The 72089-nt window shown below is 41.2% G+C and overlaps 1 protein-coding gene across 1 annotated transcript; it reads left to right on the top strand.

Annotated features, from left to right (window-relative positions):
- The first annotated feature begins 26237 nt into the window (after window positions 1-26237).
- Window positions 26238-70058, top strand: LOC129500085 (zinc finger protein 160-like). Its single transcript, XM_055310215.1, is given in 9 exon segments — window positions 26238-26484; window positions 31749-31839; window positions 33192-33318; window positions 36774-38286; window positions 38288-38693; window positions 44411-44641; window positions 44707-44796; window positions 51510-51636; window positions 61922-70058. Coding segments are annotated over 8 exon segments (3792 nt in total). The 5' UTR covers window positions 26238-26484; window positions 31749-31824; the 3' UTR covers window positions 63205-70058.
- Window positions 70059-72089: the final 2031 nt, after the last annotated feature.

Raw genomic sequence — 72089 nt, 5'->3', positions numbered from 1 at the left:
TACCCCTGGCTATTCAGTTCTTTTCTTAAGAAAGACAAAACTTAAGATTATTTGTTCCAACTCTGAAGAAAGTCCATGGTATTTTGATAGGGATTGGATTGAACGTGTAAATTGCCCTGGGTAGCATTAACATTTTCACAATATTAATTGTTCCAATCCATGAACATGGAATATTTTTCCATCTCTTTGTGTCTTCCTGAATTTCTTTCAGAAGCATTCTATAATTTGTAGGGTATAGATCCTTTACCCTTTTGGTTAGGTTTATTCCTAGGTATTTTATGCTTTTGGGTGCAATTGTAAGTGGCACTAACTCCTTAATTTCTCTTTCTTCAGTCTCATTGTTAGTGTATAGAAATGCCACTGATATCTGGGCATTGATTTTGTATCCTGCCACACTGCCAATTGCTGTATGAGTTCTAGCAATCTTGGGGTGGAGTCTTTTGGGTTTTCTCTGTATCATGTCAGCTGCAAAGAGGGAGAGTTTGACTTCTTCTTTGCCATTTGAATGCCTTTTGTTTCTTTTTGTTGCCTGATTGCTGAGGCGAGCACTTCTAGTACTATGTTGAATAGCAGTGGTGAGAGTGGACATCCCTGTCGTGTTCCTGATCTTAGGGGAAAGGCTTTCAGTGTTTCCCCATTGAGAATGATATTTGCTGTGGGCTTTTCATGGATGGCTTTTAAGATGCTGAGGAATGTTCCCTCTATCCCTACACTCTGAAGAGTTTTAATCAGGAATGGATGCTGTATTTTGTCAAATGCTTTCTCTGCACCTATTGAGAGGATCATATGGTTCTTGTTTTTTTCTCTTGTTGATGTGCTATCATGTTGATTGTTTTAGGAGTGTTGAACCAGCCTTGCATCCTGGGGATAAATCCCACTTGGTAATGGTGAATAATCTTCTTAATGTATTGTTGGACCCTATTGGCTAGTATCTTGTTAAGAATTTTTGCATCTGTGTTCATCAGGGATATTGGTCTATAATTCTCCTTTCTGGTGTGGTTTTTGTCTGGTTTTGTAATTAAGGTGATGCTGGCCTCATAAAACGAGTTTGGAAATATTCCATCCCTTTCTATGCTTTGGAACAGCTTTAGTAGAATAGGTATTATTTCTTCTTTAAATGTTTGATAGGATTCCCCTGAGAAGCCATCTGGCCCTGGACTTATGTGTCTTGGGGGGTTTCTGATGACTCGCTGGTTATTGGCCTGTTCAGGTTATCTATTTCTTCCAGTTCCAGTTTTGGTAATTTGTGGCTTTCCAGAAATGCATTCATTTCTTCTAGACTGCCTAATTTGTTGATGTATAGCTGCTCATAATATGTTTTTAAAATCATTTGTATTTCTTTGGTATTGGTTGTGATCTCTCCTTTCTCATTCATGATTTTATTAATTTGAGTCCTTTCTCCTTTGTTTTTAATAAAGCTGGCTAATGGTTTGTCTATCTTATTAATTTTTTCAAAGAACTGACTCCTGGTTTTGTTGATCTGTTCTAAAGTCCTTCTGGTCTCTATTTCATTGAGTTCTGCTCGAATCTTTATTATCTCTCTCCTGCTCGGTGTAGGTTTTATTTGCTGTTCTTTCTCCAGTTCCTTTAGGTGTGAGCTTAGCTTATGTATTTGAGTTTTTTCCAATTTTTAGAAGGAGGTATTGTGAAGTGGTCCCTCTTAGGACCACTTTTTCTGTATCCCAAAGATTTTGAATGGTTGTATCTTCATTTTCATTAGTTTCCACGAATCTTTTTTTTTTCACGAATCTTTTTTAATTCTATAATTTCATGGTTGAACCATTCACCTGTTAGTAGGATGCTCTTTAACCTCCACGTGTTTGAATTTCTTCCAAATTTCTTCTTGTGACTGAGTTCTAGTTTCAAAAATTTGTGGTCTGAAATATGCAGGGGACAATTCCAATCTTTTGTTCTCAGTTGAGACCTGATTTGTGAACCAGTATGTGGTGTCTTCTGGAGAAAGTTCCCTGTGCACTTGAGAAGAATGTATATTCAGTTGTGTTCCGATGGAAAGTTCTGTATATATCTCTGAAATCCATCTAGTCCAGTGTATCATTTAAGGCCCTTGTTTCTTTGGTAATGTTGTGCTTAGAAGGTCCTGTGCTGTCATTTGCTGAGAGTGCCATGTTGAAGTCTCCTACTATTAGTGTATCTAAGTATGTCTTAACTTTGGTTATTAATTGATATACTTGGCAGCTCCCACATTAGGGTATAAATATTCATGATTGTTAGGTCTTCTTGTTGGATAGACCCTTTAAATATGATATAGTGTCCCTCTTCCTCTCTTACTACAGTCTTTGGGATAAACTTTATCTGATATGAGGATTGTTATCCCAGCTTTCTTTTGAGGACCATTTGAATGGTAAGTGGTTCTTCAATCTTTCATTTTCAGGCTAGAGGTGTCCTTAGGTCTAAAATGAGTCTCTTGTAGACAGCACATAGATGGGTCTTGCTTTTTTTCCAGTCTGAAACCCTGTGTCTTTTGATGGGATCATTTAGCCCATTCACGTTCAGAGTTACTATTGAAAGATATGAATTTATACTGTCATTGTAATACCTATTCAGTCCCCATTTTTGTGGATTATTTCTTTGGGCTTCCTCTTTCTTTTACAGAGTCCCCCTTAATATTCCTTGCAGAGCCAGTTTGGTGGTCACATATTCTTTCAGTTTCTGCCTAGCTTGGAAGCTCTTTATCTCTCCTTCTATTCTGAATGAGAGCCTTGCTGAATAAAGTATTCTTGGCCGCAGGTTCTTCTCATTTAGGACCCTGAGACTATCCTGCCAGCCCTCCCAGGGACAGTCTTAATCAACACTCAGTAGCAAGCTAAACTGTATCTCAGTAGGTATATATCACCCAGACATCCAAACATTTTCTGGTCCCAAATCTTAGTGGTTGTCACTAGGTGGCACTCAATGGCTTTTGCCATTAATTCCAAGCTGCATTACTAAGCATTAGAGCCACTTCCAAAATCATTTCTGAATCCATCACAGTGGGCCAAGGATACACAAGAGCTTATGAGACAGTACTTTTTGCAAACCAGAAATGTTCTTTCTTAGGTCCTCATTCAAATATGGTTTCCTTTGGCATAGTTTCATGGATATGAGTTAGCAATATCCCTGGATGTAGAACATGCATCTCCCCAATCCAGTCGAACACTGGGCTTCTTGTTTAGTTCTAAGGGTAGGTAAGGTAAGAATGCCAGTTTCTTTTTAGTCTCATGTGGAACATCATGGGTAGCTTCTGCCCAGAATATTCCTAACAATTTCACCATTTGTGCAAGCCCCTAGATCTTTGCTGCATTTAACAACCAGTCTCTTTTGGTGCCACTAAAGCATTTAGAATAGTTCTATGTAGCTTATTCTTCAGTTTCTGCTATTCTTATGATGTCATCAATATAGCGTATTATTACACTTGGTACCTATATCAAAGTAAAATCCCTCCTAATCAAATTGAGACAGCACACTGGTGAATTCAGGCAACTGGCAATAGAGTAAATGTAAACTAAGGTCCTTCTTACTCAAAGCTCAACTGCAGTTAGCCCATTTCTTAGATAATGCTGAGAGAAGAAGCATTTGCACAGTCAATGAGAACCAGACTCCCTAGGCATGCTGAAATTCTTGCGCTGTTGGGATAATGTGAAGGACTGCTAATGCCATGGGTGACATAGCTTTATTTTAAACTTCAATAGCCTGTTAGTCTCCATGAGCCATCTACTCTTTTCAAGGGTCATAGGGGCTATTGTACAGAGAATTTGTTGGAATCAGTACACCAGTTTCTCACACATCACCAATATAGTCTATATTGCTTCAATCTTCACCGTAATTAATTTGAAATGGTCCCCAGTGATTCAAGGTCAGGTTTCTCATTGTTCTGTTTTCTAGCTGGTAGGTTGAGTTTACATGAAGATAAAGTCCACAATAGTCCCAGGGTGGCTCGTGGCCATTTAGCCTCATCATCTTTCCACATTTCTCCACCATGTTCACATTAGAAACAGACTAGTAGACTGGATTTTACCAGTCTGTTTGTCTGGGACAAACAAATTGCCACAAAACTCTAACAAGAATGGGGAACAAAGCAGAGGAACACTTTTTAAAAAAGATTTTATTTATTCATTCATGAGAGACACACACAGAGAGAGGCAGAGACATAGGCAGAGGGAGAAGCAGGCTCTCTGCACGGAGCCGAATGTGGGACAGGATCCCGGATCCCAGGATCACACCCTGAGCTGAAGGCAGATGCTTAACTGCTACACCACCCAGGCATCCCAGGAGAGGGACACTTTTTAAGGAGAAAAGAGTTATTTTAGGAAGGCCATGACAAACTCAGTCCACTGATGTAAACTGGGAGTTCAAAGTATAGCAGCTTTTCATTGATTGAGCTGTTGCCCAGACTGAGGGATTAGGAAAGCAACTCTTCCTCTGGCTGGAGTAGTAGAGTAGAATCCAAGTGCAAGGGCAAGTCCATGTTTTCCTATTGGGTCTGCAATTGATTAGGAAGGGTAGGACTCCATTAGGGCTCCCCCTGCCAAAAGTTCCTAACTCCATTTTAGTAAGGTTTCTCATTATTTTCACAGCATCTAAACAAGCACAGCTTTGGCTGTTGTCTAATGGATGAGATTTCTGCTAGCCAAATAGGTATAACCTTGTCTTAAAGCCCATAGTATATTCCTTTTCAAATCTGTCAGTTTGCTACAGTGGACAGACCCTTTATCACCTCACTCTGTTTGGGGACTTCCAGGAAACACCTTACATTATTTCGCTAATTCCATCAGTTGAAGAGTTAGTTGGTAATTGACCACCCACCCCATCCCAGGTAGTAAATATCTTTGAGCAGTCCTGGGGGGGGGGCGGTAACAACTGCAGGTATTGGGGGCACAAAGATGACCCAAAGTGAGAGAAGCCTGTCTATATTCACCTGGTTTGTGTTTGTTTTCACTGTTGGAAGAACTCCTGAGGACTTTCTCATATTCAGCTTCATCTCCTGTCATGTCACCTAACAAGGTCCACACACTTGTGACAACCATCTCCATTTCTTGTGGGCCAAAATTGTCACTAGGACCCATGGCAGGAATGTGTTTTCCAAACTCTCTTCACACCTGGAAGTGATGAAAAAGGAAGAGGAGAGGAACATAGGAGGAGAAAGAACACAAAAGGGGTAGAGGTGGGGAAAAGAGGAGGAGGAGGGAAGAAGAGCAGACCTGGTGGAGAGTGGCTGGGAAGGCACAGCTGCTAGTGTGTTCGACTGCCAGGACTTTCCCAGTTTTAGCAGGTAATCCCGCTTCTCAGGAACCTGGCCAGGCCAGGGAAAAGCAGGACGGCTGGTTGCCGGAGGGCAGCAATCAGAGGAAAATCTGTGCCACCAACAGAAACTGGCAGAAGTAACAGCCTGTCATTTCTGAGGCTAGGTTATAAGACTCCGGATTCCCCCTGAGTCTCGTTCTTTCTTTCCTGAACCACTGTTGTAAGCAGGTCCACGGAGAGGCTTCCCCCCCCTCCCCCCGACAGATCACTGGAGTCATCATCACATTCCACATTCCATCACTTACAAGACTCTGATCTCCAACTGCTCGCACCAAGAGCTTTTCAATTTAGCCATCCTCAGCTTGTTGAGATCTCTCAGCTTCTAATATAACTGCCCCTCATAACTCTACTCTTTCACCTTAAGTTTAGAAACATTAACTTCTAACAGGCAGGAAGCAGCTCTGCTCCACGGCAATCAAAAAGCCGAGAAACAGAGAGGGATGAAGAAAAAAAAAAAAAAAGCCGAGAAACAGGCACAGTTGGAGAGGTCCAACGGACCCACAAACTGCCAGGGGCAGGGCGGGGCGACTCGACTCGAGGCTCCGCCCCCACACTGGCTCCGCCCCTATGCGTACTTCCTGCCCAGTCCCAACTGCTCTCCACATCCCGCCTCTTGCCGGACGCAGCCCCGCCCAAGCCCCGCCCCTATAACCGCCTCTTCCCCCTGCGCGTGCGCAGTTGCATGCAGACCCGGAAGTGAATTGAGCTGAGTGAGAAACGCTCGAGTGAGTGAATTTCGGATATTCTCTTTCAGACCAGTGCTTCGCGGCCCCACAGCCTCCAGTCTTCCACACCGGGGTTCTGTGGAGGTTACTACTGCAGTCCTCACCTTCCCGCCCACCGTGAGTCCCGGCAGCCCCGTGTCGCGGCGTCCGCGTCCGCTTACAGCCCCTCGATTGGTGGAGACCGCCGCTTCGGATGCTTCCCTGTGCTCCCATTGCTCGGTCCAAGATCCAGGAAGGTGGGGGGCCTCTGTTCTGTGCGGCGTTGGGTCAGGGCCACTGCAGCTACAGAACGCATGGCCTTCCCAGCAGGGCAGTAAGCCGTGAAGAAAAGCGGGAGACCGACTCATGGCTCGTCACTGTGTCCATGAGTCTATTAATATTAATTGTTCCAATCCATGAGCATGGAATATTTTTCCGTCTCTTTGTGTCTTCCTCCATTTCTTTCAGAAGCGTTCTGTAGTTTGTAAGGTATAGATCCTTTACCTCTTTGGTTAGGTTTATTCCTAGGTATCTTATGCTTTCTGATGCAATTGTAAGTGGCACTGACTCCTTAATTTCTCTTTCTTCAGTCTCATGGTTGGTGTATAGAAATGCCACTGATTTCTGAGCATTGATTTTGTATCCTGCCACATTGCCGAATTTCTGTATGACTTCTAGCAATTTTGGGGTGGAGTCTTTGGGTTTTCTCTGTACAGTATCATGTCATCTGTGAAGAGGGAGAGTTTGGCTTCTTCTTTGCCAATTTGAATGCCTTTTATTTCTTTTTGTTGCCTGATTGCTGAGGCTAGGACTTCTAGTACTATGTTGAATAGCAGTGGTGAGAGTGGACATCCCTGTCTTGTTCCTGATCTTAGGGGAAAGGCTCCCGGTGTTTCCCCATTGAGAATGATATTTGCTGTGGGCTTTTCGTAGATGGCTTTTAAGATGTTCCCTCTAAAAAGAAAAAAAAAAAAGATGTTCCCTCTATCCCTACACTCTGAAGAGTTTTGATCAGGAATGGATGCTGTATTTTGTCAAATGCTTTCTCTGCATCTACTGAAAGGATCATATGGTTCTTGTTTTTTTCTCTTGTTGATGTGATCTATCACGTTGATTGTTTTACGGTGTTGAACCAGCCTTGTATCCCGGGGATAAATTGCACTTGGTCATGGTGAATAATCTTCTTAATGTAATAATGGGCCCTATGGGCTAGTATCTTGTTGAGAATTTTTGTATCTGTGTTCATCAGGGATATTGATCTATAATTCTCCTTTTTGGTGGGGTCTTTTTTTTTTTTTTTTTTTGGTGGGGTCTTTGTCTGGTTTTGAAATCAAGGTAATCCTGGCCTCATAAAACAAGTTTGGAAGTATTCTGTCCCTTTGTATCCTTCGAACTGCTTTAGTAGAATAGGTATTATTTCTTCTCTAAATGTTTGATAGAATTTCCATAAGAAACCATCTGGCCCTGGACTTTTGTGTCTTGGGAGGTTTTTGATGACTCTCTGGTTATTGGCCTGTTCAGGTTTTCTATTTCTTCCTGTTACAGGTTTGGTAATTTGTGGTTTTCCAGAAATGCATCCATTTCTTCTAGATTGCCTAATTGGTTATATATAGCTGCTCATAATACGTTTTCAAAATTGTTTGTATTTGCTTGGTATTAGTTGTGGTCTCTCCTCTTTAATTCATGATTTTATTAATTTGAGTCTTTTTTCTTTTTAATAAGGCTGGCTAATGGTTTATCTGTCTTATTAATTCTTTCAAAGAACCAACTCCTGGTTTTGTTGATCTGTTCTAAAGTTCTTCTGGTCTCTATTTCATTGAGTTCTGCTCGAATCTTTATTATTTCTCTTCTTCTGCTGGGTGTAGATTTTATTTGCTGTTCTTTCTCCAGTTTTTTTTAGGTGTGAGCTTAGCTTATGTATTTGAGTTTTTTCCAATTTTTTGAGGAAAGTTTGTATTGCGATGTATTTCCCTCCTAGGACTGCTTTTTCTGTATCCCAAAGATTTTTGAACAGTTGTATCTTCATTTTCATTAGTTTCCATGAATCTTTTTAACTCTTCTTTAATTTCCTGGTTGACCCATTCATCTTTCAGTAGGATGCTCTTTAACCTCCATGTGTTTGAGTTTCTTCCAAATTTCTTCTTGTGACTGAGTTCAAGTTTCAAAGCTTTGTGGTCTGAAAATATGCAGGGGAGAATCCCAATCTTTTGGTATCAGTTGAGACCTGATTTGTGACCTAGTATGTGGTGTCTTCTGGAGAAAGTTTCAGGTGCCCTTGAGAAGAATGTGTATTCAGTTGTGTTCAGATATATATAATCTGTGAAATCCATCTGGTCCAGTGTATCATTTAAGGTCCTTGTTTCTTTGGTGATGTTGTGCTTAGAATATCTGTCATCTGCTGAGACTGCCATGTTGAAATCTCCTACTCACAGTGTATTATTTAAGTATGTCTTTACTTTGCTTATTAATTGATTGATATACTTGGCAGCTACCACATTAGGGCATAAATATTCATGATTGTTAGGTCTTCTTGTTGGATAGACCCTTTGAGTATGATATAGTGTCCCTCTTCATCTCTTACTACAGTCTTTGGGATAAAGTTTAATTTTTCTGATATGAGGATTGTTACCCCAGGTTTCTTTTGAGGACCATTTGAATGGTAAATGGTTCTCTAACCTTTCATTTCAGGCTAGAGGTGTCCTTAGGTCTAAAATGAGCCTCTTGCAGACAGCAGATAGATGGGTCTTGCTTTTTAATCTAGTCTGAAACCCTGAGTCTTTTGATAGGATCATTTAGCCCATTCATGTTCAGAGTAGCTGTTGAAAGATATGAATTTAGTGTCATCGTAATACCTATTTAGTCCCTCTTTTTTGTGGATTATTTCTTTGGACTTCCTCTCTCCTTTAGAGGGTCCCCCTTAATATTTCTTGCAGAGCCAGTTTGGTGGTGACATATTCTTTCAGTTTCTGCCTATCTTGGAAGCTCTTTATCTCTCCTCTTCTGAATGAGAGCCTTGCTGGATAAAGTATTCTTGGCTGCATGTTCTTCTCATTTAGGACCCTGAATATATCCTGCCAGCCCTTCTGGCCTGCCATGTCTCTGTGGAGAGGTCTGCTGTTAATCTGATATTTATTCCTATATATATATAAGCTAAGAATCTCTTGTCTCTTCTTGCTTTAAGAATTTTCTCTTTATCTCTGGAATTTGCACGTTTCACTATTAAATGTTGATGTATTGAAAGGTTTTGATTTTGGTGGGGGAAACTCTCTATCTCCTGGATCTGAATGTCTATTTCCTTCCCCCAAATTAGGGTAGTTCTCAGCTATGATTTGTTCGAATACTCTTTCTGGCCATCTGCCCCTCTCGGCATTTCCTGGAACCCCAATTATATGTAGATTCTTCCTTCTCAGGCTATCATTTATTTCTCTTAGCCTTTCCTCGCGGTCTCTTAATTCTTTTTCTCTTCTTTTCCTCAGCTTCCTTCCTTACCATCAACGTGTCTTCTATGTTGCTCACTCTTTTTTCTGCCTCATTAATCCAAGCTGTTAGGACATGCATTTGGGATTGCATCTCATTTAACTGATTTTTTTTAAAGATTTTATTTATTTATTCATGATAGACACAGAGAGAGAGAGAGGGAGAGAGAGACACAGACACAGACACAGGCAGAAAGAGAAGCAGGCTCCATGCAGGGAGCCTGATGTGGGACTCGATCCTGGGACTCCAGCATCACGCTCTGGGCCAAAGGCAGGTGCTAAACCCCAGGGATCCCCATTTAACTGATTTTTAATTTCGGGATCCCCATTTAACTGATTTTTAATTTTGGCCTAATTAGATCTAAATTCTGCAGTAACAAAGTCTTAGAGTCCTTTATGCTTTTTTTCCAGGGCCACCAGTAGCTTTATAATTGTGTTTCTGAATTGGCTTTCTGACACTGAATTGTAATCCATATTCTGTAACTCTGTGGCAGAGGGTACTGTTTTCACTTCTTTCTTTTGTGGTGAATTCTTCCTTCTAGTCATTTTGCTCAGTGTAGTGTGGTAGTATGAACAGGCTGACTCAAGAATATCAACCAGGGCCTAAGTAAGTTTCACCCTAGATGATTCTGATGAGGTCAGAGACCAGAACATGAACACAAAGATCAGAACAAAATAAAAGGACCACAAAAGTGAAAAACAAATTGTAAAACAAAGTAGTAAAAAAATAAAAGGCAAAAATCCCAAAGAAGAAAAAAAGAAAAAGAAAAAGAAAAAAAGAGGAAAGAGAAAAAAGGAAAAAAAAGAAAAAGGGAGGGGTGGACTCAGAGATAGTGGTGGTGAAGAAGTGTAGTGGAGGAGAATGTAGTCTACCTGAGGGGCCCTAGAGGGTGATCCTCTTGGTTCTGAGTGTTTTACTTTCTGTTGTTAGAATATTCTTAATCCTGGGTTTATATAAACCAGCAATACTTGCAGAAAGCCCCAACATTGACCACCAAAACATAAATGAGATAAAAGACAGGGGCAGAATGGAAATGAAGAGAGAATATAATCTCACAGAATGAACCAGCACTGTATACCACTTGGTTCTGGGTGCATACTGGTCATGTTTTAGAAGGTATTAACTTCTGCCATTGTAGAACAAAACGAGGCAGAGAAAACAAAAAACACCAAACAAAAACCCATATTTTGTATATCTCCAAAAATTAAATTACGTTGAAGGGAATCCAGAAGTGAAAAATATATCTAAGACATGTAATGAAGAAATATGAAAGTCAAAAAGGAAGAAAGTTAAAAATGAAGATCTAATAAAATATTATAGTTACGGTGGGAAAAGAGAAAAAATATTGGAAATTTTTAGGCTGATATAAAAATGAGTTGTAATGGAAAAAAGGGGAAAAAATTTTTTTAAAAAAAGAGGGGGTGGGGATCCCTGGGTGGCGCAGCGGTTTGGAGCCTGCCTTTGGCCCAGGGCGCGATCCTGGAGACCCGGGATCGAATCCCACATCGGGCTCCCGGTGCATGGAGCCTGCTTCTCCCTCTGCCTATGTCTCTGCCTCTCTCTCTCTCTCTCTCTCTCTCTCTCTCAGTGACTATCATAAAATAAAAAAAAAAAAATTAAAAAAAAATTAAAAAAAAAAAAGAGGGGGTGGGACCCTCTCTAGTTCTATATACTATTTCCCTCAGTCCTGGAGCTTTCCAGCGCTGCTTGGTCAAGAACTTGTTCTTCCCCTGTTCTTCCAGCTGGTCTTCCTGCGGTGCTGATTCTCAAGTGTGTGTGCCTGGTCAGAGATGCCCCGCTCCATGCTGGGTGCTAGCCTGTGTGAGCTGTTTATCCTGTGAGGCCTTTGTTCCCTGGTGGCCCCACCTCTCCCAAGCACTCGGTGAAACAAGGAGGAAAAAACAATGGCAGTGGCCAGATTTCCAGCTCTGGAGTCAGCTCCCCACTAGAAACTAATACAGTCTCCCAGTCTGCACTGGCCTAGATTCTCCCGGGGCTGGCACAGGTGCACTGATCTGCAGTTTGCAGGGCACCCAGCAGCAGGAGAGTTCTCACTGTCCTGTGCCCTCCCCGCTTCCGCCTGTCTCAGGGGGAATGCAGGATTGCCAACTTTGCTTGGCTGCCATGGGATCCGGGGACCTGTGCTGCTAGAACTGTGCTCCCTGGGCCATGGCTCTGGAAGGCAACAGGGCACAGCCAACTCTGTCTGGAGCCAGCCTGCCTAAACCCCTGGCTTCTCCCAAGTGCCCTGAGGGCTGCAGTACTCCAGCCCTTTACCGAGATTGGTCCATAGTTTGCAGTGCAATTTCCCCCGTGCGCACTTCCTCTATTAGTAACTCGGAGAATCTGGAGGCTTCGCTGCTCCCCTGTGATTCGGTCCTATTTCCCTGCTAAACGCCTTTTCATCCTGAAAAAATCTGGCTCGGATTTTTTTTTTTAAATATTCATTCATTCATTCATTCATTCATTCATTCATTCATTCATGATAGACAGAGAAAGAGAGGCAGAGACACAGGCAGAGGGAGAGGCAGGCTCCATGCCGGGAGCCCGACGCGGGACTCGATCCCGGGACCCCAGGATCGTGCCCTGGGCCAAAGGCAGGCGCTAAACCGCTGAGCCGCCCAGGGACCCCCTGGCTCGGATTTTTAAAGTTCCCGCTTTTCCAGGGCTGGGCTATCCTGTCTCGGAGGCTTTCGCCTCTCCTCTTTAGCCCGGCTCCTTGCGGGGCTCCTCCCCCACTTTATTCTTCTTTATTTTTTCTGCCTTCCTACCTTGCTAGAAGTGAAAACTGCTTTCTGTTCGGGCTCTTCTCTCTTCAAATCTCAGGTCGAATTCGTAGGTGTTCAGGGTGTTTTGGAAGTTATGTAGGTAAGTGGTGGGACCAGGTGAGTTGAGGACTCCTACTCTTCTGCCATCTTGCCCCACCCCCCCTGACTTTTGTATACAGTGTTAGCCAGGGGTCCAACTTCATTCTTTTCCATGTAAATATCCAGTTGTCCCATCTATTCAATATTTAATCATCAGAGTTCCTTTACTAGACTTTAAAATATCAAAATTGCTCTTTCATTGAGAAGAAATTATAGGATCAGTGGGCCATGGAACCAATGTAGTCTTCTTGGTTCAGATGTTTAGACTTTAAATCTGTAGAAATAATAATATTCTGAGGGATTGTAACATTTGTGTTTGGTCAGGAAAACATATACATACAATTATTTGAGAATAAGAATTACCATATAAATTAAGTCAACAGTTTAGAAGGAATTTGAGCAGTGAAATGTTTGAAAGACTGATGGGTCATGGAGTTAGTCACAACTACATCCTAAAGCCCATAGTGGGTGGAGTAGCCAAAGATCATACATATGTCTGAGAAGTTACTGTGTCTGGTTGCCTTAAATATGTAATTTTAGAGCTTGTGGGGAAGTCTGCAAAGTCTTTATCTGGTCACTTATTTCTCCTGATATTAACAATTTCTTTCTTTTTTTTATTGGAGTTCAGTTTGCCAACATATAACACCCAGTGCTCATCCCACAAAGTGCCCCCCTCATTGCCCATCACCTAGTCACCCCAACCCCCGACCCACTTCCCCTTCCACTACCGGAGTTAGGTGTCTCATATATTAACAGTTTCTACTTACTTTGCCTTCCACATTCCATATAGGTTTTTCTCATTGGCATACTTCAGTAAAAATCATACAGCATTTAAAAGCAAAAGTATGGACTACAGCAGACTAGGACAGGGCCCAATGGGATAAGCAATAAAAAACCAAAAGTATGGGGAAAGGCTGAAAAAAAAATTTGTGTAGGATAAAACCCACATACACTGGACAATAAAGTACCTGAGAAAACCATAAGCTATTTCCTCTGGTGCTGCACAAATAGAAAGTGAAGACAAAGGCAGAGTGCTAATGGCCTGGCTAAGAGTTGGAGTGTCACAACTAAGAGCAAACCTACCAACAATGGGAGAATAATCTATTTTCTTTTCCTCTTCCTTTTCCTTTCCTCTTTTTCTTTTAGCTCTAGACATTTAGTGAAATCTTTGTCAAATCACAATATGATAACTAAGCTAATGGAAGAGACTACGTTTATCACACGGATAATGAATACAACCTTTACAAAATTAGTTTGGAAAGGTCACTAAACAAATTAGAACTCACAACAAGCAGCAAAAACAAACCCTCAAGAAGGAGAATCTGATTTCCAGAGTTCCACATTATAATACTTTAAATGCAAGTTTTCAACAAGATTATGAGGAATGAAAGAAGCAAAAGTATGGCTGAATCACAAAAAAAAAAAAAAGAAGAAGAAGAAGAAATTAAGAGAAACTGTTTTGAGGATGCTCAGACATTGTACTTTAAGCTGAAATGAAAGAATGCTAATTAGTTAGAAAACACACTGGTAAAGTATATAGTTAAATTCAGAATACTGTAATATAGTGGTGTGTTAACCACTGAGATCAAATGTAAAAGTAAAAGGTCAGGGTAATAAAAATAAATATACAATATTTGCTAAAGCACATACAATGTAAAAAGAGCTAATGATATCAAAAACAAAATGTGAGAGGAATAAAGAATAAAGTTCTATTTTTTAAAAATATTTCAAGTAATATCTACACCCATTGTGGGCCTTGAACTCAGAACCAAGATTAAGAGTTGCACAGTTTATTGACTGAAACAGCCAGGTGCCCCAAAGAGTAAAGGTTTTATATGCAATCAAATTTAAATTGTTGTCAGCATAAAATAGACCTTAATCTATGAGATGGCTTATGTAAGCCTTGTGATAGCAACAATGCAAAAACTTACAATGCACAAAAAAAGAAGGGAATTAAGGCATACCACTATAGGATATTATCAATTCCAAATGGAAGTCAGAGGGAAGAAGAAACGAATAAGGGAACTACAAAACAGCCAGAAAAGCAATTGATAAAATGGCATTAGTAAGTCTACCTATCAATAATATTAGTCTGAATGTAAGTGAATGAATTATTCAATCAAAGAAAGAGTGGACAGCTTAAAAAGAAAGACTCTAGTAAATATTGCTTACAAAAGAGTTAAGATTTAAGAATACACATAGTCTCAAAGTTAAGGGTTGGAAAAAGATATTCCATGAAAATGGAAACCAAAAGAGAGCAGGAGTCCCTATAATTATATCAGACACAATAAACTTCAATTCCAAAGATATAACAAGACAAGGTCATTATATAATAACAAAGGGATTCATTAATCATGAGGATATAACAATTGTAAGTAAACATATATATACACCCAACATTGGAGCACCTAAATATATCAAGCAGATACAGATCTAAAGGCAATAATAAATAGCAATAAATGTAGGGAACCTCAATATCCTATTTGCAACAATGGATAGGATATCCAGACAGAAAATCAACACAAAATCATTAGACTTGAGCTATTCTTCAGATCAAAAAGATCTAAGACATATACAGATTATTCCATCCAACAGAACCAGAATATGCATTCTTCTCAAGTGCACACAAAACATTACCCAGGATAGTTCCTATGTTAGGTCTAAAAAAGGCATCGTAGTAAATATAAGAATGAAATCATACCAGTTCTATTTTCTGAACACAATGGTATAAAAAGATAACAGGATTTAAAAAGGGAAAGTTCACAAATATGTGGAAATTAACACACTACTCAACTGATAAGTCAAAGAATAAATAAAAAGAGAAACAATATTCTGAAACAAATGAAAATAGAAAACATGCCATGCCTAAACTTATGGGATGGATCAGGAGAAATTCTAAGAGGAATGTTGATAATACCTACATTAAGGGAAAAGAATTCAATCTAGCTTTAGGCACAAGAAAAAGAAGAAAAAATTAACCCAAGTTAGCAAAAGGAAAGAACTAACAAAGATCAGACAGAAATAGAGACAAGAAAAAAAATAATAGATCCAGTAAACTAAAGACTAATATTTTAGCTTTACATTCCAGTTAACATACAGTGCTATATTTGTTTCAGATGTACAATATAGTATTTCAACACTTTTGTACATCATGCTGTGCTCACCATAGGGCACTCTATTTTTAACTTTTTGAGGAACCTCCATATTGTTTTCCACAGTGGCTGTACCAGTTTGCATTCCCACCAACAGTAGTGCACTAGGGTCCCTTTTTCTCTGACTCCTTGCCAACACCTGTTGTTTTTTGTGTTGTTGATTTTAGCCATTCTCACAGGTGTGAGGTGACACCTCATGGTTGTTTTGAGGTGATGATGAGCATCTTTTCATGAGTTTTGGGCATCTGGATATCTTTAAAGAAATGTGTATTCATGTCTTCTGCTCATTTTTAAATGGGATTAGTTGCTTTTTGGGTGTTGAGTTTTATAACTTTGTTATATATATTTTGGATACTAGCCCTTTACCAGGTATGTCACTTGCAAATATCTTCTCCCATTCTGTAGGGTGCCTTTTAGTTTTGTTAACTGTTTTGTTTTCTGTGCAGAAGCTTTTTATTTCGATGAAGTCCCACTTGTTTTTTTACCTTTTGTTTCCCTTGCCTCAGCAGACACATCTAGGAAAAAGTTGCTATGGCCAATGTGAAAGACGTTACTGCCTGTGTTCTATTTGAGGATTTTTATAGTTTCAGGTCTCATATTTAGTGGCCACATAGTTGTGGGTTTATTTCTGGGCTTTCTATTCTCTTGCCTTGGTCTATGTGAATATTTTTGTGCCAATACCATATTGTTTTGATTACTACAGCTTGGTAATATAACTTGAAGTCCAGAATTGTGATGACTTCAGCTCTGCTTTTCTTTTTCAAGGTTGTTTTGGCAGGACACCAGGCTGGCTCAGTCAGTTAAGTGTCTACCTTCAGCTCAGGTATTGATCCTAGGATGAAGCCCTGCATTGGGCTCTTTGCTCAGCAGGGAGCCTGGATCTCCCTCTCCTTCTGTCTGCTGTTCCACCTGCTTGTGCGCTCTCTCTCTGTGTCAAATAAATAAATAAAATCTTTTAAAAAAAGATTACTTTGACTATTCAGGGTCTTTTGCAGTTCCATGCAAATTTTAGAACTGTTTGCTCTAGTTATGTGAAAAACACTACAGGTATTTTGATAAGGATTGCATTAAATGTGTAGATTGCTTTGGGTAGTATATACATTTTAACAATATTTGTTCTTCCAATCCATGAGCATGGAATGTCTTTTTTGTTGTTGTTGTCTTTCCATTTGTGTCATCTTCAATTTCTTTCATAGTGTTTTATAGTTTTCAGAGTACAAATCTTGTAGGTTTTCTCCAACATGAAATCTTTGGTGAATATTGAGGCTAGGCCATGGCATGAAAGCTGTGCTACATTCTTTGGTTGGTTTTTGTATCCTGCAACCTTACTGAATGCTTTTATCAATTCTACTGGGTTTTTAGTAGAGTTTCTGCATTTTCTTTATATTGTATGTCATCTGCAAATAGTGGAAGTTTTACTTCTTCCTTACCAATTTGGATGCCTTTTATTTTTGTTGCTGTTGTTGTTGTCTGATATGGCTGGGACCCCCAACGCTATGTTGAATAAAAGTGGTGAGAGTGGACATCTTTGTCTTGTTTCTGATGTTAGGGGGAAAGCTCTCAATTTTGCCCCATTGAGGATGAAGTTAGCTGTAGGTTTTTATAAGGTCTTTGTTATGTTGAGATATATTCCCTCTAAACCTATTATGTTGAAGGATTTTTTTTTTAATATGAATGAGCGTTTTACTTTGTCAAATGCTTTTTCTGCATTAATTGAAATAATCATATGGTTCTTATCCTTTCCCTTATTGATGTGATGTATCATATTGACTTGCAAATACTGAACTACCCTTGCAACTCAGACGTAGTGTATGATTCTTTGAGTTTGTTGAATTTGGTTTGTTAGTATTTTATTTAGTTTTTTTTTTAATTTTTATTTTTTTTATTTATGATAGTCACAGAGAGAGAGAGAGAGAGAGAGAGAGAGAGGCAGAGACATAGGCAGATGGAGAAGCAGGCTCCATGCACCGGCAGCCCGATGTGGGATCCGATCCCAGGCCTCCAGGATCACGCCCCGGGCCAAAGGCAGGCGCTAAACCGCTGCGCCACCCAGGGATCCCTAGTTTTTTTGGTTTTTTTTGCATCTATGTTCACCAGGAATATTGGCCTATATTCTCTTTTTTAGTACTGTCTTCATCTGGTTTTGGTATTATGATAGTACTGGCCTCATAGATTAAATATGGAAAGTTTTCTTTCCTTTTCCTTTTTTGGAAAATTTGAGAAGAATAGGTATGAACTCTTCTTTAAATGTTTGGTAGAATTCACCCGCAAAGCCATCTGGCCTGGACTTTTGTTTGTTGGAAGTTTTTTTTTTTTTTATTACTAATTCAGTTTCTTTGCTGGTTACCAGTCTATTTTTATTTCTTTCTTCAGTTTTGGAAGTTTGTATTTCTAGGGATTTATCCGTTTCTTCTAAGTTGTCCAATTTGTTGGCATATAGTATTTCATAACATTCTCATAATTGTATTTCTGTGATGTTGGTTGTTATTTCTCTCTCTCATTTGTGATTTCTCATTGATTTTATCTGAGTCCTTTCCCTTTTCTTCTTGATAAGTCTGGCTAGAGGTTTATCAATTTTATTGATTTTTTTTTTCAAAGAACCAGCCCCTGGTCTCATTGAGCTCTTCTATTTTTTTTTTTTTTAGTTTCTGTATGATTTATGTCCTAATCTTTAGTATTTCCTTCATTCTGCTTGTTTTAGGTTTTGTGTATTGTTCTTTCTCTAGCTCTTTTAGGTGTAATGTTAGGTTATTTCATATTTTTCTTGATTCTTGAGGTACTCCTGTATTTCTATGAAATTTTCCATATAGAACCACTTTTGCTGTATCCCATATGTTTTGGACCATTATGCTTTCATTTTCATTTATTTCCATATACTTTTTTCTTATTTTTTTCCATATACTTTTTAAATTTATTCTTTTATTTTTTTTAATTTTTTTAAATTTTTATTTATTTATGATAGTCACACACACAGAGAGAGAGAGGCAGAGACACAGGCAGAGGGAGAAGCAGGCTCCATGCACCAGGAGCCTGATGTGGGATTTGATCCCGGGTCTCCAGGATTGGGCCCTGGGCCAAAGGCAGGCGCCAAACCACTGCGCCACCCAGGGATCCCCTAAATTTATTCTTTTATTTCCTGGTTGGCCCATTCATTGTTTAGTAACATGTTGTTTAACCTCTGTGTAATCTGTCCACATTTTTTCTTGTGAAAAAAGTCTCTTGTGGTTGACTTCTAGTTTCACAGCATTGTGATAAAAAAATATGAATAGTATGAATTTTATCTTCTTGAATTTGTTGAGGTTTGTTTTGTGGGCCAATATATGGTCTATTCTGGAGAATGTCCTGTGTGCACTTGAAAAGAATGTGTATTTGTTATTTTAGGATGGATTGTTCTGAATATATGTGTTAAATCCATCTGTTCCAGTGTGTCATTCAAAGCCATTGTTTCCTTGTTGGTTTTCTGTTTAAGTTCTGTCTGTTGATGTAAGTTGGGTGTTAGAGTCCCCTCCTATAATTGTATTATTATCAGTTCCTTTATGTTTGTGATTGTTTTATGTATTAAAATACTCCTCTGTTGGGTTCATAAATATTTACTATTACATAGTACAGCATAATCTACCTTCTGCAAAGTCCCCAAATCTATCCCCAACACTGAATTTTTTTAAATGTGCAGTAAACAAATTCATGAAATGATTTGATAATATGATTGGATTCTCTTTTCAGTTATATCTGGGTCACTTACATTTAAAACTGAGGATGCACATTATAAATGTAATCAAGTAAAGAAGCCTATCAAAATGGTTCTTTACTGGGGATCCCTGGGTGGCTCAATGATTTGGCCCTTGCCTTTGGCCCAGGGCATGATCCTTGAGTCCTGGGATCGAGTCCCACATCGGGCTCCCTGCATGGAGCCTGCTTCTCCCTCTGCCTGTGTCTCTGCCTCTCTCTCTCTGTATCTCTCATGAATAAATAAATAAAATCTAAAAAAAAAAAAAATGGTTCCTTACTGGGGAACCTCGGAAGTTCAGTCAGTTAAGCATCTGCCTTCAGCTCAGGGTCCTGGAATTGAGCCCTGCATCTGGCTTCCTGCTTAGCAGGGAGTCTGCTTCTTCCTCTGCTCCTCCCCTGATTAGTGTGCTCTCTCTCTCTCTCTCTCTCTCTCTCTGAAATAAATAAAAATCTTAAAAATATATATAATTCCTTACTGTCACAACCTGAAAGAATTCTTCCTAGTGTCAAAAACAACATTTGTATAACGGTGGGAAACTTTTGATCCATTCTTTATTGATAACAAAATATCATATTTATTTGAAAAATTGCAAAAGTCATAAACTTACAAAGTCTTTAGACAAGATCAATCTTCACTTGTCAGACATTCATACTGGGAATATCTTAAAGTTATACTGAATAGGGCAGTGTTTAAGTAAGTCAAACATTACTAAACACCAGTAAATAAATAACTCAGAAAAGTCTTAAGATGTAATATATGTGGCAACATTTTCATCCAAAATTCAATCTTTGTGGGATCATCACAGTTTTGGAATGAAAAGTTAAGATTTTATGAGCAATAATACTCAAACCTTAGTAAATACTAAGGAATTCAAATGTAATGAACATCAAAACTAAATTTTACTTTAAATCTTATGAAATGCCACATAATGTTTATGGCAGTGAAACATTATGAATTTAATATAGTAAAAATCTTTTTATCCAAAATGAAATAGAAAAAGAACAAAGGTGCTAAAATATAAAGTAATATTTTAATGAAAATACATTAGTTACTTTGGATAAAAGTAAAGTGAATTTGGTAGAAGAGATGCAGATATCCAAGAGATACATGAAAAGATATTCATCATCACTTACCATCACGGAAGAGCAAATCAAAACTACAAAGAGATATTGCCTCAGACCTGTGAAAATGGCTAAAATCGACAACACAAGAAATAAGAAGAAATGTTGGCAAGGACTTGGAGAAAAAGGAACCCTTGTGTACTACTGTTGGTGAAAATGCAAACTGGTACAACCACTGTGGAAAAGAGTATGAAGGTTCCTCAAAAAGTTAAAAATAGAATTACCCGGGCAGCCTGGGTGGCTCAGCGGTTTAGTGCCGCTTTCAGCCCAGGGTGTGATCCTGGAGACCTGGGATCAAGTCCCAAGTCAGGCTCCCTGCATGGAGCCTGCTTCTCCTTCTACTGTGTCTCTATCTCTCTGTCTCTCTGTCTCTCTCTCTGTATCTCAAATGAATGAATAGATAGATAGATAGATAGATAGATAGATAGATAGATAGAGATAGGATTACCCTATGATCCAGCAAATGAACTACTGGGTATTTACCCAAAGAATACAAAAACACTAGTTCAAAGGGAAGGATGCACCCTGATGTTTCTAGCAGCATTGTCTTCTCCATAGTAGCCAACATATCACAGCAGCACAAGTGTCCATTTATTTTTTTAAGATTTTATTTATTTATTCATGAGAGACAGAGAGAGAGGCAGAGACACAGGCAGAGGGAGAAGCAGGCTCCACGTAGGGAGCCTGACATGGGACTCGATCCTAGGGCTCCAGGATCACACCCTGGGCTGAACGCAGCGCCAAACCACTGAGCCACCAGGGCTGCCCACAAGTGTCCATTTATATTTTTTAATTAAGTTTTTAATTTTAATAATAACATAGTTAACATTCAGTGTTATATTTCAGATGTACAATATAGTGATTTCACAAATTTGTATTTACTCAGAACTCCTATTAATTGCCATCACCGATTTCTCTCATCCTCCACCTACTTCCCCTTTGGTAGCCACCAGTTCTCTATACTTAAGACATCTATTTTTTAGTTTGTCTTTTCTCCCTTTTGTTCTTTTGTTTTCTTTTTTAAATTTCATAAGTGCAATCATATGGTAGTTTTTCTCTGACTAGTTTATTTCACTTGCATACTCTCTAGCTCCATCCATGTCATTGTAAATGGCAAGATTTCACTCTATTTTATGGCTGAGTGACAATACTCCATTATGTATGTATGTGTATATATATATATATATATATACACATACATATATATACACATATATATCTCACATCTTTATCCATTCCCCTACCAATGGCCACTTACCTGCTTTCCATAATTTGGCTATTGTAAATAATGCTGCTATCAACATTGTAGTACATGTATCATTTTGAGTTAGTATTTTCATATTCCATGGGTAAATACCCAGTAGTGCAATTACTGGGTCATAAAGTAGGTACACTTTCACATTCTTGAGCAACCTCCATACTGTTTTTCCATGGTGGCTACACCACTTTGTATCCCCACCAACAGTTGACCAGAGGTCCTTCTTCTGCACATCCTTGCCAGCAGTTCTGTTTCTTGTCATGGAAATTGTTTTTGAGGAAAGCCATTTTCACCTTGATAAACTGTAAACATTCAACACCAGTAGCCATAGAACTCTAAGCTCTAATAGAAACTGTTGAAAGCATAAACTTAAAATGGGGAGGGAGCAGTCCACAGAACATACAAATTCAAACAATTAGAAATGCCAGAGAAAGACATCTTGGAGGAACTCTCCACCCAGGTTCTGCACTGGCCCAGCCCTCCAGCCATTTTGGTTCCACCTGCCATTTCAGTTTCTCTCCCATTATCAGAAGCATTCCTCCAAAGCACTGCTCTCTCCCGCCCAGCAGTGTGGGGCCACTGCCTGGCCAGTGCCAATCTCCTGTCCTTGTGGTAAGCGCTCCACCCAGGTTCTGCCCCAACCCAGCCCACCAGTGGATCTTCTCCAGCCAGGCCACTGTTTGCACCCCACCCATTATCGAAAATGCTCTCCACAGTCCCTGTCCCAGTCCCATCATTCCACCTGCCCACACAAGCAGTTTTTTACCCACGCAAAAGGTGGCTGGCAGGGAGCCAAGATAAAATTGGCTTCTGAGGGTTTTCAGCTTTCTGTTCTCTACCTCAGTGTCCCCAGTCCTACACCTCTGGAGTCTGGAGTCTCTAAGCACGTTAGAGTCCCCTCACCTGCATCTCCCACTGAGGTAAGTCCTGGGTCCTGGACAGACACTCAGAACCCTGCTGCTGGTACTGGCAGCTGTAGGTCCCAGTTAGTTTGGTTTTAAATCTTTCAGAGACCACCCCCACCTGTGCTCTTCTATCCCAATAGGTGTTGGTGAGGATTTGGAGAAAAAAGAATCCTTGTGCACTGTTGGTGGGAATGCAATCTAATGCAACCACTGTGGAAAACAGTATGGAGGTTCTTCAAGTTAAGAATAGAAATACCCAATGATCCAGCAATCACACTACTGGGTATTTACCTAAGAATACAAAAAAACTGGGATGCCCAGGTGGCTCAGCGGTTGAGCATCTGCCTTCAGCTCAGGGTGTGATCCCACGGTCCCAGGATCGAGTCCCATATTGGGCTCCCTGCATGGAGCCTGCTTCTGCCTCTGCCTGTGTCTCTGCCTCTCTCTCTCTCTGTAACTATCATAAATAAATAAAAATTTAAAAAAATTTAAAAAAATCTTTAAAAAAATATTAAAAAAACTAATTCAAAGGGCTACATGTACCCATATGATAATAGGAGCATTATTTACAACAGCCAAGATAAAGCGGTTGAGCATCTGCCTTTGGCTCAGGGTGTGATCCTACAGACCCAGGATCGAGTCCTGCATTGGGCTTCCTACATGGAGCCTGCTTCTCCCTCTGCCTATGTCTCTGCCTTTCTTTCTCTGTGTCTCTCATGAATAGATAAATAAAATCTTAAAAAAGAGAGAGAGAGAGAACTGATGAATCAATATGTGAGATATATGTTTATTATATATTGATTTCTCTATATACACAAAATGAAATATTACTCAGTCATAAAAAAATAGTGAAATCTTGCCATTTACAATGACATGAATGGAGCTGTAGAGTATAATGATAAACGAAAAAAGTAAGAGTAAGACAAGTATCATACGATTTGACTTATGTGGAATTTAAGAAACAAATGAGCAAAGGGAAAAAATGAGAGTTAAACCAGGAAACAGACTCTTTTTTAAAAATTTTTATTTATTTTATGATAGTCACACAGAGAGAGAGAGAGAGAAAGAGGCAGAGACATAGGCAGAGGGAGAAGCAGGCTCCATGCACCGGGAGCCCGACGTGGGATTCGATCCGGGGTCTCCAGAATCACACCCTGGGCCAAAGGCAGGCGCCAAACCGCTGCACCACCCAGGGATCCCAAACAGACTCTTAATTATAGAGAACAGACTGGTGGTTACCATAGGGGAGGTGGGCGAGGGACTGGTTACATAGGTGATGAGGATTAAAGAGTGCTTTTTGTCTTGATGAACACAGGTGATTAATGGAATTGTTGAATCACTATATTGTATATATTTATATTTATATATAAATATAAAGTGGGATCCCTGGGTGGCGCAGCGGTTTGGCGCCTGCCTTTGGCCCAGGGCGCGATCCTGGAGACCCGGGATCGAATCCCACATCGGGCTCCCGGTGCATGGAGCCTGCTTCTCCCTCTGCCTATGTCTCTGCCTCTCTCTCTCTCTCTGTGGGACTATCCTAAATAAATAAAAATTAAAAAAAAAATAAAAATAAATAAATATAAAGTGAATTTGAAATTATGTTTAGAAATTGTATTTAGAAATGGATTATGGTGTCACGAAGGTTTACCTGAAAGTAATTTTTATCAGTCACCACAAGTGTGGAATATGTTCACAACTATATTGAACAACTCAAGTTAGATCTATATTTAAAAAAACTTTTTAAAAAGATTTTATTTATTTATTCGAGAAACAGAGAGAGAGACAGAGACACAACACAGGCAGCGGGAGAAGCAGGCAGAGGGAGAAGCAGGTTCCATGCAGGAAGCCTGAGGTGGGACTCAATCCTGGGTCTCCAGGAACACGCCCTGGGCTGAAGGCGACGCTAAACCGCTGAGCCACCTGGGCTTACCTAAAAAAACTTTTTTAAAGCAATGGTTGGTGACCTAAATTATCACATCTATCCCTCATCTCCCACACCCCAGGTCTTATGTCTATGAACATCTATAGAAATGAATACATGATTGAGTACATGGTGAATGGGGACAAAAATATAAATTATGTTCTGAAAAATGTTATTAAATAATGCCACATTATGGGATCCCTGGATGGCTCAGCGGTTCAGCGCCTGCCTTTGGCCCAGGGCATGATCCTGGGGTCCTGGGATCAGGTCCCGCATCAGGCTCCCGGCATGGAGCCTGCTTCTCCCTCTGCCTGTGTCTCTGCCTCTCTCTCTCTATGTCTGTCATGAATAAATAATAAATAAAATCTTTAAAAATAAATAAATAATGACACATTTTTGCATTGGTATAGTTTTGCACATTTCAGTCTGCATCTATTGCATAGACAGGTGCATTCCATGCTTATTTAAATTGCTTAACTTCTAAAGCAGGAAATATTACTGGATCCAGCCATGTCTCACATAACTCCCCATGGAGGACCTGGTCCCAACTAGAGTCCATCTCTACCTCTTCATCAAAAGAGGTTTTTTTTTTAAAATTAAGTTTTTAATTTTAATTCCAATATAGTTCAGTTTTATATTGAGGTGTACAATATAGTGATTTGACAATTCTGTACATTAATCATGATGGGTTTAGTCTTAATCCCCATCACCTATTTCTCCCATCCCTGACCTCAACCTTCTTGCTGGTAACCACCAATTTTTCTCTGTAGATAAAAGTCTGGTTTTTAATTCATTTCTTTTTTTCTTTTTTTGGTTTTAAACTCCACATATGAGTGAAATCATATGGTATTTGTCTTTCTCTGGCTGACTTATTTCACTTAGCATTATACTATCTAACTCTATCCATGGTGTTGCAAAGGCCAAGATTTAGATTTCACTCCATTTTATGATCAATATTCCATTGTATATACATTCCACATCTTCTCATCCATTCATCAGATGATGGACACTTCTTTGCTACTATAATTTTGTTATTATAAATAATGCTACAATAAACATATGGGTGCAAATATCCTTTTAATTCAGTGTTTCCCAATCCCTTGGGTAAATACCCAATAGTTTCAATAACTGGGTAGTAAGGTAGTTGTATTTTCAACTTTTGGAATAAAATCACAATGTCCTCTACAGTATCTGCACCAGTCTGCATTAGGAAAAAGAGTTGAGGAGCGCTCCTTTTTCTCCACATTCTTGCCAAAAGCTATTTAGTGTTCTCACAGGTTTTGAGGAAAGCCTCTTTCACCCTGGTAACCAGGTTAACTTTCTACAATATATCCCACACAACTCCACCCTTTACCTCAAACTGTTCAAACATGAACTTAAATAGGCATGAAGCAGTCCCCTCCCACTGGAGGCAAAAGAAACAGAAAGGGTTAGAAATTAAAAAAAAAAAAAAAAATTTCCTGGGGGGTGGGGCCCAGAGGAAGTCAGGCACTGTCCACCCCGCTGATTGGTCCTGGCCTCCCTCCGGAAATCCTAGCTAGGGCAAACCTTCCCGATCAAGCAGCACCGAAAGTTCTCCACCCAATTTCCGCCAGGCCACGCCCCCCAACACCTCAGCTCCACGGGTCCTTTCAGATTTTCTCTCCTTACCGGAAGCGCTGGTGCGTACTTCCGCCCCAACTTGTCCGCGGGTTCAGGGCCAAGGCCTGGGAAGCCAGTGCGTCCCTCCTGTTGCCGGAAGCGCTACGCTGAGGCCTCGCCCCAGGCCCGCCCACCCGCTGTGCTCTTCGCGGTCTGGGCGGCGTTCACACTCCAACCCCTGCTGGAAGCACCACCCACGGGCCTGCGTCTAACCCGCTGTTCCCTCGGCGCGCAGGCGCCGCTCTTCACCGACCCGGAAGCGGCTGACTGGAGCGAACGTCAAATCGGCCTCTGAGGGTTTTTAACTTTCTCTTTTCTACCTGAGCGTCTCAGTCCCCAAACCTGTCACCCTGGGATCTGGGTTCTCCACGCACGTTAGCGTCCCCTCACCTGCGCCTCCCACCGCGGTAAGTCCCGCGTCGCCGAGAGACACGGATCCCTGCGGGCGGCGCTGCGGCCCCGGAGGTCCGGCTGGTTTTGGTTCAGCTGGTGCAGAGGCCATCCCCGCCTGGGGTCTTCCGAGCCTCGGGCCCACGCAGTCCCCGGCGCCCCTGCCCCTCGCGCCGCGTGAGAACAGGGAGAGGGGCGCGTGCGCCTCGCCCCGCAGCCCGGCCCGGCGGCTGGCCCTGGCCCTGGGATTGCGCAGACCCCCAGCCTCCTGAGGTCTCCGCGGGGCAGCCCCGCCTGTGGAGAGAGGACCGATGCCCGGGAAGGGCCCTCTCTTCGGGGCGGGCTCTCAGGAGGGACTTAGGTCCGGGAGGCGGCGGGGAGTCACGGAGCGGGTCCCCTCCCCCAGGCGAGGATTGGGGGGCCTCGTGGAAGCCGTGGCTGCGGGAGGGAGGCCAGGACAGCGGCCGACGAGGGAGAGGAGGAGCGGGAGAAAGAGGGAGAGAGGAGAGAGATCAGAGAGAGGGTCCGTAAAGATACGGCAAGCTGGAGGATGCGGGAGGGACTGGCGACGAGGCCCTAAGGGCGGAAGACAGGAACTCGGGAACGTCGCCGCGAAATGTGGAGGAAAGGGAGGCGCTCCAGAAGAAGGGGACCCCCTAGGAGGGGTCCCTGGTGAACAGAAGGGGGGCAGCAAGGGCGAGGAACTTCCCACGCACGGTGGGAAGGAGGAAAAAGCTGTGGGCAGGCGATGCGGGGACAGAAAGCGGCGGCAGTGCGAGAGCTTAGCCAGACGGGGAGCCAGTGAGTCGGAGCTGGGGGGGGGGCGGTGTAAGAGGAAAGAGGGGAGGGGACGGGGAGAGCAGAGGGACACCGGTGGGGCGGGGCGGGGGGGGGGCGAGGCCGAAATATGTAGAGATCCCAACGGTCGGAGCGCTTGGAAGCAACTAAGGATTTCCAGAGTTCCCCAGAAAGTGTTGGTGTAGGGAAAGGAAGAGAGAAAAGGAGAGAAAGCAAGAGAGGAGACAGGGGAATCACAGAAAAGGAGAACCAGCGGCCAGAATCAGGAGAGAGAAAGACCCGAACAGATGAATAGAAATCCTTCGGAGAGAGAAAGCAGGGGAACCCAGATCTGGGTGGGTGCTGGTTAATGGGACATGGTGATTAAGTTGTGATACAGGGACTTGTGTCTCCATTAGGCATTCAACTTTAAATTTGCTTGGTTGAATTGAACAGATGAGAAAGAAAATTACAGAACTGCTTGTAAGGCTCGTGTGCTTTATAATTATTAGCGTTATAAGTTAGCTTGTATTTGCTACCTTTAATTGGCCAGAGAGAGGAGAGAGACTGTCTTAGTCTTATGGGTCACCCTCCTATCCTGGGATGGCATGGGAAGATGGCCTAGAATTACAAATTACAGAATGAGTCCGTGCATGATGCTTTTTAAAGCAACATTAAAAGTGTTTCTTTTTCTTTTAAATGGATTTACTTTTTCTTGCTACTTCGTTTACATTTAGTTTTTTTAAACCAAATTGAGGTGTATTGGACATCTATTCTGTAAAGAATCATTACAAGCTTCTGCGATAAGCTTTGGCGACATCTTAAGCCAGCTCTTGTGAATCTTTTCTAAATACTAGGTGGTTGCATTATGGTGAAAGCTTTGACCCCCATGGGTTGCCTCAGTGGCTGAATCTGTTAAGCATCTGACTCTTGACACCCTTGATACCAGCTCAGATCATGATCCCAGGGTCGTCAGAGCCCCAGCTAAGGCTCTGTGCTGGGGGTGGAGTCTGCTTGGGATACTCTCTCACCTTCTCCCTCTCAAAAAAAAAAAAAAAAGAAAAGAAAAGAAAGAAAAAGAAAAAGAAATTAAAGCTTTGACCCCAGAAGATACTAGATTTTTAAAAAATTCCAACCTGGTTTTAAAAAATATTTTTTATGTGCTTCAAGTGACAAGCCCTGCGTTCTTTCTACTTGTTACCATATGTTGGAATATTCCTTTGTCGTTAGTAAATGATTTTGGACTATTACAGTGTGTATCTGGTAAGGGTGTCCATGATCTACATAATCAGAACCTAGCTTAGTAAGTTAGTGTAATCTTTGACAGCATCTCTCCTTCCTTGATGTGATTGGTCTAATAAGTAAGATGTCAGCTCCAAAATAGATGTTCCCTTCAGGTCCCACAGGTCCGTTGTATGAACATAATGAAGGTGGGCTGGATGGACTATGAACTTTGTTCCAGTAGAACTGATCTATTCATGGTGAAGTAATAGGCTCAGAGTTTGTTTCCGTAGCTGATCCACTTTCACAGTATTCAGTACTAAATCTGATTTATCATTTTTTGAATTATCATGTTAAAAATATTTCCTCACTGGGATCCCTGGGTGGCGCAGCGGTTTGGCGCCTGCCTTTGGCCCAGGGCGCGATCCTGGGGACCCGGGATCGAATCCCACATCGGGCTCCCGGTGCATGGAGCCTGCTTCTCCCTCTGCCTGTGTCTCTGCCTCTCTCTCTCTCCCCCTGTGTGACTATCATAAATAAATTTAAAAAATATATTAAAAAATATTTCCCCATTGATTAAGACCATGAAAGAAGTTTCTTTTGCTCAGGCATATTTTAGATGATTCTGGAATTTTTCATTTTTTAATGTTTTTGGGGTTTTTTTTTGCGTGTGTGTCCTTTTTTTTTTTTTTTTTTTTTTAAGGGAGTGCACTTTATATTTATTTACCAATTTATTTAAGTGAGCTCCACCCCAACATGGGGCTTGCTCTGTGGATCCAGAGTTCGAGTCCCATGCTGTACTTACTGAGACAGCCAGGCACATGGACTTTTTGAAAAAGACATGAGATGATAAGGATAAAGGCAAAGTGCCCCATGCCTCATTTAGGCCACCCTTCCAAAATTCAGTTACATGTAGTTCCCACTGAACTCAGGTGTTCTCAAGGTAACTTGTGAAAAGGCTTCCCTCCTAGGGCTTGGTGAACCCAGCTGCAGCATGGAGATGAAGGACAAGAGCAGGAAATCTGAATGACCGTGATCCCTAAAGCAACTGAAATTTTGCATGTGTGTCTGTGTGGTATTTTTCTGCAGGATGGTTACAGTTGTGATTAGAAGATTAAGTTGGTCCTAACCCAACAACAATGAAAAATACTGTGAGGAAAGAGGCAAGGCCGAGGCTCAGAGCCAGAGGATACATTTACAGAGTAAATCTGAAGTCAGGTCTTGTCAAACCCTGGCATTGAACTCTCCACTGGCTTCCCATCGCCCTCATGTATAAAAATCCAGACTTCTGGATATGACAGCAGAAAGCAAGACAACAAAAGAAAAATAGATTAATGCAAAAAAAAAAAAAAAGGGTAGGCAAAAGACCACAATAGATATTTCTTCAGATGGATGGCCAGTAAGTTCATGTAGACATGCTCAATGTTCCTAATGATTAGGGGACTGCAACTCAAATCATGCCCCCTTGTGGGGCTATGCTAAAAAAAAAAATGGGTACGGTTCAAAAGATGATAAGCACTGGAGAGAATGGGATGAAACTGAAAGTATTGTGCACTACTCCAAGGACTATAAATGGTGTGTTCCCTATTGAAAAAATGTTAGTGATTTCTTTAAAAAAATAAACAGCATTTTCAGATAATCCACCAGATCCACCTGTGGGTACCTACCCAAAGAAATTGTGGACAGGAAACTGATCTGGTGCTTTTACGTTTTCTAAAACTGGCTAACTCACTGTCTTTATCTATCTGATTAGCAACATGTTGAACAGTAATCTCTCCTTATTTTAAAGATATTTTATCCTGACTTTCGGGACATCCAGTATTGACAGATGTCATCTTTTATTTGTGTGTGTTTTAATTTTCTTCTCTCCACTCTGTTCACTTCTCAGCTGATTCACTTCCTCTGCCGATTTTTCCTCAACTCTGTTCTCTGATGGGAAGAGCACCCCATGGGATAGTCATGGACCTCTTCTGTACACCCAGGGACTTTTGATATCCCCTTATCTCTGGCCTTTAAACACCCTGAGGTCTCCCAGGTTTACATTCCATTTCAGACCTCTGCCTTGAATGCCAGATTGTGTTGTCCAACTGTGTCTCTGACATTTCTATTGGGACATCTCCACTTACAGTGTCCAAACATGACCTCCTGTTTCCTAGAGGTGTTCCATTTGTGTTCCCTGTGGTCCTCCACCTCCCAGTTCAGAGTAGTGCCATCTTCCTGGGCTTTGGTGACCATCTTGGCAGGCTTTCAAAATACATAGCACATTACATTTTTTTGTAATACATAGTGAGGGGGAGAAAAAGGCAATATCGGTGAAAGAGTACACGGCTTCCAAGATTCACGTGGGGTGGAGGAGAACAGTGTCAGAAGACCACGCTGGACATTCCTGATCTACTTCTGTGATCTGATCCCATGCTGGTCTCCTCCCTCACTGGGATTGAGGCCCACAGATATCTTTGCTGTTCCTGGGGCCAGGGTCAGGACTCCCTCTTAGGGCTTTCCTAAGGTGGTCCCTCTGCCTAGAATTCTCAAATTCCTCGAATGTACATGGTGAACTTCCTCTCCAGGTCTTTGTTATATCACCTTCTAGTGAGGCCATCTCGCACACTGCCATGTCCCATTCCAGCCTCATCCCCACTCCATGCTCTGGCCTGTAATGCCTGTTCAGCATGAGTCTCTCTGCTCCTTCCTCTTGCACCATCTAGATACAGGGGACAGGGCCCTAGGAGGTAGCAGAACCACAGGTGGGTGGGGTGGGCAGCTGGTTTCCTTGGAGTGGTGCTCCACCCTGACTTGCCATTGCATTGCTGAGGCATTTTGCATAATCTTCCTATGCCCAGTCCACAGAGATTTCTCTTCTTGTGTTTGGGAGCAATAGAGGCCAGCCTCTGTATCCAGCATCAAGCCCCAGGGCTCTGGCTCCTCCATTAATGAGGACTGAAAGCAGCCCCTGATCTAGAGAGAGGTAGAAAGTGCTGTGTGTCCTCGTCCTCTGTATGGGGGGTTAGCAGGGTGGGTCTGTGACTTTAAAGGGAGGGTGCATAGATCCCCACTGCTGCAGCTCAGGTGTGTGCTTCACCAGGAGGGAAGTGAGTTCTGCAGTAAGAGGCCAGAATGCTCACTTGCTGGTCTCTGTGTAGCAGTCTACTGTCCCTGCATTCCTCCTGTGGCAGTGGGCAGCAGAGGATTGACTACCACGTGGGGAAATCTTCCTGTGTGTGTGGTTGTGGCACAGAAACGTGTACGTTGACTAAGCGCTAAACAGTGTATATTTGACACTCAGGATTGTTGTCTCAAGGCCCATCTCGCCTGGAAGAGAAGCCCAGAGGAGGCAGAGGAGGAAAGCCTAAGAATCAGGAATGACTCTTTCTCAGGTAAAGTCCTAGCTCAGTTCCTTGTTCTGTCCTCTGCGTCCTCACCTCCACTTGGGCTAGCTCTTTTCCCTCTCAAGTGTCTCTCCTGATGTATTTGCTCACATTCACCCCAGGGCCTTCCTTCAGCAGCTCTCTGCATGTGCATTCCAGCTCATACACTTCCGTACATTTATTTAATGGAGGTAGAAGTGAAATGTTATTCCAAAAAAATTTTTCACAGCGTTATTTGTGTAAGCAGGCTAAATAGAGTAACACTGACAGTGTTCTTTACGTTTAATACAATTTATGCATGTTTATTGTACCAGAAATACTCAAATGAACTTGGATAAAAAAGGATAACAAAGAGATATTCTAAAAATAGGTGTCATCTAGAGACTACAGCTTTGATCTCAGTTATTTTCAGTGTGTGTTTGTTCCTGTGTGCAAAAGTGTGTATGGGCCAGAGCCTGTAGTATGTAAAAAAGATGTTATCATCTCATAAATAACCTTTATTTTATCTTGACAGTATGTCTGAGATATTTTTCATGGCTTTAAATATTTTCTATAGTACCACATAAAAAAGTTAATAGCAGTAAAAATAGTGTGTTTATGCATGTGTGTATGCATGTATGTATATTGGCCTTTCATCCAGGTTTGTGTTTCAGCCTTGGACTTGTTTCAGGTTTTCTCCATTAGTAAACCCTCTTTGTCAACAGACTTTTACTGTTGTGTTTGTTACTTCACCGTGTGGTGGTGTGGGTTCCATCCTAAAGCCCGACCCCCTGGTTCAGGTGCAGGGTCTTGCAATTTATTACCTATTTGACCAGAGGCATATTCCTTAGAGTGTGTGTGTGACAGAGTTGGGTCCTGTGTAAAATGGGAACAAATACTCATTTAACTGGATGCTATATCTTATACAAGTTAACATTTTAAAGTATTAAAGTAATGCTTATTATATGGGGAGTGTCAAAACTTCTGGTCATTCTCTTATCATCAGCTTCCCATTTTTCCAGTTTTCACCTTTCATTGACGCTACTGTGTACTTGGTCATCCCTGAAGACACTACTCATGCTGTAGCTTATGTAGAAATTAGCTCTCATATGGTATTTACAAGATACTATCTAGAACTTACACATAGTTTACCATTTGTTGAAGTTTTTCTTTAGTGTATTTTATCTGGCACAATATTATAAAACTAAGTAGTTTAGCTGATGGAAATTTGCTATTGGGAAAGTGTAAGAAACCAACATTGGGAATATATGACTTGTGCAAATGATCTTTTATGTATTTATCTGGCTACTCTGTCCTCCTCTCATTTTTATGAAATAAGTACTCTCCTGATGGCCCCTTGGTGAAATGTGCTTTCATTTCAGGAACTATTGACATTCAAGGATGTGGTCATAGAATTCTCTCAGGAGGAGTGGGAGTACCTGGCTCCTGCCCAAAGAGCCCTGTACAGGGATGTGATGTTGGAGAACTACAGGAACCTGGTCTCCTTGGGTGAGATTAGTTTCAAACTTCCCTAGTTTATCTTTGTGTTTCTTGAGAATTTCTTGGGAGCCACTGCCTTGTTTGACTCAGATTGAAGCCCTGTTGATTCAGAAATGAAAAGCTTCATGATGTGGTTCCTGGATTTTAAACCGAGATAATCACGCAAATTGGTGGTGCTAGAGGTTGAGGAGGAACAAGAACTTATGTCAAAACTTTAAAATACCAGCTTGCCTGGTTTTACTCCTGTAATTTTGATTCAGTAGTTCTGGGAAGAGAGCTAGATATCTGTGTACGTCAAACATTTAAGCATCTGGAAGAAGAGTGTCACTGAGAAAATTTGTGTAATTCTATTCTATACCATCTGTAATTGAAGTCCTTAGTCTCAGCTGACAAAGGGCTGGGAAAACCCCAGGACATCATCTACCAGTTTCCATGTCAGCAAGAATCTTTTTCTGAGCTGAATATGAACTTGAGTGTGGAGCAGGGGAGAGCTCTGGTACCTCAAGAGTGGGGAGAAACTAGCAACCAGGGGCGCCTGGGTGGCTGTGTGGTTGAGCTATGGCCTTTGGCTCCAGCCACGATCCCAGGATCCTGGGATAGAGTTCATCGAGCTCCCCACAGGGACCCTGCTTCTCTCTCTGCCTATGTCTCTGCCTCTCTCTGTGTCTCTCATGAATAAGTAAGTAAAATCTTAAAAAAACAAACAAACAATAAACTAGCAATAAAACCCAGATGGGTGGGAAGGTGTCAAAGATGTAACAGAAGTAAGGGTCAGATTGCAGAGAGGAATTGTCTTCCTGAATTGTCATTTGGGATATTATCCCCAGATGAGAGCAATGGTTAGGAGAGTTGACTTTTCATGGACTCTCAAAGTAACTTGTTCTCCCCTTCCTTCACTCTCTTCTATGTACAGGATAGTGGGTTGGGGAAAACCTTTGATTCCCAGTCTTTCGTGGGGACTGTACCTCAAGCTTCAGGCCGTCAGTCTGAACTCTGTAGTCAGACCCGAGATCCTCTTTGAACATCCCACGAAAATCAGACCCCTTACTTTACTTTCATTTTTGTCTTCCTCTTGCAGCTCCTTTTTAGTCTGTGAATGTGGGAAAAACCTTGGTTTTTTCCTGATTTGTCTCCTATAAGTTTAGATGGTTTTGCCTCTGAAGTTTTCTTGGTTCTGAACCACAGTTCCTCAGTGTCTGAAATTTTATCCTTGTATTTTCTGCTATGATAATCCAGCTTTTCAGTGCTAGACAGGTTGTGGTGAAGTCTCCCATGAGGAGTTTTACTGGCTCAAAGAACATTCTGGATGGAGAAAACTTACATTTAGGTGTCACAGCATCATCCTGTTAAGTAGAGACGTGGGCTCTGAAGCACTGAGTAGAGAGTATTCCAGATGCTGAAATTGAGTGCAGCCTGAGAGTCTAGCTTATGGCTCCAGTTGTCCTGGCTTTTGGTGTCATGGAAGTGTGTCTCAAGGGCATTGTGGCAATGTTGATGGAGTACAATAAGGATCATCCCCCTTGATTTGGTGTGAACAAGTACAGGAATTTATTCTAGGGAGAAAATTGTCAGCCTTCATAACCCCATCTAAAAGACTCCTGACCAAACTATTGTTTATGCAACAGTGTTCATTCTGTATGTATGCTGCTGTTCTTTCTTCAACAAATAAAATGTTGATTTACTGTGTTGAGGGAATTTGAGTTCACATTGCTTACCTTATTGAACTCTAATCCATTTCTGTAGTTCATACAGCAAATACTGTTACATTGATCCACAGATTTCCATGTATTACAAATGAAGTTATTTATGTATTTAATCATTTATTATGTACTTTTGATGATATTCACCAGAGTTCTTTCTTTGATACTTGTAATTTGTGGGGCTGTTTGGTTAGAGAATGAATGTTTCATATATTTTACAAGATTTCCTTCCTGAGTGCTAAGGGGTATCAAGGAGCAGGCTTTATCCAAAAATCTATATAACCTCTGGAATTTGGTAAAAATATAATCATAGTTATCCTTCCTACATTTGTTTTGTTTGAGTTAATACCTTCTTATTGACAAATACATTTCTCATTTGAATGAATTTGGATTTATAAAATTGAGCATATTGGCTATCTTGAGACTGTGCTTTTGTTATGAAGTGACTGTGGTCACCTCAGAAATACAAGGAAACTCATGCATAATTTTTTTTTTTAAGATTTTATTTGGACACCTGCATGGCTCCGTGGTTGAGCCATCTGCCTTGGCTCAGGTCGTGATCCCAGGGTCTCAGGATTTATCCCTACATTGGGCTTCCTGCTCAGCAGGGTGACTGCTTCCCTCTGCCCCTGCCCTGCTCATGCTATCTCTCAAATAAATAAAATCTCTAAAAAAAAGAGTGTGCCATATTGCTGGAATCCTGTAATTAATTTCCAGAGTTCTTATAAAGTTGATTCTGAAATGTTTTGGTAGTTCACTTCTGCCTTTGTAGAGGAGGTACATTTGGAGTTCCCTTCTTTGCCATTTCCATGTCACAGAGCCCCATTGTCATCTTTGAAATATTACATATTTATCAGAACTTCTATTTCAAAATGGGTGATTTTAACATATTTTCCAGTTATGATATTGTATGTGTCTTCTGAAATACAACCTTTCTTTTTTTATTATAGGCTAATTTTTAAAATTCTAACATTTATATATATTTCTTACAAATATACACATTTCTTAATAATTGCTATATTTGTTTAGGGTTACTAAAATGTTTATTTTTTCATGATTAATAGATAATTATAGCATATATTATGGAATATAAGCACATGACTCTGAATATTAACATTGCAGTATGCCTATTCTGCATGGATGTAGTTTTTTATAGCAAGTATCAGAAGAATATTTTATTATTCTTAAAACTTTGTTTTACTGTTATGTATAGTAAGTATTCGATAATTAGATATATGTTTCTTTTAAATATGAGCTGCCTTGGGACACCTGGGTGGCTCAGCAATTAAGCATCTGTCTTTGGCTTGAGGTGTGATCCTGGAGACCTAGGATCGAGTCCTGTGTCAGGCTCCCTGCAAGGAGCCTGCTTCTCCTCCCTCTGTCTATGTCTCTGCCTCTCTTGTGAATAAATAAATAAAATCTTTAAAAAAAATAAATATGAGCCAGCTTTATGCCTCCTGTAGGGTTGCTTTGGTCTTTGAGGTACCTGTAGAAAATTCCTAAGTGTTCAGGGCTGTCATAACTTTTGATCACAGAGCATTATAAATAGGCTTCCTTGAAAATAATATGAAGTACCTGTAATCAGCCTTTCTTTACTGAGAAATCTTACATCCTTTGCATTTCTGATCATTTGCATACACCATGGTTGACAAATGTAATAACTCTATAATTATGAGTTTTATTTTTGGTATAATACTTTTTATTATAAAATGTCCATTTTCAAACTTTGATTAATAGGAATTTATGATTTTTTATATCTTACAGATATCCCTACTATATGTGTGAGAAAAGAATTACCACCAAAAGATGACCTAAGTAATGGAGAATTACTCCAAACTTTAATTTTGGAAAGACACTTAAGTCATCAGTTTGATGATTTTGACTTGAGAAAAGTCCAAGATGTGAACAAATTTGGGACTCAGTGGTTATCTGAAGAAAAAAAATATGAAGAAGACACTGCAACCCATTATAAAAATCTCATCTATAGAGAACATCAAGATCATAAATTCTATAATGATTTTCCTGTAAAAGACAATGTTTCCATAGGAAGAAGTACATCTCAATGTTACAAACATTGTATGGTGAGTAAGGCACTAAAAAACAAGCTGGGCTATTCAGGAAGCAAGTACAGAAACCCTTTGGACAATAGGCTTGGATTAAGCTCTCATTCACATATGGCTCAACTGCAGAGATTTCAAACCCATGAGGAAGTTTATGAAAATAATCAAGTTGAGAAGTCTACCAAAATGTCCTCAGTTTCACCACTTCAAAGAATTCCTTCTAGTGTCAAAACCAACATTTTAAATAAATACGAGAAGGTTCTTATGCATCCTTCATTACAGACACAACAACAGAAAACACCCAAAAGAGAAAAACCTTATAAATGTAGTGAGTGTGGGGAGACTTTTAGCCATTGCTCAACCTTAGCTAATCATCAAAGAATTCATTCTGAGCCGAAACCTTATAAAAGTAATGAGTGTGGCAAAGCCTTTAAGAGGTTCTCAAATCTCATGAGAATCCATACTGGAGAGAAACCATATAAATGTAATGTATGTGGTAAGGATTTCACCACACAGTCACATCTCTGGGGTCATGAGCGAATTCATAATGGAAAGAAGCCTTACAAATGCAATGAGTGTGGCAAAGCCTTTTCTGATGGTTCATATCTTGCTCAACATAAGAACTTCCATTCTGGACAAAAACCTTACAAATGCATTCAGTGTGGTAAGGATTTTGCCACACGTTCACACCTTTGTATTCATAAGAGAATTCATACTGGAGAGAAACCATTTACATGTAATGTATGTGGTAAGAATTTTATGATACCTTCACAGCTTTGGGGTCATGAGCGAATTCATACAGGAGAGAAGCCTTACAAATGTAGTGAGTGTGGCAAAGCCTTTTCTAGCGGTTCAAATCTTGCTCAACATAAGAGAATCCATTCCGGAGAGAAACCTTACAAGTGTAATCACTGTGGTAAGGATTTTACCACACGGTCATACCTTTGGAGTCATGAGAGAATTCATACTGGAGAGAAACCTTACAAATGTAATGTGTGTGGCAAGGACTTTATCAGGAGTTCCAATCTTACTCAACATAAGAGAGTTCATGATGGAGAGAAACCCTATAAATGTAATGTTTGTGAAAAGGCCTTTAGTCAGAATGCAAGCCTTACTGTTCACCAAAGAATTCATACTGGGGAGAAACCTTATAAATGTAAAGAATGTGGTAAAGCCTTTAAACACTACTCAAGCATCAACAAACACCATAATACACATAGAGTAAAAATACAAGTATAAAGTGTGTGGTAAGACTTTTATTAAATGTTTACACCTTGGGAATCAGAGAATTCATACCAGAGAGAAAACTTTTAAATGTCGTGAATGTTGCAAATCCTTTAAGCACTGTTCAAGCCTGAGCAGATACCAGAATATACATACATACAGTGAAGACATAGATGTAATGTGTGTGGTAAGGCTTTTACTAAATAGTCTCACCTTTGGAGTCCTAAGGGAAGTCATACTGAAAAGAAACCTCACCAAAGAATGTAGCACAGCTTTCATGCCATGGCCTAGCCTCAATATTCACCAAAGATTTCATGTTGGAGAAAACCTTACAAATAAAATGCTGGGTATCTTGCTTAAGCAGGTTTCACAATGTACTATGCATCAGAGAATTCTAGCAGTATGAACTAAGTTTACTTGAAGATTAATCAAATCAAATGTTACACTCTACAGGAAAATTAAAAGTCAAAATGTTTTAGAATGATGGGTGATGGGTGTCAAAGGAGCAGCAATATCTGTGGAATGACCTACTAATCTTCAGTTTATATGATTTTTTTATTAATCTTTTATATATATTTTTTATTTTTTTAGTCTTTTACGTATCTTTTTTAAGATTTTATTTATTGAGACAGAGGCAGAGACATAGGCAGAGGGAGAAGCAGGCTCCATGCAGGGAGCCTGATGGGGGACTTGATCCCGGCACTCCAGGATCATGCCCTGAGCTAAAGGTAGATGTTCAATTGCTGAGCCACCCAGGCGTCCCAGTCTTTCAGATTTCTTGATGAGATTACTTTATTATGGACTTTGGCCTTGAAAATCTGTTATTGATGTTATGTCTTCATGAGTGTCTGTGCTTGTACCTTTTGTTTTGGTCCTAATGTAAATGGTACTTTATTTTTAATCATCAATTCACTTAAACATTAAGTATCTTGGTATCTAGGAAGGCAGTTAATTTTTGATCCTTAGCCTTGTAGCCTGCTGCCTTGCTACAGTTTCATATTGTGTCTTATCTACCATACATAAGGGCATCATAAAATAATATTTCAATGCTGTGGTGACAGGTGCCACTCTGTTTTGTTTCTGGAATAAAAAGAATGCACTCCGTTACTGTACTAATTTCAAGCAGATTTTATAGTTATTAAGTCCAGCTTGGTCATGAGGACATGTTACTATTGTACTATGTGGCAGTCAGAGTTTCTGCAGTTTATTAAGATCTCAGAAGCTGGGGCACCTGGGTGAGGCAGTCACTTAAATGTCCAACTCTTGCTTTTAGCTCAAGTTATAATCTCAGGGTTGTGAGATTAAGCCCTGCATCTGGCTCTACACTCAGTGTGGGGTCTGCTTAAGGATCTTTCTCCCTATCCCACTGCCCCTCCCTTCTTCAGTCTCTTTCTCCCTCTAAATAAATAAATCCTTAAAAAAAGAAAAAACTCAGAAGCTTTATGCATAACTGGTATTGCCATATAGAATAAATCTCTATACATAAATGGGACTTGGACACAGACAAAATTATAAATAGCATACCCGAATCTAAACAAGGACAGCTGGGCAGCCCCGGTGGCTCAGCGGTTTAGTGCCGCCTTCAGCCCAGGATCAAGTCCCGCATCGGGCTCCCTACATGGAGCCTGCTTCTCCCTCTGCCTGTGTCTCTGCCTCTCTTTCTCTGTGTCTCTCATGAATAAATAAATAAAATCTTTAAAAAAAAAATAAAGAAGGACAGCTTATGAAAACACCTAAATGTAGATCTAGATTATAGGAAGAACACCATCAACCACCTTTTTCCATATATTGTGTTGAAAACATGATATGATTTGTTCCCACCTCCAGTAGGTTTAAGTTCCCAGTCTGCTACTAAACAGGATGTGAAGTTACTCAAATCAATACTGTACCTTAGTCCACTTTAGAATGGAAGTAGTAGTTTACACCCTCAGATTTGTGAGGAATAAAGACATTAACTGTCCTTGTAGCACAGATTATTATGTTGTGTTAATTGTCCTTTCCTGAAGGGTTTTCCTGAGGGGGGAGAAAGGTAACATGGTAGCTGCTATTTCTTAGTCAAACCTGATTAATTTTTCCTGTATCCCTTTTCCACACATGGCTGATGCAGCTCCATGACTGTACTACAGCCTGGAGTTGTCATGAGAGATAGAATCCATAGGGAATGTAACATGATGGAAAGCTTTACAATGCAGGATAAAATAAATTTTACAAACAGGAAAATTCCCCATAAACAAAATGGACTCATGACTTTCAAGTATAATTGCCTTCTCCCCAACTGTTAAGAGTTTGATGAAAATTCCACAAGTTACTTATTTGCTTGTGATCATGGGAGTCCATGCTGTGAAACTTCTTTCATGCCAATATAGCTGGTAGGCAGTATTCTGTAATACAGCATAATCTGTATAATTACCCTCTAAAGGTCCTCAAATTTATCCACAGCACTGTATCTTTTTTTAATGTACAGGAAACAGATGCATGAAATGATTTGATTTATAGGAGGAGAATCTCTTCCAGTTATATCTAAGTTATTCACAGACATTTAAAACAGGATACACATTGTAAATGTAATCAAATAAAGAAATCTATCAAAATGGTTTCTTAGAGTCACAACCTGAAAGAATGCTTCCTAGTGTCAAAGCCAACATTTGCATAAAGGTGGAAAAGTTTTGATCCCTTCTTTGTTGATAACTACAGTTCTACATATTACAAAGAAACCCTAAAAGTAATGAACTTGGAAAGTCTTTAGACAGGATGATTCTTCACTAATCAGAAATTCCTCCTGGAGAAATCTTAAAATTATACACAGTGGGGCACTGTATTTAACCTAGTCAAACATTAAACATCAATAAATACCTCAGCAAAATCTTAGAATGTAGGGATCCCTGGGTGGCGCAGCGGTTTGGCGCCTGCCTTTGGCCCAGGGCGCGATCCTGGAGACCCGGGATCGAATCCCACGTCGGGCTCCCGGTGCATGGAGCCTGCTTCTCCCTCTGCCTGTGTCTCTGCCTCTCTCTCTCTATGACTATCATAAATAAAAAAAAAATTTAAAAAAAATCTTAGAATGTAATATATGTGGCAAAGTTTTCATCCAAAATTCAATCCTTGTGAGATCACCACAGTATTAATTTTCAAATGAAAACTTAAGAATTTTCTGAGTAATGATACTCAAACTTTAGTATATATTAATTCAAATATGATGAACATCAGAGGCTATCACTTATGAAACACATAATGTACACAGAAGTGAAACCTTATATATTTACATATTAAAAGTCTTTTTATCCAAAATGCCTTTATCATCAATTCTTACTGTAGAATTCATCTTTAATGCATGGGTTTTAGAGAAACATGTAGATATTAACTCATGGATATTGACTTCAAGATTATTGAAGGTATAAATCAGATTTGGAAAACTGATATTCAAGCTTCACTTTCCTTAGTGCTCATATAAAGAAAACTCATATGCCTATTAATGGCCCTAAAATATTGCAAAATTTAAATGACAAATTCAAGTCTTCTAAAGAATATATACTTGAGCAGTACTGTAATGCACACCTGACATAACATTTACAATTAGAGAAACAAAAGTGCCAAAATATAATCTTTTATGAAAATATATTACTTTGGATAAAAGTAAATTTAATAGGTCATGTTGTACCAAAAGGTCAATTATGAAATACCCAGAATTTGTCAATTAAAACAATGTATTCTCTGGGTTCTGCTATGGCCCAAACAGTATTTACGTTTTCTATTATGTGTTTTCATTTTTCCCTCAGAAATGGGGTTTAATTTTACATACCCAAGTCTTAACTTTCTCAATACAGATAAAAAATCGCCAAAAAAAAAAAAAACTAAAGGGAATTTGCAATTATATTTAGAAATTACTGAGAAATGAATTATGATGTCACAAAGGTTTACTTCAAGTTATCAGACACCTCAGGTGTGTAATACACTGATAAAGAATAACTCTAGGTATATATATATATATTTTTTTTAATTTAAAGATTTTTTTTATTTATTTACTCATGAGAGACAAAAAGAAGAGAGAGGCAGAGACACAGGCAGAGGGGGAAACAGGCTCCAAGCAGGGAGCCCGAAATGGAACTCGATCCAGGGTCGCTAGGATCACGCCCTGGACCGAAGGTGGCGCTAAACCGCTGAGCCACCGGGGTTGCCCGTATTTAAAAAAAAAAAAAAATTAAGGGAAGCCTGGGTGGCTCAGCAGTTGAATGAGTGCCTTTGGCCCAGGGCGTGATCCTGGAGTCCCCGGATCAAGTACTGCGTCGGGCTTCCTGCATGGAGCCTGCTTCTCCCTCTGCCTGTGTCTCTACGCCTCTCTCTCATATGAATAAAATAAAACTTAAAAATAATAAATTTTTTAAAGCAGCAATTGGTCACCTAAATATCAAATCTAAACCCCCATCTCCCACACTGTAGATCTTGTGCCTAAAATCGGCTCTAGAACACAGGATTGAGTACATGGTGAATGGGGATAGAAATGAAAATGATATTCTGAAAAATGTTGGTCAATAATGGCATATTTCACATTAGTAGAGTATTGCATTTCACATTTCAGTTTTCATTCCCTTGCAAAGACAGGTTCGCTCCTTTCTTAAATTGTTCACATTTTAATTCAGAAGACATTCCTGGATCCAGGCATGGACCCACATCACTCCCCACAGAGGACCTTGTCCCAGATCATGAAGTACTTTTCGCCAATTGAGGATGCACATGTCTATCAATTAATGAAGTTTATTTGCATTAAGTGTTTTTATTTTTTATTTATTTGAGATAGAGTGTGTGCGCACTTGAGTGGGGGAGAGATGGCAGAGGGAGAAGGAAACTCCCCACTAATCAGGGAGCCTAACATGGAGCTCAATCCCAGGACTCCAGGATCACACAACCTGAGCTACACTTAATCGAGCCACCGTGGCACCCCTAGTTTTTTTATTTTAATACTAACATAATTAACATTCAATGTGATACCACTTCAGGTATACTTTCAATGATTCAATTGTGTACATAACTCAGTGGTCATCATAACTGTGCTCTTAATCTCCATCATCCATTTCTCCCATCACCGCCAATGACCTCCTCTCTGGCATCCCTTAGTGTGTACCTTGTAGTTCAAAGAATTTTTTTTTATTTTTTATTTATTTATGATAGTCACAGAGAGAGAGAGAGAGAGGCAGAGACACAGGCAGAGGGAGAAGCAGGTTCCATGCACCGGGAGCCCGACGTGGGATTCGATCCTGGGTCTCCAGGATCGCGCCCTGGGCCAAAGGCAGGCGCCAAACCGCTGCGCCACCCAGGGATCCCAAAGAATTTTTTTTTATCTCTGTTTTTCCTTTCTTCATTTATTTTGTTGGTTGAATCGTACGGTATTTATCTTTCTCTGATGTATTTTGTTCCGAATGATATCCCGTAGCACCATCACTGTTGATAGACATGGCAAGATTTCACTCTATTTTATGGCTGAGTAATACTTCATTGTGTGTGTATATATACCACATCTTATCCATTCCTCTATTAATTGACACTTCACCATAATTCGGCTGTATAAATAATGCTACAATATTGTTCTACTTTTATTTGAGAAACCTCCATACCGTCTTCCACAGAGCCTGTACCAATGTAAATTCCCACAGTGCAGGAGGGTTCTTTTTTTTCCACATTCAAAACTTTAGTCAAAACAGTTCATGAGAGAGGCCACGTTCACCTTGATAAAACGTAACCACCTCAGCTTTCACAAGAGGCTTACACAACGCCGACCTTTATCTCAAACCGTTGAAGACAAGGGCAGGCAGCAGTCCCCTTACACTAGACCTGACAGAAACTGGAAGGGACAGAAATTCCAAAGATAGGTACTTGGGGGCGAGGAAACCATGCCCCATCCAGACCCCGTTCTAGCCTGGGGTCGTTGGGGCTCGCTGAACGCTGGCGACAATCCGTGCATGCCCAACCCTGGCCGGGACAAAGGGTCTTGGCCTAACACCGGATGGCCCACGCAGATACCCTTCCAGCTCGCCCAGTGCTGGAAGCTCTACCCCCAACTTCCATCCGGCTCCTCCCTGAGGTCTTACTGGCTCCAAACCTTACGGTTTCCTTCGATTCCAGGAGTTCCGCCCATCCTGCCGGGCGAATTCCACAGCGAGGCCCGGACGCTACTTGCTTCCCCACGCAGCAGGAAGCGCTCCGCTAGACTCCGCCCTAATCCGGGCCATGGGCCTCACGATTCCGAGTCACGCCACCGTTCGCCAGCGCCATTACCGGAAGCACTACCCACAGCCCCTTCCCCAGTTCCGGCGTTCCAACCGCGCGCACGCGCAGTTTTCCGCCAACCCGGATGTAGCTGCACGGGAGCGAGGGTCAAATAGGTTTCAGATGTTTTTTTTTTTTAACATTCTCTTTTCTGCGTCACAGTCTCAGTCTCCAGGCCTACAGTCCTGGAGCCTGGGTTCTCCACGCACGTTAGCGTCCCCTCACCTGCGCCTCCCACCGCGGTAAGTCCCGCGTCGCCGAGAGACACGGATCCCTGCGGGCGGCGCTGCGGCCCCGGAGGTCCGGCTGGTTTTGGTTCAGCTGGTGCAGAGGCCATCCCCGCCTGGGGTCTTCCGAGCCTCGGGCCCACGCAGTCCCCGGCGCCCCTGCCCCTCGCGCCGCGTGAGAACAGGGAGAGGGGCGCGTGCGCCTCGCCCCGCAGCCCGGCCCGGCGGCTGGCCCTGGCCCTGGGATTGCGCAGACCCCCAGCCTCCTGAGGTCTCCGCGGGGCAGCCCCGCCTGTGGAGAGAGGACCGATGCCCGGGAAGGGCCCTCTCTTCGGGGCGGGCTCTCAGGAGGGACTTAGGTCCGGGAGGCGGCGGGGAGTCACGGAGCGGGTCCCCTCCCCCAGGCGAGGATTGGGGGGCCTCGTGGAAGCCGTGGCTGCGGGAGGGAGGCCAGGACAGCGGCCGACGAGGGAGAGGAGGAGCGGGAGAAAGAGGGAGAGAGGAGAGAGATCAGAGAGAGGGTCCGTAAAGATACGGCAAGCTGGAGGATGCGGGAGGGACTGGCGACGAGGCCCTAAGGGCGGAAGACAGGAACTCGGGAACGTCGCCGCGAAATGTGGAGGAAAGGGAGGCGCTCCAGAAGAAGGGGACCCCCTAGGAGGGGTCCCTGGTGAACAGAAGGGGGGCAGCAAGGGCGAGGAACTTCCCACGCACGGTGGGAAGGAGGAAAAAGCTGTGGGCAGGCGATGCGGGGACAGAAAGCGGCGGCAGTGCGAGAGCTTAGCCAGACGGGGAGCCAGTGAGTCGGAGCTGGGGGGGGGGCGGTGTAAGAGGAAAGAGGGGAGGGGACGGGGAGAGCAGAGGGACACCGGTGGGGCGGGGCGGGGGGGGGGCGAGGCCGAAATATGTAGAGATCCCAACGGTCGGAGCGCTTGGAAGCAACTAAGGATTTCCAGAGTTCCCCAGAAAGTGTTGGTGTAGGGAAAGGAAGAGAGAAAAGGAGAGAAAGCAAGAGAGGAGACAGGGGAATCACAGAAAAGGAGAACCAGCGGCCAGAATCAGGAGAGAGAAAGACCCGAACAGATGAATAGAAATCCTTCGGAGAGAGAAAGCAGGGGAACCCAGATCTGGGTGGGTGCTGGTTAATGGGACATGGTGATTAAGTTGTGATACAGGGACTTGTGTCTCCATTAGGCATTCAACTTTAAATTTGCTTGGTTGAATTGAACAGATGAGAAAGAAAATTACAGAACTGCTTGTAAGGCTCGTGTGCTTTATAATTATTAGCGTTATAAGTTAGCTTGTATTTGCTACCTTTAATTGGCCAGAGAGAGGAGAGAGACTGTCTTAGTCTTATGGGTCACCCTCCTATCCTGGGATGGCATGGGAAGATGGCCTAGAATTACAAATTACAGAATGAGTCCGTGCATGATGCTTTTTAAAGCAACATTAAAAGTGTTTCTTTTTCTTTTAAATGGATTTACTTTTTCTTGCTACTTCGTTTACATTTAGTTTTTTTAAACCAAATTGAGGTGTATTGGACATCTATTCTGTAAAGAATCATTACAAGCTTCTGCGATAAGCTTTGGCGACATCTTAAGCCAGCTCTTGTGAATCTTTTCTAAATACTAGGTGGTTGCATTATGGTGAAAGCTTTGACCCCCATGGGTTGCCTCAGTGGCTGAATCTGTTAAGCATCTGACTCTTGACACCCTTGATACCAGCTCAGATCATGATCCCAGGGTCGTCAGAGCCCCAGCTAAGGCTCTGTGCTGGGGGTGGAGTCTGCTTGGGATACTCTCTCACCTTCTCCCTCTCAAAAAAAAAAAAAAAAAGAAAAGAAAAGAAAGAAAAAGAAAAAGAAATTAAAGCTTTGACCCCAGAAGATACTAGATTTTTAAAAAATTCCAACCTGGTTTTAAAAAATATTTTTTATGTGCTTCAAGTGACAAGCCCTGCGTTCTTTCTACTTGTTACCATATGTTGGAATATTCCTTTGTCGTTAGTAAATGATTTTGGACTATTACAGTGTGTATCTGGTAAGGGTGTCCATGATCTACATAATCAGAACCTAGCTTAGTAAGTTAGTGTAATCTTTGACAGCATCTCTCCTTCCTTGATGTGATTGGTCTAATAAGTAAGATGTCAGCTCCAAAATAGATGTTCCCTTCAGGTCCCACAGGTCCGTTGTATGAACATAATGAAGGTGGGCTGGATGGACTATGAACTTTGTTCCAGTAGAACTGATCTATTCATGGTGAAGTAATAGGCTCAGAGTTTGTTTCCGTAGCTGATCCACTTTCACAGTATTCAGTACTAAATCTGATTTATCATTTTTTGAATTATCATGTTAAAAATATTTCCTCACTGGGATCCCTGGGTGGCGCAGCGGTTTGGCGCCTGCCTTTGGCCCAGGGCGCGATCCTGGGGACCCGGGATCGAATCCCACATCGGGCTCCCGGTGCATGGAGCCTGCTTCTCCCTCTGCCTGTGTCTCTGCCTCTCTCTCTCTCCCCCTGTGTGACTATCATAAATAAATTTAAAAAATATATTAAAAAAAATATTTCCCCATTGATTAAGACCATGAAAGAAGTTTCTTTTGCTCAGGCATATTTTAGATGATTCTGGAATTTTTCATTTTTTAATGTTTTTGGGGTTTTTTTTTTTGCGTGTGTGTCCTTTTTTTTTTTTTTTTTTTTAAGGGAGTGCACTTTATATTTATTTACCAATTTATTTAAGTGAGCTCCACCCCAACATGGGGCTTGCTCTGTGGATCCAGAGTTCGAGTCCCATGCTGTACTTACTGAGACAGCCAGGCACATGGACTTTTTGAAAAAGACATGAGATGATAAGGATAAAGGCAAAGTGCCCCATGCCTCATTTAGGCCACCCTTCCAAAATTCAGTTACATGTAGTTCCCACTGAACTCAGGTGTTCTCAAGGTAACTTGTGAAAAGGCTTCCCTCCTAGGGCTTGGTGAACCCAGCTGCAGCATGGAGATGAAGGACAAGAGCAGGAAATCTGAATGACCGTGATCCCTAAAGCAACTGAAATTTTGCATGTGTGTCTGTGTGGTATTTTTCTGCAGGATGGTTACAGTTGTGATTAGAAGATTAAGTTGGTCCTAACCCAACAACAATGAAAAATACTGTGAGGAAAGAGGCAAGGCCTAGGCTCAGAGCCAGAGGATACATTTACAGAGTAAATCTGAAGTCAGGTCTTGTCAAACCCTGGCATTGAACTCTCCACTGGCTTCCCATCGCCCTCATGTATAAAAATCCAGACTTCTGGATATGACAGCAGAAAGCAAGACAACAAAAGAAAAATAGATTAATGCAAAAAAAAAAAAAAAAGGATAGGCAAAAGACCACAATAGATATTTCTTCAGATGGATGGCCAGTAAGTTCATGTAGACATGCTCAATGTTACTAATGATTAGGGGACTGCAACTCAAATCATGCCCCCTTGTGGGGCTATGCTAAAAAAAAAAATGGGTACGGTTCAAAAGATGATAAGCACTGGAGAGAATGGGATGAAACTGAAAGTATTGTGCACTACTCCAAGGACTATAAATGGTGTGTTCCCTATTGAAAAAATGTTAGTGATTTCTTTAAAAAAATAAACAGCATTTTCAGATAATCCACCAGATCCACCTGTGGGTACCTACCCAAAGAAATTGTGGACAGGAAACTGATCTGGTGCTTTTACGTTTTCTAAAACTGGCTAACTCACTGTCTTTATCTATCTGATTAGCAACATGTTGAACAGTAATCTCTCCTTATTTTAAAGATATTTTATCCTGACTTTCGGGACATCCAGTATTGACAGATGTCATCTTTTATTTGTGTGTGTTTTAATTTTCTTCTCTCCACTCTGTTCACTTCTCAGCTGATTCACTTCCTCTGCCGATTTTTCCTCAACTCTGTTCTCTGATGGGAAGAGCACCCCATGGGATAGTCATGGACCTCTTCTGTACACCCAGGGACTTTTGATATCCCCTTATCTCTGGCCTTTAAACACCCTGAGGTCTCCCAGGTTTACATTCCATTTCAGACCTCTGCCTTGAATGCCAGATTGTGTTGTCCAACTGTGTCTCTGACATTTCTATTGGGACATCTCCACTTACAGTGTCCAAACATGACCTCCTGTTTCCTAGAGGTGTTCCATTTGTGTTCCCTGTGGTCCTCCACCTCCCAGTTCAGAGTAGTGCCATCTTCCTGGGCTTTGGTGACCATCTTGGCAGGCTTTCAAAATACATAGCACATTACATTTTTTTGTAATACATAGTGAGGGGGAGAAAAAGGCAATATCGGTGAAAGAGTACACGGCTTCCAAGATTCACGTGGGGTGGAGGAGAACAGTGTCAGAAGACCACGCTGGACATTCCTGATCTACTTCTGTGATCTGATCCCATGCTGGTCTCCTCCCTCACTGGGATTGAGGCCCACAGATATCTTTGCTGTTCCTGGGGCCAGGGTCAGGACTCCCTCTTAGGGCTTTCCTAAGGTGGTCCCTCTGCCTAGAATTCTCAAATTCCTCGAATGTACATGGTGAACTTCCTCTCCAGGTCTTTGTTATATCACCTTCTAGTGAGGCCATCTCGCACACTGCCATGTCCCATTCCAGCCTCATCCCCACTCCATGCTCTGGCCTGTAATGCCTGTTCAGCATGAGTCTCTCTGCTCCTTCCTCTTGCACCATCTAGATACAGGGGACAGGGCCCTAGGAGGTAGCAGAACCACAGGTGGGTGGGGTGGGCAGCTGGTTTCCTTGGAGTGGTGCTCCACCCTGACTTGCCATTGCATTGCTGAGGCATTTTGCATAATCTTCCTATGCCCAGTCCACAGAGATTTCTCTTCTTGTGTTTGGGAGCAATAGAGGCCAGCCTCTGTATCCAGCATCAAGCCCCAGGGCTCTGGCTCCTCCATTAATGAGGACTGAAAGCAGCCCCTGATCTAGAGAGAGGTAGAAAGTGCTGTGTGTCCTCGTCCTCTGTATGGGGGGTTAGCAGGGTGGGTCTGTGACTTTAAAGGGAGGGTGCATAGATCCCCACTGCTGCAGCTCAGGTGTGTGCTTCACCAGGAGGGAAGTGAGTTCTGCAGTAAGAGGCCAGAATGCTCACTTGCTGGTCTCTGTGTAGCAGTCTACTGTCCCTGCATTCCTCCTGTGGCAGTGGGCAGCAGAGGATTGACTACCACGTGGGGAAATCTTCCTGTGTGTGTGGTTGTGGCACAGAAACGTGTACGTTGACTAAGCGCTAAACAGTGTATATTTGACACTCAGGATTGTTGTCTCAAGGCCCATCTCGCCTGGAAGAGAAGCCCAGAGGAGGCAGAGGAGGAAAGCCTAAGAATCAGGAATGACTCTTTCTCAGGTAAAGTCCTAGCTCAGTTCCTTGTTCTGTCCTCTGCGTCCTCACCTCCACTTGGGCTAGCTCTTTTCCCTCTCAAGTGTCTCTCCTGATGTATTTGCTCACATTCACCCCAGGGCCTTCCTTCAGCAGCTCTCTGCATGTGCATTCCAGCTCATACACTTCCGTACATTTATTTAATGGAGGTAGAAGTGAAATGTTATTCCAAAAAAATTTTTCACAGCGTTATTTGTGTAAGCAGGCTAAATAGAGTAACACTGACAGTGTTCTTTACGTTTAATACAATTTATGCATGTTTATTGTACCAGAAATACTCAAATGAACTTGGATAAAAAAGGATAACAAAGAGATATTCTAAAAATAGGTGTCATCTAGAGACTACAGCTTTGATCTCAGTTATTTTCAGTGTGTGTTTGTTCCTGTGTGCAAAAGTGTGTATGGGCCAGAGCCTGTAGTATGTAAAAAAGATGTTATCATCTCATAAATAACCTTTATTTTATCTTGACAGTATGTCTGAGATATTTTTCATGGCTTTAAATATTTTCTATAGTACCACATAAAAAAGTTAATAGCAGTAAAAATAGTGTGTTTATGCATGTGTGTATGCATGTATGTATATTGGCCTTTCATCCAGGTTTGTGTTTCAGCCTTGGACTTGTGTCAGGTTTTCTCCATTAGCAAACCCTCTTTGTCAACAGACTTTTACTGTTGTGTTTGTTACTTCACCGTGTGGTGGTGTGGGTTCCATCCTAAAGCCCGACCCCTTGTTTCATTTTATTACCTGTTTAATATGGGGCATGTTCATTAGAGTATATGTGACAGACTTGGGTCCTGTGCAAGATGGGAAGAAATACTAATTTAATTGGATACAATGTGTTTATATGGTTTAATGCTTGTAAAGCATTAGAATAATGCTTACTATATACGGAGTGTTCAGTACTTTAGATGGTTCTATCAAGAGATTCCCATTTTGCAATTTATACCTTTCATTGACACTGTTATATAGACTGTATAGTCATCGCTGAGACACTACTCATGCTGTAGCTAACACAAAAATTACCTGTCATTTAGTATATGCGACATACTACCTAGAACTTGCATATATTTTACCACTTGTCGATATTTTTGCATTTGGGTGTTTTATCTGTCACAGTATTGTAAAATCCTCAGTTTAGCTGATGGAAATGCTGTGATGGTCAAGTTTAATAAATCAAAATCAGGGACATATGACTTGCTCAAATGGTCTTTAATGAATCTATTCCGGCACTCAATTCTAACTGACCCTTCTACCTCCTCTCATTTTTGTGAAATAAGTACTCTCCTGATGGCCTCGTGGTGAAATGTGCTTTCATTTCAGGAACTATTGACCTTCAGGGATGTGGCCATAGAATTCTCTGAGGAGGAGTGGGAGTGCCTGGACGCTGCCCAGAGGGCCTTGTACAGGGATGTGATGTTGGAAAACTACAGGAACCTGGTCTCCCTGGGTGAGGATTAATTTCCCTACAGAGGTTGAGAACTGTCCTGGGGTATCTTTGTGTTTCTATTGGGAGTTTCTTGGAAGTTCCTGCCCTGCTTCACTGAGATTGAAGTCCTATTGATTCAGAAATAAAAAGCTTCCCATTGCGGCATATGGATTTTAGCCTACCTCTCCACCTCCCACTTTTGCAGGTTAGTGGTGGTGCTAGAGGTTGAGGAGTAACAAGACCTCATGTCAAAACTTAAAAATACCAGATTGCCTGGTATTATTCCTATAATTTTTTTTTGTTTGTTTTAAAGATTGATTTATGTATTCATGAGAGATACAGAAAGATTGAGGGAGACAGAGACATAGGCAGAGGGAGAAGCAGGCTCCCCACAGAGAGCCCGACACAGGTCAATCCTGGATCCCGGGATCATGCCCTGAGCCAAAGGCAGACACTCAGTCGGCCACCCAGGTGTCTCTACTTCTATAATTTTGATTCAGTAGTTCTGGGAAGAGAGCTGGATATCTGTATGTGTCAAACATTTTTAAGCATTTGGAAGAAAAGTGTCAGCGAACAAATCTGTGAAGTGCTATTCTAGACCCATCTGTAATGAATGTCCTTGGTCTCAGCTGACAAAGGGCTGGGAATACCCCAGGACATCATCTACTGGTTTCCATGTCAGCAGGAATCTCTTTCTGAGCTGAATATTAACGCCATTGTGGAGCAAGGGAGAGCTCTGTAACCTCAAGAGTGGGGTGAAACTAGCAGCAAAACCCAGGTGCGTGGGAAGGCGTCAAAGATCTGAACACCAGTAAGAGTCAGGTGGCAGAGAGGAAGTGACTTCCTGAAATGCCATTTGGTATATTCTCCCCAGATGGGATAGGTGGTTTGAAAAGAAGAGTTGATTTTTCATGGACTCTCAAAGGAACCTGTTCTGTCCCTCCCTTACTCTCTTCTTTGTATGTATGTTTCCTGCCCTCCTCAGTGGTACTGCAGCTCTCATCCACAACAAGGGCAAAGTCTTCATCCTGACCAGATATGCTGGTTTCTGCCCCTGGGGCCCTTTAGTGGTTCAGCCTTGAGGAGCACATGGAGTGCTCTTTGTGAGGGCCATTCTTCCTCCTTTGGCCTCTCCTTCTCTGGTCAGTCACACATATCTGATCTGATGCCACCCCTCACCCTGACTGTGGGCTTTCTCCAGCTTGCATTCAGTTTCAGGTGCTGAGTGACCTATCATGGTAGAAACATTGGCTGCTCTTTTGCGTCTAGGGCTCGAGGCAGGTGCATGTGCTTTCTCAAGCCCTCTGCCTGTGCTGTGCCTCCACCATATCCTCATGTCCACTTTCACCCCTCAGTGGCATGTGTACTAGGAATAGAGTCGTTCTTCTGAGATTGCTACTCAGCAGTGCTGTATAGACAATGGGTGAGGAAAACCTTTGTTTGATTCCCAGTCCTTCAAGGGGAGTATATCTCAGGCTTCAGGCCCTCAGCCTGAAGACTACAGGCAGACCCCAGGTCCTGTTTGAATATCCCACAGAGTTGAACCCCTTTATTTTAGTTTACTGTTTTTATTTTGTCTCCCTTTTGCAGTTCCTCTTTAGTCTGTGAGTGTGGGAAAGTCTTGGCTCTTCTGATTTCCTGGTCTCATAAGTTTGGATGGTTTGCCTCTGAAATTTTCTTGGTTCTGAACTACAGTTCCTCAGTGTCTGAAAATTTATTCTCATATTTTCTGCTGTGATAACCCAGCCTTTAGTTGCTGGACAGCTTGTGGTGAAGTCTCCCATGAGGAGTGTTACTGGGTCAAAGAACATTCTGATTGAATAATACTTATATTTAGATGTCACCGCATATCCTCGGAAGTATAGACATGGGCCCTGGAGCATCTGAGCATAATGGTCAACATGTTCTGGATGCTGATATTGAATATAGCCTGAGAGTCTGGCTTATGGCTCCAGTTGTTCCTCTGGCTTTTCTTTTTTTTTTTTTTTTTTTTTTTATAATTTTTTTTTTTTTAATTTTTATTTATTTATGATAGTCACACAGAGAGAGAGAGAGAGGCAGAGACACAGGCAGAGGGAGAAGCAGGCTCCATGCACCGGGAGCCCGACGTGGGATTCGATCCCGGGTCTCCAGGATCGCGCCCTGGGCCAAAGGCAGGCGCTAAACCGCTGCGCCACCCAGGGATCCCTCCTCTGGCTTTTCGTGTGTCATGGAAGTATCTCTCAAGATCATTGTGGCAGTGTTGATGCAGTACATTAAGGATCATCCCTCTTGATTTAGCATGAACAAGTACAGGAGTTTATTTTAGGGAAAAAAAAATTGTCAGCCTTCATAACCCCATCTGTGATACTGCTGACTGAACAATTGTTCATGTAAGTGTTCGTTCCATATGTATGCTGTTCTTTCCTCAACAAATAAGTTGTTGATTTATTGTTTTGAGTGAATTTATGAATTCATGATGCCTACCTTGTTGAGCTCTACCCCATTTCTGTAGTTGCTGTTCCTTTGATCTGCATGTTCCTTTGATTTGCATGTATTGCAAATGATCTTTTTATTTATGTATTTCATCATTGGTTATGTGTTTTTCATGATACTCATCATCAGTGGTTTTTATTTTATACCTGTAGTTTGTGGGACTATTTGATCAGGAAATGAATGTTATTTTATATATTTTATAAGATTTCCTTCCTGAATGTTAAGGGTTATAGCTGATTGGGTGTTTTCCCAAAACCTATATAACCTCTAGAATAGGGAAAATATATTTGTAGTTATCCTTTCTCTAGGAGTGTTTCTTGATATATAATTAATTATTAAGAAACCCTTTCCTCAAGTTGCCTGATTGGCTTGGTTGGAAGAGCATGAGTCTGTTGATCTCAGGGTCACGAGTTCAAACTCCCATGTTGAGCATAGAGATTACTTTAAAAAAAAAAAAAAACTTTTAAAAAGCCTTTTCTCATTTGAATGAGTTTGGATTTTTTAAATTGGGAATATTGGATGTCTTGAGAATATATTTTTGTTTGTAAGTGACTGTGTTCATCCCGGAATTAGAGGCAGTTCATACATAATTAGTTACTTGAGACACCTTCGTTTTTCTTTGGTATATTTTAGTCTAAACATAATTTTTTTTTACTTTATATGAATTTTATAGATTTTTAAATTTTGTTTCAGATGTTTTCTTTTTCTTTTTTCTTTTTTTTTAAGATTTATTTATTTATTTATTCATGAGAAACTCAGAGAGAGAGAGAGAGAGAGAGAGAGAGAGAGAGAGAGAGTCAGAGACACAGGCAGAGGGAGAAGCAGGCTCCATGCAAGGAGCCCGACGTGGGACTCGATCCCGGGTCTCCAGGATCACACCCCGGGCTGCAGGCGGTGCTAAACCACTGCGCCACCGGGGCTGCCCCAGATGTTTTCTTTTAAGAATCATCTCCCTATCTGTAGTCTCTTGATAATCTTCATTAATTCAGGATTTACTAATTTTGGGCAAATGCATAGTGATTTTTATTTATTCACGATAATTATATGTTTACTATTACATATAGTAAAAGGATCCCTCACCTCATGTCTTTTTCATGTGTGGAATTATGTTGAGATATCCATGATAGAATTTCAGGTAATGAGAGGAAGCCATCCTAAGAGAAACTATTATTTTTCCATAATAGTAACAGACTTAGTTTCTTTTTTTTTTTTTTTATGATTTTATTTATTTATTGAGAGATAGAGAGAAAGAGAGAGAGGCATAGAGAGAGGCAGAGACACAGGCAGAGGGAGTAGCAGGCTCCACGCAGGGAACACGACATGGGACTCGATCCCGGGTCTCTAGGATCACACCCTGGGCTGCAGGCGGTACCAAACCGCTGCGCCACCAGGACTGCCCCCAGACTTAGTTTCTAATTTTAACATACTACAATTGGAAAATATTTATTTTTAGATATTTTCCAAAATTAATGACTTAGATCGTTAGTTTAAAAAGAATACTTTAGCTGGTGCCTGGGTGCCTCATTTGGTTAGGCCTTCAGCTCAAGTCACGATCACAGGGTCCTGGAATCTAGCACCATGTCAGGCTCAGTGCTTAGCCAGGAGTCTGCTTCTTGCTCTACCTCTGTCTCTCCCTTTGCTTGTGCTCTTTCTCTCAAATGAAGTCTTCAGAAAAAAACTTTTTTTTTTTTAATTAAAAAGAACACTTTATTAGAGTGGAATTCACATAACATAAAATTAACATTAACATTAAATTAATTTTAAAGTAAATAATTCATTGGCTTTCATGCATTTAGCAATTGTTCACCTACTACCTCTATCTTTATTTTTGTTTTAAGATATTATTTATTTATTCATGAGAGAGAGAGAGAGAGAGAGGCAGAGACACAGTCAGAAGGAGAAGCAGGCTCCATCTAGGGAGCCTGACGTAGGACTCAATCCCTGAACTCCAGGATCATGCCCTGGGCCAAAGGCAGGCACTAAACCACTGAGCCACCCAGGGACCCCCCTACTACCTCTATCTTGTTGTACATTTCCAGCACTCCAATTTACTGTTTTACCCATTGAGCAGTTTCTCCACATTTTCCTCTGTCCCCAGTCCCTGGAAACTACCAGCCTGCCTTTTGTCTATCCATTCTATACAATTCTTCTTTTTCAATATTGTCTGGACCCTTTGGGCCCACTGCTGTTCCATATTTATTGGATCATGTTTTCCACTTCTACAAAAATGGTTTTTAGAAGTTTGATAGTGTCTTATAGAATCTCTGGTCAATATTACCATCTTTAAAAATATGAAATCTTCCAGTCTATTGTATGCTGTGTCTTTTCCATTTATTTAAATATGTTTAATTTCTATTAGCAGTGTTTTACAATTCTCAGTCTTAGAGGTCTTTCACCTCCTTGGTTAATTTATTTCACAGTATTTTATTCTTTGGGTGGTACATTATACATGATACCACTTTTTGAATTTCCTCTTCAGGTGTTCATTACAGTATATAAAGCACATCAGAGTGTTGATACTGTATCCTGCAACTTTCCTGACGTCATTTATAACATGTCTTTCAGTGGGTATTTCGTAGAATTCTGTATGTATACATTACGACATACTCACACAGAGATCATTTTCCTTTTTCTCTTCTAATATCTGTACTTTTTTTGTTATGTTACTCTTGTTAGAATTTGCAGAATAGTGCTAGATACCATTAGTGAAAGAGGATGTCCATGATTTTTTTCTTTTTTTAAAAGATTTTATTTATTTATTCATGAGAGACACAGAGACAGGAAGAAGTGGGGAGCCTGATGCTGGACTCCATCCCAGGACCCAAGGATCATGACCTGGGCCAAAGGGAGACACTCAGCCACTGAGCCACCCAGGTTGCCCCCATGTCTTATTTCTTACTTCAGAGGGAAATTTGTACTGTTTCATCTAGGATATTTGCTGTAGATTTTCATAAATAATCTTTAAGAGGTTGAGAAAAGTCCTTTCTTTTCTGAGTATGCTGAGAGTTTTTGTCATAAGAGTTCTAGAATTTTTCAAATATTCTGCATACAATGAGATCATTCTGGAGGTGGTTTTTTTTCTTTTTTCTTTTTTTTTCTGGAGGTGTTCTCCATTTGTCTTACTGTTAATATGGGCCATTACGTTTATAGATGTTTATATGTTGAATCTTCCACTGTTGAATTTTTGGAACAAGTTCTTATTTATGTTGTGTAAGGTTTTTTTTTTTCTTTTTTTCCTGAGATTTTATTTATTTATTTAAGAGAGACAGCAGGAGCAGAAGAGTGATGGGCAGAGGAAGGTTTAGAAGCAGACTCCCCACTGAGCAGGGAACCTAACACAGGGCTCCATCCCAGGACCTCAAGACCACTACCCAAACCGAAGGCAGACGCTCAACTGAGTCACCCAGGCGCCCCTATATTGTGTAATTTTAATAATACTTTTCTAGGGGGATCCCTGGGTGGCGCAACGGTTTGGCGCCTGCCTTTGGCCCAGGCCGTGATCCTGGAGACCAGGGATCAAGTCCCACATCGGGCTCCCTGCATGGAGCCTGCTTCTCCCTCTGCCTGTGCCTCTGTCTCTCTCTCACCTCTCTTTGTATTCTCATGAATAAATAAACAAAATCTTTAAAAAAAAAAAAAAAAACCTTTTCTATTCTGTTGGCTGGTGTTCTGTTGAAGACATACTTCTATATTAATAAGGGATATTATTCTGTAGTTGTCTTGTGATGTCTTTGCCTGGTTTGGTATCAGAAAAATGCTGGTCTTAGAGGCATCTAGGGTTTGTAGTTGTTTAAGGGTCTGACTCAGTTTTACCTCAGGCTGTGATCTCAGGGATATAAGATCAAGCCCCCATGCTCAGCATGGAGTCTGCTTCAGATTCTCTATGCCTCTCCCTCTGCTCTTCCTCCCCCAGAACTCACTCACTTTTTCTAAAATAAATAAATCCTTGGGGGGGCAAGAATAATGTTGGCTTCAGAGAATAAATTAAGAAGTGTTCCATCTTTCATATCTTGTAGTGCTCTTTTACTTACAAGGAACTTCCTCACCTTTTGTTTCTATTGGAAGCCTAAATTTCTCCCTTATTTTCAAAGGACAGTGTTTCTAGAGACAACTGATTAACAGGGACACCTGGGTGGTTCAGTGGTTAAGTGCCTTCGGCTTAGGACGTGATTCCTGGGTCCAGGAATTGAGCCTGCTTTTCCCTCTATGTCTCTGCCTCTCTTTCTCTGTCTCTCATGAATAAATAAATAAAATCTTTAAAAAAAATTAACAGATTTTTGTTTTGTATGTTTTTGTCAGCACTTTAAATGTTATCCCATTGTCTCTGGACATCATGGTTTAACTGAAAAATCACCTCTGAAAATCAATGTGCGTCCTTTGTATGTGATGTTCCCTTCCTGCTTTCATCTCTCTTTACCTTTGTCTTTCACGTATTATGATTTGTTGCAATGTGTGCCTCTGAATTTTTCCAAATTGTATGTTCACTGAGTTCTTAGATTTGTAGAGTCTTGTCTCTTAACATTTGAGAGATATGTCTTCCAGTATTTTTTCTGCCTCCATTTCTTTCTCCTTTCTTTTTGGGACTCCCATTGTTCATATGTTGGCCCACATGATGTTGTCCTGCAGAACTATTAGACTCTTTATATTCAGTCTTTTTCTTTGTGCTCCTCAGACAATAATTTCAGCCAATCTCCCTATCAGTTTGCTGAATCTTACTTCTGCCTCTTTAGATCTGATATTGAGCCTGTCTATGAAATTTTTCAATTCAGGAATTTTACATTACAGCTTTGGAAAGTGTTTAGTTTCTTTTTCCATCTTCTCTTTGTTGATACTGTTTATTTAAACAATGTTCTCTGGATTGCTTTTTTTTTTTTTTTAATTTTATTTATTTATTTATTTATTTATTTATGATAGTCGGGGGGTGGGCAGAGACACAGGCAGAGGGAGAAGCAGGCTCCATGCACCGGGAGCCCGACGTGGGATTCGATCCCGGGTCTCCAGGATCGCGCCCTGGGCCAAAGGCAGGCGCCAAACCGCTGCGCCACCCAGGGATCCCTCTGGATTGCTTTTTAATTCTTTGTCTATCATTCTCTTTAGCTTGAATAGTTGATTTAAAGTACGTGTTTAGGGCAGCCCTGGTGGCGCAGCGGTTTAGCGCCGCCTGCAGCCTGGGGTGTGATCCTGGAGACCCGGGATCAAGTCCCACATGGGGCTCCCTGCATGGGGCCTACTTCTCCCTCTGCCTGTGTCTCTGCCTCTCTCTCTCTTGCTCTGTGTCTCTCATGAATAAATAAAAAATAAAAAAGAATCTTTAAAAAAAAATAAAGTATGTGTTTAATTTAGTAAGTTCAAAGTTTGGGCTTCCTTAGGGCCAAGTTTTGTTATTTATTTAATATTTATTTTTCTCTCTGGGTCATGCTATATTGTTGTATTGCCTCCTTTTTAACTTTCTGTTTACAACGGGACATTTGGAATATGCTGAAACTTTGGAAATCATATTTTCCCTTCCCAGGATTTTTTTTATGTCTCTTGTGATTGCAATTAATGTGTTTGTTTCCCTCAAATTTTGTGTGGTGTATTTTCTTTGTTATGTGTAGTCATTGAAGCCTTTGGTTGACTTATTGGTTGCCATTCCAGAGATTTCCTGAAACTCCTGGAAGCAAACACAAAACAAACCAACTTTCTACTCTGTGTAGATGTGTTGGGTGTGTGTGTGTGCTTATGTGTGTGCTGGGAAGTGCATGAAACATTCAGGGTAAGAAGTTTATGACAACAGTTCCTTACCCTTCTGCTTGCTCAGAATCTGATGGTCAGCAGGAGGGAAAACCTTGAGGGCTTCTCAGGTCTTTTCTCATGTGCCTGGTCCTGGGCATGTCTGCCACCTTCTAGGGTCTTCTATGTGGGGGATTTTCAAAGCCTTATTTCCCACTGCACCTCACTCCCTGGTGTTTTTCTCGGGGTTTTCTCTCATGAATAGATAAATAAAAATTAAAAAAAATAAATGTTTGTGGGCAGCCCTGGTGGCGCAGCGGTTTGGCGCCGCCTGCAGCCCAGGGTGTGATCCTGGAAACCTGGGATCGAGTCCCACGTCCGGCTCCCTGCGTGGAGTCCGCTTCTCCCTCTGCCTGTGTCTCTGCCTCTCTCTCTCTGTGTCTCTATGAATAAGTAAATAAAATCTTTTAAAAAAATAAAAAATAAATGTTTGTGACAAATGGCTCCTGGTTATCACCAACTTAGAGATCTGAGGTAGACCAAAGAAAGGCAAGCATTTTGAGCCAGTCCTTCAGGGAGCCAGCAGGCAGATTAAAGAAACAAACAAATAACCAGTCACAGTCGTTTGAAGGTCCCATTTATTCCCTCTGGCTTGGGAAGCCTATACTTCTTGTAGACTCCCATCTTCAAGGCTACTTCCTGACTGTGGTGCAGAGCACAGAGTCAGGGCAAGTTAAAACAGCTACCTTTTTCTTGATTAAAAGTGTGCCTGGGGATCCCTGGGTGGCGCAGCAGTTTGGCGCCTGCCTCTGGCCCAGGGCGCGATCCTGGAGACCCGGGATTGAGTCCCGCGTCGGGCTCCCGGTGCATGGAGCCTGCTTCTCCCTCTGCCTGTGTCTCTGCCTCTCTCTTTCTCTCTGTGTGACTATCATAAATGAATAAATGAATAAAATAAACCTATCTAAAATCTTTAAAAAAAAAAAAAAGTGTGCGTGGTTGCTGGAATCCTGTGATGAATTTCCAGAGTTCCTATAAAGTTGGTTTTGATGGGTTTTGGTAGTTCATTTCCTGCTGTTCCTGCTGGAGTCTCCTAGAGTTTCCTTCTTTGCCACTTTGCATTTCCATGTCACAGAGTCCCATTGTTAAGCTCTATAATATTAAATATTTATCAGGACTTCTATTTAAAAATGGGTGACTTAACATATTTTCTATTTATGATAATGTGTGCTGCTTCTGAAAATCAGCTTCTTTTTCTCTTATGGATGAGGTCTTTAGAATTCTGAAGTCTATGTGCTCACTTCGGCAGCACATATTACTGGAATTCTAAAGTCTACACTTTATAAATGAACATATTTATTAATTACTTCTGGATTTGCCTTGGGTTACTAACATGTTTATGATTTTTATTAAGATTAACACATAATTAATTTCTACATATATTACAGCATGTAACCACAGGTAAGTGGTTATTAACAATGCAGTATGCCTGTTTTGCATGGATATATTTTTTGTAAGAAGTATTAAGAAGAATGTTTTATTATCCTTAAATGTTGTTTTAATATCGTATACAACACATATTCAGTAATTGAATTTAATATGTTTTTCAAGTATGATTCACCTATGTCCCTCCTATGAGGTTTTTAAGTTTTGGGATGCCTGTGAAAAATTTCTGTACTTCAGGGCAGTTGAACTTTTGATCACAGAACATTTGAAAATAAGCTTCCTGAAAATAATTTGAACTATGTGTAATTACTTTTTCATTGCTGAGGCATCTTGTGTTTCTAAACATTTGCACATCATGGTTGAGAAGCTTAATAACTCTGTTACGAATTATACTTCTGGCATAATATCTTTTTTTAAAAAAGATTTTATTTATTTGAGAGAGAGAGAGCACACACATAAGCAAGGGGAGTGGCAGAGGTAGAGGGAGAAGCAGGTTCCCCACTGAGCAGGTACCCTGACGAGGGGCTTGATCCTAGGATGCTGGGATCATGACCTGAGCTGAAGGCAGACACCCAACTGAGCCACCCAGGTGCCCCTGGTATAATACTTTTTCATGTATAAAATATCCATCTTCAAACTGGTTAATATGAAGCCTATCATTATTTATATATTACAGATTTCTCTACTAGATGTATGAGCAAAGAATTACCACCAAAAGATGACATTAATAATGGAGAATTATTCCAAACATTGATTTTGGAAAGACATAGAAGTCATGACTTTGATTTGAGAGAAGTCCAGCAAGATGTGAACAGATGTAAGACTCAGTGGCTATCTGAAGAAAAAAATGAAGGAATGACTGTATCCCATTACAAAAATCTCACTTGTAGAGAAGACCAAGAACATCAAAAATTCAGGAATAATTTCTCTGTAAAGCATAGTGTTTCCATAAAAAGTAGTAAGTCTCAATATTACAAACATGATATAATGAATAAGGCACTAAAAAGCAAGGTAGGCTATTCAGGAAGCAAGTACAAAAATCGTTTGGACAGTAGGCTTGGATTAAGCTCTCATTCACATGTGGCTCAACTGCAGAGATTTCAAACCCATGAGGAAATTTATGAAAATAATCAAGTTGAGAAGTCTACCAAAATGTCCTCAGTTTCACCACTTCAAAGAATTCCTTCTAGTGTCAAAACCAACATTTTAAATAAATATGAGAAGGTTCTTATGCATCCTTCATTACAGACACAACAGAAAACACCCAAAAGAGAAAAACCTTATAAATGTAGTGAGTGTGGGAAGACTTTTAGCCATTGCTCAACCTTAGCTAATCATCAAAGAATTCATTCTGAGCTGAAACCTTACAAATGTAATGAGTGTAGCAAAGTCTTTAACAGATTCTCAAACCTCACAAGGCATCAGAGAATCCATACTGGAGAGAAACCATATAAATGTAATGTATGTGGTAAGGATTTTATGATACGTTCACACCTTTGGGGACATGAGCGAATTCATACTGGAGAGAAGCCTTACAAATGCGATGAGTGTGGCAAAGCCTTTTCTGAGTGTTCAAATCTTGTTCAACATAAAAGAATCCATTCTGGAGAGAAACCTTACAAATGTAATCAGTGTGGTAAGGAATTTATCACCCGTTCTCACCTTTGGGGTCATGAGAGAATCCATACTGGAGAGAAACCTTACAAATGTACTGAGTGTGGAAAGGCCTTCACCGGGAGTTCAAACCTTACTCAACATAAGAGAATTCATGCTGGAGAGAGACCATATAAATGTAATGTGTGTGACAAGGCCTTTAGTCAGAATTCAAGCCTTATCGTTCATCAGAGAATCCATACTGGTGAGAAACCTTACAAATGTCATGAATGTGGCAAAGCCTTTAAGCAGTATTCAAGCTTGAATAGACATCAAAATATACATAGAGGGAAGATACAGATATAGAGCCTGTGGTAAGGTTTTATTAGATGTTCTCACCTTTGGAGTCATGAGGGAATGCATACTGCAAAAAAAAAACTACAAGAGAATGGCATGGCCTTCATGCCATGACTTAACCTCAAGAATCACCAAAGATTTCACATTGGAGAAAACCCTACAAATACAACATGTGATAAATTGCTTAAGTAGGTTGTATGATGTACTGTGTATGAGAGAATTCTTAGTGAGAACTAAGACTAGTTCTTAATTAATCAAGTAAGATGTTAAACTCTGCAGGAAAAGTAAAACTCAAAATGATTTAAAATTCCTGAGATAATTGATGTCAAAGGAGCAGGGGCATATGTGGAAATGCCCACTTAGCTTCAGTTTATACAGTCATTTGTCCTTTTAGAATTCTTGATGAGGTTACTTTATTATTGAATCATCACAGACCTTCCATGTGTTGCCACAGTTGTGTCTGTGATGGAACCTTTTCTTTGGGTCCTAACATAAACGGTGTTTTGTTTTTAATTTTCTTTTTTTTTTAATTTTCAATTTACTTGTTCATTGGTGGTATTTAGGAAGAGAGTTAACTTGTACTGTAATCTTGGATCCTGCAGCCTTGGTATAATTGCACATTAGTATTTTATCTACCATACTTGGGGGCATTGCATGCAATAGTTCAGAAGTTCTGGTGCCAGGTGCCACTCTGTCTTGTTCCTGGCATAAAAACAAAGCACTCTGTTACCATATTAATACCAAATGAATCTTGCAGTTATTAAGTCCAACTTGGTCATGGGGCATGATTCTGGATGTCTTCATGTCTTCCGTACAGAGTATCTGCAGTTATATTAAGATCTCAGATGCTTTATGCATCTATGTATTAGCATTTAAAATCTTTGCACATAAATGGAAATTGGATCACAGACAGAATTATAAATACTATACTAGTAATCTAAAGTATGAGTACAACCATCCAGCTTTTTCAGTAAATCATAATGGTTAAATCATGTGCATTGATACCTCCCCCAGTAAGTTTAAGTCCCCAGTCTGCTGCTAAACAAGGTGGGAAGATAGTGAAATCACCTAACCCTGTGTGCCTAAGTTCTCCTTAGAATCAGTGTAGTAGTAGTAGTCCCATCCTTGATTTTGGGAGGAATGAAGTCTTTTAAGTGCCTTGACATCAGAGATTCTTACATTATGAGTATTCTTTAGAGTTGCCCAGTTAACTCTCAGAAGTCTCTTAATGGAGCTAAAATTAAATATTTCTTAATGGGAAGTACGTGTAAGTGAAAAATACTGGATTTCACTTGAAATGGTAAATATAGGTGAAGCCTCAGGTTCCCATGCAGCATCCCCCAAAGGAAGAACATCACTCATTGTGAATGAACCCTCAGATGGCCTACCGGTTATTGACAGTAGAAATGGTCTTCTTATCACTGATGCTGATTAGAATCCTAGGGAATTTCTTCTTTCTTTACCAGTAAAATTTCCTTTTTGTCATAGGTGAAGATTAAGGTCCATAGATTTGAGTGTCAAGCACTTGTCTATAGCTGACTCCTTAGTTGTCATCTTTACAGGAATCTCCAGCACGGTAACAGCTTTTGGGTAGAAACATTTTCTCCCTGATTTTGGATGTAAATTTGTTTGCTGGGTCATAGAGTGATCCCATAGTATATTATGTAACATGTAAATTATCTGAGGGACCTGGGTGAAGTTTACAAGGACTTTTTCATATGATCTTTGCACAATTTGTGTATAGAAAATTACTTCAAAATAAAAAAGGCAGCATGATGTGCTGTGGCTTTTAGAAAGTTCAGGTGCAGCTCTTTATTCATATAGGAATGAAGGACATTATAGGTAAGTCCAAAAGTCGTTCTTAAAACTGAAATTCTTAAAACTTGTCATCTCTTTGGTAAATTTCTGGAACCGTAATGGATTATGCCTCCACCCCATATAATGTGCAGTTTACTCTGCTTTTAAGAACTGAATCATCAGAAGCACACGAGTAGAACCAAAGGATTGGATATTTACAGTATTGGCTTCATTATGTATTGGTAGATACTTTGTTCTGGAGCCACTTCTAATCCTGCATAAAGTGGGCAGATGGTCTGAGGAAAGGGGACGACAAATACAGAAGCACCATTGAAATTCTCTTCATGTCTAAATGAATGAAGCTTCCATCTTTCCCTTAACAGCACTAATGATGTTTTCTGCATCTTACACCAAGATTGGTGCCCTTAATCTCAGCGTATAGTTTTTCAAGTGGTATGTCAAATAGTTCCAACATGGGCAATAGCCCAAGATCCTGGATTCTGACCACTGAGTAAAACAACTGCATCAGCTCTCATTTCCACATGTCTGATGCAGAGGCCAAACATCCAGCCCAGTGAACCCATGAGGTTTCCGCGTAGGTGAACCGTCAGTGGACCAGTGTCAGACAGGGGAATCTAGGATCACCAAGGTCCTCACAATGCCAGGGGCTTTGCTTCAGGCTGCGGATACGATTCATTCCTGTAGAGTTGATATGTTGCTGATGCCAATCGGGATTCATTCTTAAGTACCATCTCTGACCAGCCAAGTCTTTTAGGATCTTTCTGCCTTGTTGGTTGTAGGGTCCAAGTTGATTCATCAACATAGGAATGTTACAGTAGACAATCACAAGTCCTGAATGGGTCAGGCTTCATTTTTTACAAATGTTCAGTAGCAAGCTAATGGCTGTTTTCCAAAGCAATTTACCTGTTATGTCAAACCTAAGTCCAAACCCCAAAGGAGTCTTCAAGATGGGAAACTGCTTGCCTTCTTCAGAGACTCTAAATGACAGAATCTGGCACAGTTTTGCATTTAGACTTCTTATACTCCAGAAGTCTGTTGAGGGGCTGGGTCCTTTCTTTTTCTTTTTTCTTTTCTCCTTCCTTCCTCCCTTCTGCCTTCCCTCCTTCCCTCTCTTCCTTCTTTTCTTCCTTTCTTTTTTGGGTGCCGGTAGTGGGGAAGACACATCAGTGTATTTTTCTTTATTGCTGGAATGAGCATTGCACATTGCCCACATAATTCTGATAAACTTTAACTGGAAAAGGACTCTGAATTTGTTACATTTTATCAGACTTACCTATTAGAGAAGGAATGTCCTAGATAGGGCTATTGAGACTAATGTCTCCAACTTTCCAACAAAGAATTCATCTACATAGTGAAACATTGACAGCAGGGTCAAGACGTGCTATATTCTCACCCGTGCACTGATGGCAAATGCCTGGGAGTTTGTTTCACCAGGACTGCTCTACTTTCAGCTCATCCTGAAGAATGTGGGTAAATATGGAATCACAAATGGTGATGGTTGTGAAAATTGGTAAGACATTTTGAAAAGTATTGGAAGTATGAACTAAAGCTGAATAGATGTAAGCCTATGACCATTAAATTTACTCTTCCATATGTAACCAACAGAAATTTATGCATGTGTCACCAAAGCACAAGTTCTAGAATTTACATAGCAGAGCTATTCATATAGCTAATAGCTCCACACTGAAAACCACCCGTGTGTGTATCAAGAGTGGAAAGATGAAAGTAATTGCTAGATGTTTACACAATGGAATTCTATTAAATGTTAGAGTCCACACAGTGGGACTAATGCTAATAAATGACCTACAACATGTGATAATAAGGATGAGTTCACAACATTTGGAATGTGGAGCCACATACAGAAGAGTCCATCCTATATAGGTCCATTTCTATAAAGTGCCAAAAAGGCACTTTGAAGAGTGATCTATGTTAAATGTCACATTACTGTTTACTGTGATGGGTAGTAACTGGGAGGCTTAACAAGGAGGTTTTGGGGGCTGAAAACCTGTGGGTTTTTTTTTTTTTTTGAACTAGGAAATGGATACAGAGATGTGTTCACTTTGTGCCATTTTACTGTGCTTTGTACTTAAGACTTATACATGTATCTTTAAAAATTGTTTTAAATGCCTATCACCAACTTTTAAAAATTCAGTAGAAGGTAAGTAGATTGTTTTTATGTCCTTACATTGTTCCTGTAAAGACATTAAATACTACTGTAATTTGTTTTTAAAATAATGTATTCTAATTCCTAGGTGAAACATGAAGATAGTATAAAACCTAAATAAAGGGTAGAGAATAATTGAAAATTTACACAGAAGATAGAAAAATAAAATAGACCATGGGTGATGAAGAACATGCAATAAATTGGTAAATCTAATCCCAAGTAAACACAGTTACATTGAACATAAATGTGTAGCTCTTGTTACATTCTAACATTGTTGGACTCTATTCAGTAAGGGTTTTCTCATAAGTTAAAATACTAGGATTAAATAAAATTAATGAAATACAATTTCATGGCATTTTAACCTAGTAAACTGCCAACAGGACTGTATAATAGAGTTCAACATAGGTTGTCATTATGATAATTGTAAGTGGTACTATTCCATTTATTAATGTAGTTTTTTTAATACTATTACTCAATAACAATCAGGCTGACAACTCACCACACATTCACACATGCACAGACATGTACAAATGTTTGTGTATTGCATCTTGACTTGTGATCTGATGTAAATATTTCTAAGTGTCCCTTATCATCTTAAAAAGTGTTTCTCTATTTCTGTGCCACAAAATTTATTATAATAATATTCATTATGTCAAACTAATTCTCTTAAAACTATTGAATCCTTAGTATTTTAGTACAGCTTTGTTTGGTAAACACAGATAGCTATATTATAATGTTTCTTATACTTGAGTAACTATTTTGCCCCTGTGGAAATCCTCTTGCCACAAACTCCAACAGGATTCTTGACTTTCCCTCTAAATGACTGTTCCTGTTTCTACAGGTTTAGTCAAAAACTCCACTGAATGCCCCCAGGTCTCTTTCTTTACAACATGAGAATTGTCATCTTCACATTATACAGAAAAATCTATTCTCCAGTTGCCAAAACTCATGCCACTTTATCCTAGACATTTTGCCTTTTTGTCTCTCACTCACCTGATGTCTTCTAAGCAATTAGCCATACATCTTTGCACTTTCATTTTTCCCACTGCAGTTTAATCTGGATGTTTCTACAGGAAAAAAATTTCTCTCCATAAAATTATCTTTCCAGTGACCACTATCTCTGTAATGTTGTAATGTACTAATTTCAACGTGGTCCCAAATATACCTGCTATGTGAACCTGATTCCCACTTCCGTTTCACCCCATTCTATTTCATTTTCCCAGAGGGCATTTTGTTCAGTTTCTTGAATGGCCATCTCACATACTGTTCCTTTTCCATGAACTTTACTAGTTATTCCATGCTAATTTCTAGGTAAATGTGTTATATCAAGTTGAAAGTTACACACTCAAAGACATCATAATATCCAGGTTATGGCAGTACCCACGTTTTATTTCATCAACTCTGACCTACTGCACTATAAACATTACAATTATGTGAGGATTTATGTAGTAATTACATAATTATAAATGTAAAATTACATTTACAGTTGTGTTTATGGTTTATTGGACACAACTGTCTATCCAACATCTTGTGTAAGGTGACTGTGTCTTCACTGTAGAACTCTGTGAAGAGAAGTGAATAAACAATAGATGCTGTGCATAAACAACTGTTTCATTTCTTTTTTTTTATGTGAACTCTGTGCCCAATGTGGGGCTTGAATTCTGAGTATGATCAAGAGTCTCAGCTCTACCGACTGAGCCAGATAGATGCCCCACTTTTCCTTTCTGATGAGATCAGGAGATTTTGTTACTTTTCCAGACAAAGCAGAGCCTGGACGCACAAGCCATGGCTCAGGAGAACAAAGGGATTGACACTTGGGAAAAATCCGTTGTTAAGGTAGAAATGTTCACCAGCAACCAACTGGGATTATTAATAAGAACAATGCAGACTTGGAGGTGGAGGACATGGTATAAAATGATACAAGGGTGCGCCCAAGGAGAAGGATTCCCTGGGTGACTGGTCCCGAGGGAGGATCTTGGAGAGAGATTGTTGCTATGAATGTGTCTGACTTTTGCTTGTGCAGGATGGAAACCATGGAGCCGCTGGCCCTAGAGCATGAGCACCAAGCAGCAAATATCAGAGGATGATAAAAATGTTGCCTGTGGTGACCGTGGTTTTGTGGTTATCTACCAGAACAGTATCCCAAATCCTTTTTCATTGTGAGGTTTGCATTATTCCATTTGTCAGTCAAATACAGGAAAAGCTATTTCCTAGTACTGGCAGGATCCAGTGCAAGAAAACAAAGCTCATGTGCCTGGGAGCTTTCACTTTAAGGTCTGCCCGTGTGGAATTTCTGGGGCTGATTGTGATGGCCTGGAACTTACTCAAGAGGCAGGTGCTTAAAAACAAACAAACAAAAAAAAAACGGAGCTGCTGATGGACACACCTGCACTGTGAAGGTAGAAAAGTTTGTATCTGACATCATCAAAGAAATCTTTCAAATCAAGAACTGCCACTGTCTGGTAGACTCCTTTAGAAAGGGCTAAAGAATAGGCCATAATTAGGTGGTTGATAGTCAAATCTGTGGACCCCACGCTGTGCCCAGTGGAGTAAAAGAGGAGATAATGGTAGAGAAGAGATATCTACGATTCTGAATACTGTCTGTGATAAGGATTGTTCTGTTGGTCATACTCCTGAAGCCATTCTGCCAGCTTGCAGTGACTGTTAATTGTTTTCGCTTCAGAGTCAGAGGATCCTGCATGTGAATATGATGTACAGGCTACATTTATCATGTCCATTGCAGTGGGATATTCTTCACAATACCATTGGTTCGTTAGACGATCATAGTTCTGTAATTTTTAGCAACATCTCTCGACTTAGTGATGTGTTTGTACATGACAGGAACAGACAACAGCCATATTAAAGTGCCATTTCAAAGATCTATCAAGTTCCTGGACATGTTTATTGTTGTTACTAGTCTAAGTTTTTAATACTCTGCTATTATTCTTATCCTGAGGAAAAGCTCCCACAGGTAGCAGCACTTCTCACTTTCAGGTGAAACTTCCCCCTAGCTCCCACTTTCCAGTGCATGGGATGGGTCCATATATCAGACTCTCCCTTTCTCACAATGGGACTCTGGGAGCACATCCACAGTACCCTTTGCATGTTCTCTTGAAGTCATGTAGGCACACCACCCACCCTAGTGGCTGTGTAAATGCTCTCTAGATGCAGCCACTTGAATCCCGGAGAGCTTGCCAGTAGCCACCCAAGTTGCCTGGGATTTGGGGACTTGAGGGACCATGATAGCCAGTGTTGGCTGCACCTCAGGGAAGACCTGGAGCTGCCATGCCTGCCCACACCTAACCCCCTCCCCTGGGAGCCCTGAGGACAGGCTTGGTGTTGGGAAAGTTGGACTGTTTCCTGAGAACTTAGCTGAAAGCCAAGCGTTTTGGAAAAAGATGGGGGAGGGCAGTGCCTTGAGGGGGAGTCGGGCTCCTGTGAAGGAGGGAGCACTGCTGGGATGAAACCTGCAGCTAAGTGCTGCCAGATAAGCACATCTGATTTTAGTGGACTGCCTCCCAGCTTTAGCTGCACGTGGGCCCCGGGGCTGGGTGCAAGGTGGCTGGACATCAGTGGGACTGGACTTTCTCTGACTTTGGTTAGAGAAACCACCAGGTAAGAAGAGGAACAGAAAACCTGGTGAGAGCATGAAGCATGACCTAGAGCTGATTTCTATCCCTTAATGAATCTTCCCCTTTGGTCACCATTAAACACCTTCTGTTCCCAGGCCCTTTACTTTGGAAGTAGGTCCTTGGTTCTGTGACGTAGACATATCCATTTCATGGAAAACCTCCAAGCACCAGACTCGTCCAACTTGCTCACACAGTTCAAATACAAAAGTGTGTGATTCCCCACACCCCACCTGCCCTGGCATTCCCTGCAAGCAAGATTATCTACTTATATACATGCTCAGGTGCCTTCCTCCAGGCCTCCTTCAGCCTCCTGGTCCCCCTAAAACTCAGTGAAACCAAAAGTTTTTGAGCCCCTTCCCTGCAGCTGCTGAAGCACCACTTCCATCTTGGTTCTGCTTACTCGCTGATTGGTTCCCCACACCCTGGCCCCATCTGGTGGGGGAATCCAGGGTGTGGGCCAGACAGTGAGGAGGGCAAGGCAGTGACAAGCTGGAACCTTCAGAGTAAGTACTGTCACTGCCCCCTTTCCAGTCCCTTGATTGGATGCCTCCTTTCAGTCTCCAGCTCTCAAAGTGGTTCCGCAGACAGGACCTGCAGCTAAGTTGGCACCATGCACACCGAGGCCTAGGCGAGCAGGCAGGATGATGCTCGGGTAGCCCACGCCACCCTGGGAGGCCCGCTTTTACCCGGTCAGATGCAGAGCGCCACTGAGGCCACTGCACAGCATGGCACAGAGAGGTTGCCCAGTCTTCAGGGGGTGAATCTCTGTGGGCAGTTGGGGTATCTGTGGGAAACTCTCCTGGGGTGTTGCGGTGAAACAGGCCAAAGCTGAGGGACAAGAAGGTGGAGTAGGGGGTATGTGCTGGGCGGGTCCCAAAGCACTGGGTGCTCAGCCACGCTGGGGGTAAGGCTGCTGCCGGTGGATGCATCCCTGCAGAGAAGGGTCCTGTGCAGCCAGTGCAGGCCACTCAGCCCGCCTGGGAGACACCCCAGGTCGAGGTCGGCAGGGAGCCAGTGGAGATTGCACTGTGCCGCCAGCCTCTGGCTGCAGGTGGCTCCACTGCACTTCCCATCCGGGGCGGTAGAACCTTCCAGTCCCACTGGCACGTGGTTTCCCCACCTGGCTCCTACCGGAGGCCAGGGAGCTCAAGGCCACACAGTCTGCACTTGGAACTTCCACATCGTTCCTTTCCCGCTTTCACTGAGGGAACAGCGTGGGCTAGGTGCTGGGTGGTGGCGTCTGGGCCACACCAGTGGAGTAACGCTTCTTAAAAATCAAA

Source organism: Nyctereutes procyonoides, unplaced genomic scaffold (genome assembly GCF_905146905.1).
Source record: "Nyctereutes procyonoides isolate TBG_1078 unplaced genomic scaffold, NYPRO_anot_genome, whole genome shotgun sequence".
Lineage (NCBI taxonomy): Eukaryota > Metazoa > Chordata > Mammalia > Carnivora > Canidae > Nyctereutes > Nyctereutes procyonoides.
The sequence above is the reverse complement of the archived record's forward strand: the minus strand, read 5'-3'. Positions and strand labels throughout refer to the sequence as shown.